The 72,089-nt window shown below is 53.9% G+C and overlaps 1 long non-coding RNA gene across 1 annotated transcript; it reads left to right on the top strand.

Annotated features, from left to right (window-relative positions):
* The first annotated feature begins 42,757 nt into the window (after positions 1–42,757).
* On the top strand, positions 42,758–54,368 carry LOC142051279 (uncharacterized). Its single transcript, XR_012658391.1, has 4 exons — positions 42,758–42,816; positions 43,816–44,463; positions 53,728–53,919; positions 54,178–54,368. It is a non-coding gene; the product is annotated as an uncharacterized LOC142051279 (long non-coding RNA).
* The last annotated feature ends 17,721 nt before the right edge of the window (positions 54,369–72,089 follow it).

The following is a 72,089-nucleotide window of genomic DNA, read 5'->3' as shown; positions in this document are numbered from 1 at the left end:
GTTCCCTCCCAGTACATCCCAGGTCCCTCCCAGTACTGGGAGGGAACTGGGATGTACTGGGAGGCACTACAATGTGCGGGGATGCCCTGGGATGTACTGTGGAGGAACTAGGATGTACAGGCTTGTACTGGGTTGTACCGGGTGGAACTGGCAGGGATTTGGGATGTACCAGGATCTACTGGGATGTACTGGGAGGTAACTGTTATGTACTGGGAGTGAACTGGGAGGGAACTGGGATGTACTGAAAGGGAACTGAGACGTACTGTGAGGACACTGGGATGTACTGGTATGTACTGGGAGGGAAGTGTTATGTACTGAGGGGAACTGGGACGTACTGGGATGTACTGGGAGGGAACTGTGAAGTACTGGGATGTACTGGGAGTGAACTGGGAGGGAACTGGTATGTAGTAGGATGTACTGGGTGGGAACTGGGATGTACCAGGATGTACTGGGATGTACTGGGAGGGAACTGGGATGTACTGGGAGGGAACTGGGATGTACTGGGATGTAGTGGGAGGGAACTGGGAGGGAACTGGGATGTACTGGGAGGGAACTGGTATGTACTGGGAGGGAACTGGGATGTACTGGGACATACTGGCAGGGAACTGGGATGTACTGGGAGGGGATTGGGACGGACTGGGAGGGAACTGGGATGTACTGGGCTGCACTGGTAGGGAACTGGGATGTACTGGGAGGAATCTGGAATGTCCCAGTTGACACCCACTTCCCTCCCAATGCCTCCCAGTATATCCCAGTTTCCTCCCAGTATATCCCAGTTTCCTCCCAGTACATCCCAGTAAATCCCAGCTCGCTGCCAGTACATCCCAGTACATCGCAGTACATTCCAGTTCCGTTCCTGTACATCCCAATACATCCCCGTTCCATGCCAGTACATCCCAGTTTCCTACCAGTTCATCCCCATACATCCCAATTCCCTCCCGGTTCACTACCACTTCTTTCCCAGTGCCTCCCAATACATCCCAGTTCCGTCCCATTACATCCCAGTACATCCCAGTTCCCTCCCAGTACGTCCCCGTTCCCTCCCAGTACTGGGAGGGAGCTGGGATGTACTGGGAGGCACTACAATGTGCGGGGATGTCCTGGGATGTACCGTGGAGGAACTAGGATGTACAGGCTTGTACTGGGTTGTACCGGGTGGAACTGGCAGGGATTTGGGATGTACCAGGATCTACTAGGATGTACTGGGATGTACTGGGAGGTAACTGTTGTGTACTGGGAGTGAACTGGGAGGGAACTGTGAAGTACTGGGATGTACTTAGAGGGAACTGGGATGTACTGGGAGGGAACTGGGATGTACTGGGTGGAAAGTGTTGGGAACTGGGATTTACTGGGAGGGAACTGGGATGTACTGTGAGGGAACTTGGATGTACTGGGATGTACTGGGACGGACTGGGAGGGAACTGGGATGTACTGGGAGGAAACTGGAATGTCCCAGTTGACACCCACTTCCCTCCCAGTGCCTCCCAGTATATCCCAGTTTCCTCCCAGTACATCCCAGTAAATCCCAGTTTGCTCCCAGTACATCCCAGTACATCGCAGTACATTCCAGTTCCGTTCCTGTACATCCCAATACATCCCCGTTCCATGCCAGTACATCCCAGTTCCCTACCAGTTCATCCCCGTACATCCCAATTCCCTCCCGGTTCACTACCACTTCTTTCCCAGTTCCGTCCCATTACATCCCAGTTCCGTCCCATTACATCCCAGTACATCCCAGTTCCCTCCCAGTACATTCCAGGTCCCTCCCAGTACATCCCAGTTCCCTCCCAGTACTGGGAGGGAGCTGGGATGTACTGGGAGGCACTACAATGTGCGGGGATGCCCTGGGATGTACTGTGGAGGAACTAGGATGTACAGGCTTGTACTGGGTTGTACCGGGTGGAACTGGCAGGGATTTGGGATGTACCAGGATGTACTGGGATGTACTGGGAGGTAACTGTTATGTACTGGGAAGGAACAGGGAGGGAACTGGGATGTACTGGTAGGGAACTGGGATGTACTGTGAGGGAACTGGGACGTACTGTGAGGACACTGGGATGTACTGGTATGTACTGGGAGGGAAGTGTTATGTACTGAGGGGAACTGGGACGTACTGGGATGTACTGGGAGGGAACTGTGAAGTACTGGGATGTACTGGGAGTGAACTGGGAGGGAACTGGTATGTAGTAGGATGTACTGGGTGGGAACTGGGATGTACCGGGAGGGAACTGGGATGTACTGGGAGGGAACTGGTATGTACTGGGAGGGAACTGGGATGTACTGGGATGTAGTGGGAGGGAACTGGGAGGGAACTGGGATGTACTGGGAGGGAACTGGTATGTACTGGGAGGGAACTGGGATGTACTGGGACATACTGGCAGGGAACTGGGATGTACTGGGAGGGGATTGGGACGGACTGGGAGGGAACTGGGATGTACTGGGCTGCACTGGTAGGGAACTGGGATGTACTGGGAGGAAACTGGAATGTCCCAGTTGACACCCACTTCCCTCCCAATGCCTCCCAGTATATCCCAGTTTCCTCCCAGTATATCCCAGTTTCCTCCCAGTACATCCCAGTAAATCCCAGCTCGCTGCCAGTACATGCCAATACATCGCTGTACATTCCAGTTCTGTTCCTGTCCATCCCAATACATCCCAGTTCCCTCCCAGTACGTCCCAGTTCTCTACCAGTTCATCCCCGTACATCCCAATTCCCTCCCGGTTCACTACCACTTCTTTCCCAGTTCCGTCCCATTACATCCCAGTTCCGTCCCATTACATCCCAGTACATCCCAGTTCCCTCCCAGTACATTCCAGGTCCCTCCCAGTACATCCCAGTTCCCTCCCAGTACTGGGAGGGACCTGGGATGTACTGGGAGGCACTACAATGTGCGGGGATGCCCTGGGATGTACCGTGGAGGAACTAGGATGTACAGGCTTGTACTGGGTTGTACCGGGTGGAACTGGCAGGGATTTGAAATGTCCTAGGATCTACTAGGATGTACTGGGAGGTAACTGTTATGTACTGGGAGTGAACTGGGAGGGAACTGGGATGTACTGGTAGGGAACTGGGACGTACCGTGAGGACACTGGGATGTACTGGTATGTACTGGGAGGGAAGTGTTATGTACTGAGGGGAACTGGGACGTACTGGGGTGTACTGGGAGGGAACTGTGAAGTACTGGGATGTACTGGGAGTGAACTGGGAGGGAACTGGTATGTAGTAGGATGTACTGGGTGGGAACTGGGATGTACCAGGATGTACTGGGATGTACTGGGAGGGAACTGGTATGTACTGGGAGGGAACTGGGATGTACTGGGATGTAGTGGGAGGGAACTGGGAGGGAACTGGGATGTACTGGGAGGGAACTGGTATGTACTGGGAGGGAACTGGGATGTACTGGGACATACTGGCAGGGAACTGGGATGTACTGGGAGGGGATTGGGACGGACTGGGAGGGAACTGGGATGTACTGGGCTGCACTGGTAGGGAACTGGGATGTACTGGGAGGAAACTGGAATGTCCCAGTTGACACCCACTTCCCTCCCAGGTTCCTCCCAGTATATCCCAGTTTCCTCCCAGTATATCCCAGTTTCCTCCCAGTACATCCCAGTAAATCCCAGCTCGCTGCCAGTACATCCCAGTACATCGCAGTACATTCCAGTTCCGTTCCTGTCCATCCCAATACATCCCCGTTCCATGCCAGTACATCCCAGTTTCCTACCAGTTCATCCCCGTACATCCCAATTCCCTCCCGGTTCACTACCACTTCTTTCCCAGTGCCTCCCAATACATCCCAGTTCCGTCCCATTACATCCCAGTACATCCCAGTTCCCTCCCAGTACGTCCCAGTTCCTTCCCAGTACTGGGAGGGAGCTGGGATGTACTGGGAGGCACTACAATGTGCGGGGATGCCCTGGGATGTACTGTGGAGGAACTAGGATGTACAGGCTTGTACTGGGTTGTACCGGGTGGAACTGGCAGGGATTTGGGATGTACCAGGATCTACTGGGATGTACTGGGAGGTAACTGTTATGTACTGGGAAGGAACAGGGAGGGAACTGGGATGTACTGGTAGGGAACTGGGATGTACTGTGAGGGAACTGGGACGTACTGTGAGGACACTGGGATGTACTGGTATGTACTGGGAGGGAAGTGTTATGTACTGAGGGGAACTGGGACGTACTGGGATGTACTGGGAGGGAACTGGGAGGGAACTGGTATGTAGTAGGATGTACTGGGTGGGAACTGGGATGTACCGGGAGGGAACTGGGATGTACTGGGAGGGAACTGGGATGTACTGGGAGGGAACTGGGATGTACTGGGATGTAGTGGGAGGGAACTGGGAGGAAACTGGGATGTACTGGGAGGGAACTGGTATGTACTGGGAGGGAACTGGGATGTACTGGGACATACTGGCAGGGAACTGGGATGTACTGGGAGGGGATTGGGACGGACTGGGAGGGAACTGGGATGTACTGGGCTGCACTGGTAGGGAACTGGGATGTACTGGGAGGAAACTGGAATGTCCCAGTTGACACCCACTTCCCTCCCAATGCCTCCCAGTATATCCCAGTTTCCTCCCAGTATATCCCAGTTTCCTCCCAGTACATCCCAGTAAATCCCAGCTCGCTGCCAGTACATGCCAATACATCGCTGTACATTCCAGTTCTGTTCCTGTACATCCCAATACATCCCCGTTCCATGCCAGTACATCCCAGTTCCCTACCAGTTCATCCCCGTACATCCCAATTCCCTCCCGGTTCACTACCACTTCTTTCCCAGTTCCGTCCCATTACATCCCAGTTCCGTCCCATTACATCCCAGTACATCCCAGTTCCCTCCCAGTACATCCCAGGTCCCTCCCAGTACATCCCAGGTCCCTCCCAGTACTGGGAGGGAACTGGGATGTACTGGGAGGCACTACAATGTGCGGGGATGCCCTGGGATGTACTGTGGAGGAACTAGGATGTACAGGCTTGTACTGGGTTGTACCGGGTGGAACTGGCAGGGATTTGGGATGTACCAGGATCTACTGTGATGTACTGGGAGGTAACTGTTATGTACTGGGAAGGAACAGGGAGGGAACTGGGATGTACTGGTAGGGAACTGGGATGTACTGGGAGGGAACTGGGACTTACTGTGAGGACACTGGGATGTACTGGTATGTACTGGGAGGGAAGTGTTATGTACTGAGGGGAACTGGGACGTACTGGGATGTACTGGGAGGGAACTGTGAAGTACTGGGATGTACTGGGAGTGAACTGGGAGGGAACTGGTATGTAGTAGGATGTACTGGGTGGGAACTGGGATATACCAGGATGTACTGGGAGGGAACTGGTATGTACTGGGAGGGAACTGGTATGTACTGGGAGGGAACTGGGATGTACTGGGACATACTGGCAGGGAACTGGGATGTACTGGGAGGGGATTGGGACGGACTGGGAGGGAACTGGGATGTACTGGGACATACTGGCAGGGAACTGGGATGTACTGGGAGGGGATTGGGACGGACTGGGAGGGAACTGGGATGTACTGGGAGGCACTACAATGTGCGGGGATGCCCTGGGATGTACCGTGGAGGAACTAGGATGTACAGGCTTGTACTGGGTTGTACCGGGTGGAACTGGCAGGGATTTGAAATGTCGTAGGATCTACTGGGATGTACTGGGATGTACTGGGAGGTAACTGTTGTGTACTGGGAGTGAACTGGGAGAGAACTGGGATGTACTGGGTGGGAACTGGGATGTACTGTGAGGACACTGGGATGTACTGGTATGTACTGGGAGGGAAGTGTTATGTACTGAGGGGAACTGGGACGTACTGGGACGTGCTGGGAGGGAACTATGAAGTATTGGGATGTACTTAGAGGGAACTGGGATGTACTGGGAGGGAACTGGGAGGGAACTGGGAGGGAACTGTGAAGTACTGGGATGTACTGGGAGGGAACTGGTATGTACTGGGAGGGAACTGGGATGTACTGGGTGGAAAGTGTTGGGAATTGGGATTTACTGGGAGGGAACTGGGATGGACTGGGAGGGAACTGGGATGTACTGGGACATACTGGGAGGGAACTGGGATGTACTGGGGTGTACTGGGAGGGAACTGTTATGTACCGAGGGGGAACTGGGATGTACTGGGAGTGAACTGTGAAGTACTGGGATGTACTTAGAGGGAAGTGGGAGGGAACTTGGATGTAGAGGGAGGGAGCTGGGGTTTACTTGGAGGAAAGTGGCATGTACTGGGATGTACTGGAATGGAACTGGGAGTGAACTGTGTGTGAACTGTGAGGGAACTGGGATGTACTGTGAGGGAACTGGGATGTACTGGGATGTACTGGGACGGACTGGGAGGGAACTGGGATGTACTGGGAGGGATCTGGGATGTACTGGGCTGCACTGGTAGGGAACTGGGATGTACTGGGAGGAAACTGGAATGTCCCAGTTGACACCCACTTCCCTCCCAGTGCCTCCCAGTATATCCCAGTTTCCTCCCAGTACATCCCAGTAAATCCCAGTTTGCTCCCAGTACATCCCAGTACATCGCAGTACATTCCAGTTCCGTCCCTGTACATCCCAATACATCCCCGTTCCATGCCAGTACATCCCAGTTCCCTACCAGTTCATCCCCGTACATCCCAATTCCCTCCCGGTTCACTACCACTTCTTTCCCAGTTCCGTCCCATTACATCCCAGTTCCGTCCCATTACATCCCAGCACATCCCAGTTCCCTCCCAGTTAATCCCAGGTCCCTCCCAGTACATCCCAGGTCCCTCCCAGTACTGGGAGGGACCTGGGATGTACTGGGAGGCACTACAATGTCCGGGGATGGCCTGGGATGTACTGTGGAGGAACTAGGATGTACAGGCTTGTACTGGGTTGTACCGGGTGGAACTGGCAGGGATTTGGGATGTACCAGGATCTACTGGGATGTACTGGGAGGTAACTGTTATGTACTGGGAAGGAACAGGGAGGGAACTGGGATATACTGGGAGGGAACTGGGATGTACTGGGAGGGAACTGGGACTTACTGTGAGGACACTGGGATGTACTGGTATGTACTGGGAGGGAAGTGTTATGTACTGAGGGGAACTGGGACGTACTGGGATGTACTGGGAGGGAACTGTGAAGTACTGGGATGTACTGGGAGTGAACTGGGAGGGAACTGGTATATAGTGGGACGTACTGTGAGGACACTGGGATGTACTGTTATGTACTGGGAGGGAAGTGTTATGTACTGAGGGGAACTGGGACGTACTGGGATGTACTGGGAGGGAACTGTGAAGTACTGGGATGTACTGGGAGTGAACTGGGAGGGAACTGGTATGTAGTAGGATGTACTGGGTGGGAACTGGGATGTACCGGGAGGGAACTGGGATGTACTGGGAGGGAACTGGTATGTACTGGGAGGGAACTGGGATGTACTGGGATGTAGTGGGAGGGAACTGGTAGGGAACTGGGATGTACTGGGAGGGAACTGGTATGTACTGGGAGGGAACTGGGATGTACTGGGACATACTGGCAGGGAACTGGGATGTACTGGGAGGGGATTGGGACGGACTGGGAGGGAACTGGGATGTACTGGGCTGCACTGGTAGGGAACTGGGATGTACTGGGAGGAAACTGGAATGTCCCAGTTGACACCCACTTCCCTCCCAATGCCTCCCAGTATATCCCAGTTTCCTCCCAGTATATCCCAGTTTCCTCCCAGTACATCCCAGTAAATCCCAGCTCGCTGCCAGTACATGCCAATACATCGCTGTACATTCCAGTTCCGTTCCTGTACATCCCAATACATCCCCGTTCCATGCCAGTACATCCCAGTTTCCTACCAGTTCATCCCCGTACATCCCAATTCCCTCCCGGTTCACTACCACTTCTTTCCCAGTGCCTCCCAATACATCCCAGTTCCGTCCCATTACATCCCAGTACATCCCAGTTCCCTCCCAGTACGTCCCAGTTCCCTCCCAGTACATCCCAGGTCCCTCCCAGTACTGGGAGGGAACTGGGATGTACTGGGAGGCACTACAATGTGCGGGGATGCCCTGGGATGTACTGTGGAGGAACTAGGATGTACAGGCTTGTACTCGGTTGTACCGGGTGGAACTGGCAGGGATTTGGGATGTACCAGGATCTACTGGGATGTACTGGGAGGTAACTGTTGTGTACTGGGAGTGAACTGGGAGAGAACTGGGATGTACTGGGAGGGAACTGGGATGTACTGTGAGGACACTGGGATGTACTGGTATGTACTGGGAGGGAAGTGTTATGTACTGAGGGGAACTGGGACGTACTGGGACGTGCTGGGAGGGAACTATGAAGTATTGGGATGTACTTAGAGGGAACTGGGATGTACTGGGAGGGAACTGGGAGTGAACTGGGAGGGAACTGTGAAGTACTGGGATGTACTTAGAGGGAACTGGGATGTACTGGGAGGGAACTGGGATGTACTGGGTGGAAAGTGTTGGGAATTGGGATTTACTGGGAGGGAACTGGGATGGACTGGGAGGGAACTGGGACGTAGTGGGACATACTGGGAGGGAACTGGGATGTACTGGGGTGTACTGGGAGGGAACTGTTATGTACCGAGGGGGAACTGGGATGTACTGGGAGTGAACTGTGAAGTACTGGGATGTACTTATCGGGAAGTGGGAGGGAACTTGGATGTAGTGGGAGGGAACTGGGATTTACTTGGAGGAAAGTGGCATGTACTGGGATGTACTGGAATGGAACTGGGAGTGAACTGTGTGTGAACTGTGAGGGAACTGGGATGTACTGTGAGGGAACTGGGATGTACTGGGATGTACTGGGACGGACTGGGAGGGAACTGGGATGTACTGGGAGGGATCTGGGATGTACTGGGATGCACTGGTAGGGAACTGGGATGTACTGGGAGGAAACTGGAATGTCCCAGTTGACACCCACTTCCCTCCCAGTGCCTCCCAGTATATCCCAGTTTCCTCCCAGTACATCCCAGTAAATCCCAGCTCGCTGCCAGTACATGCCAATACATTGCTGTACATTCCAGTTCTGTTCCTGTACATCCCAATACATCCCCGTTCCATGCCAGTACATCCCAGTTTCCTACCAGTTCATCCCCGTACATCCCAATTCCCTCCCGGTTCACTACCACTTCTTTCCCAGTGCCTCCCAATACATCCCAGTTCCGTCCCATTACATCCCAGTACATCCCAGTTCCCTCCCAGTACGTCCCAGTTCCCTCCCAGTACATCCCAGGTCCCTCCCAGTACTGGGAGGGAACTGGGATGTACTGGGAGGCACTACAATGTGCGGGGATGCCCTGGGATGTTCTGTGGAGGAACTCGGATGTACAGGCTTGTACTGGGTTGTACCGGGTGGAACTGGCAGGGATTTGGGATGTACCAGGATCTACTGGGATGTACTGGGAGGTAACTGGGAGGGAACTGGGACGTACTGGTAGGGAACTGGGATGTACTGGGAGGCACTACAATGTGCGGGGATGCCCTGGGATGTACCGTGGAGGAACTAGGATGTACAGGCTTGTACTGGGTTGTACCGGGTGGAACTGGCAGGGATTTGAAATGTCCTAGGATCTACTAGGATGTACTGGGAGGGAACTGGGACGTACCGTGAGGACACTGGGATGTACTGGTATGTACTGGGAGGGAAGTGTTATGTACTGAGGGGAACTGGGACGTACTGGGATGTACTGGGAGGGAACTGTGAAGTACTGGGATGTACTGGGAGTGAACTGGGAGGGAACTGGTATGTAGTAGGATGTACTGGGTGGGAACTGGGATGTACCGGGAGGGAACTGGGATGTACTGGGAGGGAACTGGTATGTACTGGGAGGGAACTGGGATGTACTGGGATGTAGTGGGAGGGAACTGGGAGGGAACTGGGATGTACTGGGAGGGAACTGGTATGTACTGGGAGGGAACTGGGATGTACTGGGACATACTGGCAGGGAACTGGGATGTACTGGGAGGGGATTGGGACGGACTGAGAGGGAACTGGGATGTACTGGGCTGCACTGGTAGGGAACTGGGATGTACTGGGAGGAAACTGGAATGTCCCAGTTGACACCCACTTCCCTCCCAATGCCTCCCAGTATATCCCAGTTTCCTCCCAGTATATCCCAGTTTCCTCCCAGTACATCCCAGTAAATCCCAGCTCGCTGCCAGTACATGCCAATACATCGCTGTACATTCCAGTTCTGTTCCTGTACATCCCAATACATCCCCGTTCCATGCCAGTACATCCCAGTTCCCTACCAGTTCATCCCCGTACATCCCAATTCCCTCCCGGTTCACTACCACTTCTTTCCCAGTTCCGTCCCATTACATCCCAGTTCCGTCCCATTACATCCCAGCACATCCCAGTTCCCTCCCAGTACATCCCAGGTCCCTCCCAGTACATCCCAGGTCCCTCCCAGTACTGGGAGGGAACTGGGATGTACTGGGAGGCACTACAATGTGCGGGGATGCCCTGGGATGTACTGTGGAGGAACTAGGATGTACAGGCTTGTACTGGGTTGTACCGGGTGGAACTGGCAGGGATTTGGGATGTACCAGGATCTACTGGGATGTACTGGGAGGTAACTGTTATGTACTGGGAAGGAACAGGGAGGTAACTGGGATGTACTGGTAGGGAACTGGGATGTACTGGGAGGGAACTGGGACGTACTGTGAGGACACTGGGATGTACTGGTATGTACTGGGAGGGAAGTGTTATGTACTGAGGGGAACTGGGACGTACTGGGATGTACTGGGAGGGAACTGTGAAGTACTGGGATGTACTGGGAGTGAACTGGGAGGGAACTGGTATGTAGTAGGATGTACTGGGTGGGAACTGGGATGTACCAGGATGTACTGGGATGTACTGGGAGGGAACTGGTATGTACTGGGAGGGAACTGGGATGTAGTGGGAGGGAACTGGGAGGGAACTGGGATGTAGTGGGAGGGAACTGGTATGTACTGGGAGGGAACTGGGATGTACTGGGACATACTGGCAGGGAACTGGGATGTACTGGAAGGGGATTGGGATGTACTGGGAGGGAACTTGGATGTATTGGGAGGGAAGTGTTATGTACCAAGGGGGAACTGGGACGTACTGGGATGTAGTGGGAGTGAACTGTGAAGTACTGGGATGTACTGTGAGGGAACTGGGATGTACTGGGAGGGAACTTTAAAGTACTGGGATGTACTTAGAGGAAACTGGGAGGCAACTGGCATGTACTGGGATGTACTGGAATGGAACTGGGAGTGAACTGTGTGTGAACTGTGAGGGAACTGGGATGTACTGTGAGGGAACTGGGATGTACTGGGATGTACTGGGAGGGACTGGGAGGGATCTGGGATGTACTGGGCTGCACTGGTAGGGAACTGGGATGTACTGGGAGGAAACTGGAATGTCCCAGTTGACACCCACTTCCCTCCCAGGTTCCTCCCAGTATATCCCAGTTTCCTCCCAGTATATCCCAGTTTCCTCCCAGTACATCCCAGTAAATCCCAGTTCGCTCCCAGTACATCCCAATACATCGCCGTACATTCCAGTTCCGTTCCTGTCCATCCCAATACATCCCCGTTCCATGCCAGTACATCCCAGTTTCCTACCAGTTCATCCCCGTACATCCCAATTCCCTCCCGGTTCACTACCACTTCTTTCCCAGTGCCTCCCAATACATCCCAGTTCCGTCCCATTACATCCCAGTACATCCCAGTTCCCTCCCAGTACGTCCCAGTTCCCTCCCAGTACTGGGAGGGAGCTGGGATGTACTGGGAGGCACTACAATGTGCGGGGATGTCCTGGGATGTACCGTGGAGGAACTAGGATGTACAGGCTTGTACTGGGTTGTACCGGGTGGAACTGGCAGGGATTTGGGATGTACCAGGATCTACTGGGATGTACTGGGATGTACTGGGAGGTAACTGTTGTGTACTGGGAGTGAACTGGGAGGGACCTGGGATGTACTGGAAGGCACTACAATGTGCGGGGATGCACAGGGATGTACTGTGGAGGAACTAGGATGTACAGGCTTGTACTCGGTTGTACCGGGTGGAACTGGCAGGGATTTGAAATGTCCTAGTATCTACTAGGATGTACTGGGATGTACTGGGAGGTAACTGTTGTGTACTGGGAATGAACTGGGAGGGAACTGGGATGTACTGGGATGTACTTAGAGGGAACTGGTATGTACTGGGAGGGAACTGGGATGTACTGGGTGGAAAGTGTTGGGAATTGGGATTTACTGCGAGGGAACTGGGATGGACTGGGAGGGAACTGGGATGTACTGGGACGTACTGGGACAGACTGGCAGGGATCTGGGATGTACTGGGAGGGAACTGGGATGTACTGGGAGGCACTACAATGTGCGGGGATGCCCTGGGATGTACTGTGGAGGAACTAGGATGTACAGGCTTGTACTGGGTTGTACCGGGTGGAACTGGCAGGGATTTGGGATGTACCAGGATCTACTGGGATGTACTGGGATGTACTGGGAGGTAACTGTTATGTACTGGGAAGGAACAGGGAGGGAACTGGGATGTACTGGGAGGGAACTGGGATGTACTGTGAGGGAACTGGGACGTACTGTGAGGACACTGGGATGTACTGTTATGTACTGGGAGGGAAGTGTTATGTACTGAGGGGAACTGGGACGTACTGGGATGTACTGGGAGGGAACTGTGAAGTACTGGGATGTACTGGGAGTGAACTGGGAGGGAACTGGTATGTAGTAGGATGTACTGGGTGGGAACTGGGATGTACCGGAGGGAACTGGGATGTACTGGGAGGGAACTGGTATGTACTGGGAGGGAACTGGGATGTACTGGGATGTAGTGGGAGGGAACTGGGAGGGAACTGGGATGTACTGGGAGGGAACTGGTATGTACTGGGAGGGAACTGGGATGTACTGGGACATACTGGCAGGGAACTGGGATGTACTGGGAGGGGATTGGGACGGACTGGGAGGGAACTGGGATGTACTGGGCTGCACTGGTAGGGAACTGGGATGTACTGGGAGGAAACTGGAATGTCCCAGTTGACACCCACTTCCCTCCCAATGCCTCCCAGTATATCCCAGTTTCCTCCCAGTATATCCCAGTTTCCTCCCAGTACATCCCAGTAAATCCCAGTTCGCTCCCAGTACATCCCAGTACATCGCAGTACATTCCAGTTCCGTTTTTGTACATCCCAATACATCCCCGTTCCATGCCAGTACATCCCAGTTTCCTACCAGTTCATCCCCGTACATCCCAATTCCCTCCCGGTTCACTACCACTTCTTTCCCAGTGCCTCCCAATACATCCCAGTTCCGTCCCATTACATCCCAGTACATCCCAGTTCCCTCCCAGTACATCCCAGTTCCCTCCCAGTACTGTGAGGGAACTGGGACGTACTGTGAGGACACTGGGATGTACTGGTATGTACTGGGAGGGAAGTGTTATGTACTGAGGGGAACTGGGACGTACTGGGATGTACTGGGAGTGAACTGGGAGGGAACTGGTATGTAGTAGGATGTACTGGGTGGGAACTGGGATGTACCAGGATGTACTGGGAGGGAACTGGTATGTACTGGGAGGGAACTGGGATGTACTGGGACATACTGGCAGGGAACTGGGATGTACTGGGAGGGGATTGGGACGGACTGGGAGGGAACTGGGATGTACTGGGAGGGATCTGGGATGTACTGGGCTGCACTGGTAGGGAACTGGGATGTACTGGGAGGAAACTGGAATGTCCCAGTTGACACCCACTTCCCTCCCAGTGCCTCCCAGTATATCCCAGTTTCCTCCCAGTACATCCCAGTAAATCCCAGTTTGCTCCCAGTACATCCCAGTACATCGCAGTACATTCCAGTTCCGTTCCTGTACATCCCAATACATCCCCGTTCCATGCCAGTACATCCCAGTTCCCTACCAGTTCATCCCCGTACATCCCAATTCCCTCCCGGTTCACTACCACTTCTTTCCCAGTTCCGTCCCATTACATCCCAGTTCCGTCCCATTACATCCCAGCACATCCCAGTTCCCTCCCAGTACATCCCAGTTCCCTCCCAGTACATCCCAGGTCCCTCCCAGTACTGGGAGGGAACTGGGATGTACTGGGAGGCACTACAATGTGCGGGGATGCCCTGGGATGTACTGTGGAGGAACTAGGATGTACAGGCTTGTACTCGGTTGTACCGGGTGGAACTGGCAGGGATTTGGGATGTACCAGGATCTACTGGGATGTACTGGGAGGTAACTGTTATGTACTGGGAAGGAACAGGGAGGTAACTGGGATGTACTGGTAGGGAACTGGGATGTACTGGGAGGGAACTGGGACGTACTGTGAGGACACTGGGATGTACTGGTATGTACTGGGAGGGAAGTGTTATGTACTGAGGGGAACTGGGACGTACTGGGATGTACTGGGAGGGAACTGTGAAGTACTGGGATGTACTGGGAGTGAACTGGGAGGGAACTGGTATGTAGTAGGATGTACTGGGTGGGAACTGGGATGTACCAGGATGTACTGGGATGTACTGGGAGGGAACTGGTATGTACTGGGAGGGAACTGGGATGTAGTGGGAGGGAACTGGGAGGGAACTGGGATGTAGTGGGAGGGAACTGGTATGTACTGGGAGGGAACTGGGATGTACTGGGACATACTGGCAGGGAACTGGGATGTACTGGAAGGGGATTGGGATGTACTGGGAGGGAACTTGGATGTATTGGGAGGGAAGTGTTATGTACCAAGGGGGAACTGGGACGTACTGGGATGTAGTGGGAGTGAACTGTGAAGTACTGGGATGTACTGTGAGGGAACTGGGATGTACTGGGAGGGAACTTTAAAGTACTGGGATGTACTTAGAGGAAACTGGGAGGCAACTGGCATGTACTGGGATGTACTGGAATGGAACTGGGAGTGAACTGTGTGTGAACTGTGAGGGAACTGGGATGTACTGTGAGGGAACTGGGATGTACTGGGATGTACTGGGAGGGACTGGGAGGGATCTGGGATGTACTGGGCTGCACTGGTAGGGAACTGGGATGTACTGGGAGGAAACTGGAATGTCCCAGTTGACACCCACTTCCCTCCCAGGTTCCTCCCAGTATATCCCAGTTTCCTCCCAGTATATCCCAGTTTCCTCCCAGTACATCCCAGTAAATCCCAGTTCGCTCCCAGTACATCCCAATACATCGCCGTACATTCCAGTTCCGTTCCTGTCCATCCCAATACATCCCCGTTCCATGCCAGTACATCCCAGTTTCCTACCAGTTCATCCCCGTACATCCCAATTCCCTCCCGGTTCACTACCACTTCTTTCCCAGTGCCTCCCAATACATCCCAGTTCCGTCCCATTACATCCCAGTACATCCCAGTTCCCTCCCAGTACGTCCCAGTTCCCTCCCAGTACTGGGAGGGAGCTGGGATGTACTGGGAGGCACTACAATGTGCGGGGATGTCCTGGGATGTACCGTGGAGGAACTAGGATGTACAGGCTTGTACTGGGTTGTACCGGGTGGAACTGGCAGGGATTTGGGATGTACCAGGATCTACTGGGATGTACTGGGATGTACTGGGAGGTAACTGTTGTGTACTGGGAGTGAACTGGGAGGGACCTGGGATGTACTGGAAGGCACTACAATGTGCGGGGATGCACAGGGATGTACTGTGGAGGAACTAGGATGTACAGGCTTGTACTCGGTTGTACCGGGTGGAACTGGCAGGGATTTGAAATGTCCTAGTATCTACTAGGATGTACTGGGATGTACTGGGAGGTAACTGTTGTGTACTGGGAATGAACTGGGAGGGAACTGGGATGTACTGGGATGTACTTAGAGGGAACTGGTATGTACTGGGAGGGAACTGGGATGTACTGGGTGGAAAGTGTTGGGAATTGGGATTTACTGCGAGGGAACTGGGATGGACTGGGAGGGAACTGGGATGTACTGGGACGTACTGGGACAGACTGGCAGGGATCTGGGATGTACTGGGAGGGAACTGGGATGTACTGGGAGGCACTACAATGTGCGGGGATGCCCTGGGATGTACTGTGGAGGAACTAGGATGTACAGGCTTGTACTGGGTTGTACCGGGTGGAACTGGCAGGGATTTGGGATGTACCAGGATCTACTGGGATGTACTGGGATGTACTGGGAGGTAACTGTTATGTACTGGGAAGGAACAGGGAGGGAACTGGGATGTACTGGGAGGGAACTGGGATGTACTGTGAGGGAACTGGGACGTACTGTGAGGACACTGGGATGTACTGTTATGTACTGGGAGGGAAGTGTTATGTACTGAGGGGAACTGGGACGTACTGGGATGTACTGGGAGGGAACTGTGAAGTACTGGGATGTACTGGGAGTGAACTGGGAGGGAACTGGTATGTAGTAGGATGTACTGGGTGGGAACTGGGATGTACCGGAGGGAACTGGGATGTACTGGGAGGGAACTGGTATGTACTGGGAGGGAACTGGTATGTACTGGGATGTAGTGGGAGGGAACTGGGAGGGAACTGGGATGTACTGGGAGGGAACTGGTATGTACTGGGAGGGAACTGGGATGTACTGGGACATACTGGCAGGGAACTGGGATGTACTGGGAGGGGATTGGGACGGACTGGGAGGGAACTGGGATGTACTGGGCTGCACTGGTAGGGAACTGGGATGTACTGGGAGGAAACTGGAATGTCCCAGTTGACACCCACTTCCCTCCCAATGCCTCCCAGTATATCCCAGTTTCCTCCCAGTATATCCCAGTTTCCTCCCAGTACATCCCAGTAAATCCCAGTTCGCTCCCAGTACATCCCAGTACATCGCAGTACATTCCAGTTCCGTTTTTGTACATCCCAATACATCCCCGTTCCATGCCAGTACATCCCAGTTTCCTACCAGTTCATCCCCGTACATCCCAATTCCCTCCCGGTTCACTACCACTTCTTTCCCAGTGCCTCCCAATACATCCCAGTTCCGTCCCATTACATCCCAGTACATCCCAGTTCCCTCCCAGTACATCCCAGTTCCCTCCCAGTACTGTGAGGGAACTGGGACGTACTGTGAGGACACTGGGATGTACTGGTATGTACTGGGAGGGAAGTGTTATGTACTGAGGGGAACTGGGACGTACTGGGATGTACTGGGAGTGAACTGGGAGGGAACTGGTATGTAGTAGGATGTACTGGGTGGGAACTGGGATGTACCAGGATGTACTGGGAGGGAACTGGTATGTACTGGGAGGGAACTGGGATGTACTGGGACATACTGGCAGGGAACTGGGATGTACTGGGAGGGGATTGGGACGGACTGGGAGGGAACTGGGATGTACTGGGAGGGATCTGGGATGTACTGGGCTGCACTGGTAGGGAACTGGGATGTACTGGGAGGAAACTGGAATGTCCCAGTTGACACCCACTTCCCTCCCAGTGCCTCCCAGTATATCCCAGTTTCCTCCCAGTACATCCCAGTAAATCCCAGTTTGCTCCCAGTACATCCCAGTACATCGCAGTACATTCCAGTTCCGTTCCTGTACATCCCAATACATCCCCGTTCCATGCCAGTACATCCCAGTTCCCTACCAGTTCATCCCCGTACATCCCAATTCCCTCCCGGTTCACTACCACTTCTTTCCCAGTTCCGTCCCATTACATCCCAGTTCCGTCCCATTACATCCCAGCACATCCCAGTTCCCTCCCAGTACATCCCAGTTCCCTCCCAGTACATCCCAGGTCCCTCCCAGTACTGGGAGGGAACTGGGATGTACTGGGAGGCACTACAATGTGCGGGGATGCCCTGGGATGTACTGTGGAGGAACTAGGATGTACAGGCTTGTACTCGGTTGTACCGGGTGGAACTGGCAGGGATTTGGGATGTACCAGGATCTACTGGGATGTACTGGGAGGTAACTGTTATGTACTGGGAAGGAATAGGGAGGGAACTGGGATGTACTGGTAGGGAACTGGGATGTACTGTGAGGGAACTGGGACTTACTGTGAGGACACTGGGATGTACTGGTATGTACTGGGAGGGAAGTGTTATGTACTGAGGGGAACTGGGACGTACTGGGATGTACTGGGAGGGAACTGTGAAGTACTGGGATGTACTGGGAGTGAACTGGGAGGGAACTGGTATGTAGTAGGATGTACTGGGTGGGAACTGGGATGTACCGGGAGGGAACTGGGATGTACTGGGAGGGAACTGGTATGTACTGGGAGGGAACTGGGATGTACTGGGATGTAGTGGGAGGGAACTGGGAGGGAACTGGGATGTACTGGGAGGGAACTGGGATGTACTGGGACATACTGGCAGGGAACTGGGATGTACTGGGAGGGGATTGGGACGGACTGGGAGGGAACTGGGATGTACTGGGCTGCACTGGTAGGGAACTGGGATGTACTGGGAGGAAACTGGAATGTCCCAGTTGACACCCACTTCCCTCCCAGTGCCTCCCAGTATATCCCAGTTTCCTCCCAGTACATCCCAGTAAATCCCAGTTTGCTCCCAGTACATCCCAGTACATCGCAGTACATTCCAGTTCCGTTCCTGTACATCCCAATACATCCCCGTTCCATGCCAGTACATCCCAGTTCCCTACCAGTTCATCCCCGTACATCCCAATTCCCTCCCGGTTCACTACCACTTCTTTCCCAGTTCCGTCCCATTACATCCCAGTTCCGTCCCATTACATCCCAGCACATCCCAGTTCCCTCCCAGTACATCCCAGTTCCCTCCCAGTACATCCCAGGTCCCTCCCAGTACTGGGAGGGAACTGGGATGTACTGGGAGGCACTACAATGTGCGGGGATGCCCTGGGATGTACTGTGGAGGAACTAGGATGTACAGGCTTGTACTGGGTTGTACCGGGTGGAACTGGCAGGGATTTGGGATGTACCAGGATCTACTGGGATGTACTGGGAGGTAACTGTTATGTACTGGGAAGGAACAGGGAGGGAACTGGGATGTACTGGGATGGAACTGGGATGTACTGGGAGGGAACTGGGACGTACTGTGAGGACACTGGGATGTACTGGTATGTACTGGGAGGGAAGTGTTATGTACTGAGGGGAACTGGGACGTACTGGGATGTACTGGGAGGGAACTGTGAAGTACTGGGATGTACTGGGAGTGAACTGGGAGGGAACTGGTATGTAGTAGGATGTACTGGGTGGGAACTGGGATGTACCAGGATGTACTGGGATGTACTGGGAGGGAACTGGTATGTACTGGGAGGGAACTGGGATGTACTGGGATGTAGTGGGAGGGAACTGGGAGGGAACTGGGATGTACTGGGAGCGAACTGGTATGTACTGGGAGGGAACTGGGATGTACTGGGACATACTGGCAGGGAACTGGGATGTACTGGGAGGGGATTGGGACGGACTGGGAGGGAACTGGGATGTACTGGGCTGCACTGGTAGGGAACTGGGATGTACTGGGAGGAAACTGGAATGTCCCAGTTGACACCCACTTCCCTCCCAATGCCTCCCAGTATATCCCAGTTTCCTCCCAGTATATCCCAGTTTCCTCCCAGTACATCCCAGTAAATCCCAGCTCGCTGCCAGTACATGCCAATACATCGCTGTACATTCCAGTTCTGTTCCTGTCCATCCCAATACATCCCCGTTCCATGCCAGTACATCCCAGTTTCCTACCAGTTCATCCCCGTACATCCCAATTCCCTCCCGGTTCACTACCACTTCTTTCCCAGTGCCTCCCAATACATCCCAGTTCCGTCCCATTACATCACAGTACATCCCAGTTCCCTCCCAGTACGTCCCAGTTCCCTCCCAGTACATCCCAGGTCCCTCCCAGTACTGGGAGGGAACTGGGATGTACTGGGAGGCACTACAATGTGCGGGGATGCCCTGGGATGTACTGTGGAGGAACTAGGATGTACAGGCTTGTACTGGGTTGTACCGGGTGGAACTGGAAGGGATTTGGGATGTACCAGGATCTACTGGGATGTACTGGGATGTACTGGGAGGTAACTGTTGTGTACTGGGAGTGAACTGGGAGAGAACTGGGATGTACTGGGAGGGAACTGGGATGTACTGTGAGGACACTGGGATGTACTGGTATGTACTGGGAGGGAAGTGTTACGTACTGAGGGGAACTGCGACGTACTGGGACGTGCTGGGACGGAACTATGAAGTATTGGGATGTACTTAGAGGGAACTGGGATGTACTGGGAGGGAACTGGGAGTGAACTGGGAGGGAACTGTGAAGTACTGGGATGTACTTAGAGGGAACTGGGATGTACTGGGAGGGAACTGGGATGTACTGGGTGGAAAGTGTTGGGAATTGGGATTTACTGGGAGGGAACTGGGATGGACTGGGAGGGAACTGGGATGTAGTGGGACATACTGGGAGGGAACTGGGATGTACTGGGGTGTACTGGGAGGGAACTGTTATGTACCGAGGGGGAACTGGGATGTACTGGGAGTGAACTGTGAAGTACTGGGATGTACTTAGAGGGAAGTGGGAGGGAACTTGGATGTAGTGGGAGGGAACTGGGATTTACTTGGAGGAAAGTGGCATGTACTGGGATGTACTGGAATGGAACTGGGAGTGAACTGTGTGTGAACTGTGTGTGAACTGGGATGTACTGTGAGGGAACTGGGATGTACTGGGATGTACTGGGACAGACTGGGAGGGAACTGGGATGTACTGGGAGGGATCTGGGATGTACTGGGATGCACTGGTAGGGAACTGGGATGTACTGGGAGGAAACTGGAATGTCCCAGTTGACACCCACTTCCCTCCCAGTGCCTCCCAGTATATCCCAGTTTCCTCCCAGTACATCCCAGAAAATCCCAGCTCGCTGCCAGTACATCCCAGTACATCGCAGTACATTCCAGTTCCGTTCCTGTACATCCCAATACATCCCCGTTCCATGCCAGTACATCCCAGTTCCCAACCAGTTCATCCCCGTACATTCCAGTTCCCTCCCGGTTCACTACCACTTCTTTCCCAGTTCCGTCCCATTACATCCCAGTTCCGTCCCATTACATCCCAGTACATCCCAGGTCCCTCCCAGTACATCCCAGTTCCCTCCCAGTACATCCCAGGTCCCTCCCAGTACTGGGAGGGAACTGGGATGTACTGGGAGGCACTACAATGTGCGGGGATGCCCTGGGATGTACTGTGGAGGAACTAGGATGTACAGGCTTGTACTGGGTTGTTCTGGGTGGAACTGGCAGGGATTTGGGATGTACCAGGATCTACTGGGATGTACTGGGAGGTAACTGTTATGTACTGGGAAGGAACAGGGAGGGAACTGGGATGTACTGGTAGGGAACTGGGATGTACTGGGAGGGAACTGGGACGTACTGTGAGGACACTGGGATGTACTGGTATGTACTGGGAGGGAAGTGTTATGTACTGAGGGGAACTGGGACGTACTGGGATGTACTGGGAGGGAACTGTGAAGTACTGGGATGTACTGGGAGTGAACTGGGAGGGAACTGGTATGTAGTAGGATGTACTGGGTGGGAACTGGGATGTACTGGGAGGGGATTGGGACGGACTGGGAGGGAACTGGGATGTACTGGGCTGCACTGGTAGGGAACTGGGATGTACTGGGAGGAAACTGGAATGTCCCAGTTGACACCCACTTCCCTCCCAATGCCTCCCAGTATATCCCAGTTTCCTCCCAGTATATCCCAGTTTCCTCCCAGTACATCCCAGTAAATCCCAGTTCGCTTCCAGTACATCCCAGTACATCGCAGTACATTCCAGTTCCGTTCCTGTACATCCCAATACATCCCCGTTCCATGCCAGTACATCCCAGTTTCCTACCAGTTCATCCCCGTACATCCCAATTCCCTCCCGGTTCACTACCACTTCTTTCCCAGTGCCTCCCAATACATCCCAGTTCCGTCCCATTACATCCCAGTACATCCCAGTTCCCTCCCAGTACGTCCCAGTTCCCTCCCAGTACTGGGAGGGAGCTGGGATGTACTGGGAGGCACTACAATGTGCGGGGATGTCCTGGGATGTACCGTGGAGGAACTAGGATGTACAGGCTTGTACTGGGTTGTACCGGGTGGAACTGGCAGGGATTTGGGATGTACCAGGATCTACTAGGATGTACTGGGATGTACTGGGAGGTAACTGTTGTGTACTGGGAGTGAACTGGGAGGGAACTGTGAAGTACTGGGATGTACTTAGAGGGAACTGGGATGTACTGGGAGGGAACTGGGATGTACTGGGTGGAAAGTGTTGGGAACTGGGATTTACTGGGAGGGAACTGGGATGTACTGTGAGGGAACTTGGATGTACTGGGATGTACTGGGACGGACTGGGAGGGAACTGGGATGTACTGGGAGGAAACTGGAATGTCCCAGTTGACACCCACTTCCCTCCCAGTGCCTCCCAGTATATCCCAGTTTCCTCCCAGTACATCCCAGTGAATCCCAGTTTGCTCCCAGTACATCCCAGTACATCGCAGTACATTCCAGTTCCGTTCCTGTACATCCCAATACATCCCCATTCCATGCCAGTACATCCCAGTTCCCTACCAGTTCATCCCCGTACATCCCAATTCCCTCCCGGTTCACTACCACTTCTTTCCCAGTTCCGTCCCATTACATCCCAGTTCCGTCCCATTACATCCCAGTACATCCCAGTTCCCTCCCAGTACATTCCAGGTCCCTCCCAGTACATCCCAGCTCCCTCCCAGTACTGGGAGGGAACTGGGATGTACTGGGAGGCACTACAATGTGCGGGGATGCCCTGGGATGTACTGTGGAGGAACTAGGATGTACAGGCTTGTACTGGGTTGTACCGGGTGGAACTGGCAGGGATTTGGGATGTACCAGGATCTACTGGGATGTACTGGGAGGTAACTGTTATGTACTGGGAAGGAACAGGGAGGGAACTGGGATGTACTGGTAGGGAACTGGGATGTACTGTGAGGGAACTGGGACGTACTGTGAGGACACTGGGATGTACTGGTATGTACTGGGAGGGAAGTGTTATGTACTGAGGGGAACTGGGACGTACTGGGATGTACTGGGAGGGAACTGTGAAGTACTGGGATGTACTGGGAGTGAACTGGGAGGGAACTGGTATGTAGTAGGATGTACTGGGTGGGAACTGGGATGTACCGGGAGGGAACTGGGATGTACTGGGAGGGAACTGGTATGTACTGGGAGGGAACTGGGATGTACTGGGATGTAGTGGGAGGGAACTGGGAGGGAACTGGGATGTACTGGGAGGGAACTGGTATGTACTGGGAGGGAACTGGGATGTACTGGGACATACTGGCAGGGAACTGGGATGTACTGGGAGGGGATTGGGACGGACTGGGAGGGAACTGGGATGTACTGGGCTGCACTGGTAGGGAACTGGGATGTACTGGGAGGAAACTGGAATGTCCCAGTTGACACCCACTTCCCTCCCAATGCCTCCCAGTATATCCCAGTTTCCTCCCAGTATATCCCAGTTTCCTCCCAGTACATCCCAGTAAATCCCAGCTCGCTGCCAGTACATGCCAATACATCGCTGTACATTCCAGTTCTGTTCCTGTCCATCCCAATACATCCCCGTTCCATGCCAGTACATCCCAGTTTCCTACCAGTTCATCCCCGTACATCCCAATTCCCTCCCGGTTCACTACCACTTCTTTCCCAGTTCCGTCCCATTACATCCCAGTTCCGTCCCATTACATCCCAGTACATCCCAGTTCCCTCCCAGTACGTCCCAGTTCCCTCCCAGTACATCCCAGGTCCCTCCCAGTACTGGGAGGGAACTGGGATGTACTGGGAGGCACTACAATGTGCGGGGATGCCCTGGGATGTACTGTGGAGGAACTAGGATGTACAGGCTTGTACTGGGTTGTACCGGGTGGAACTGGCAGGGATTTGGGATGTACCAGGATCTACTGGGATGTACTGGGAGGTAACTGTTATGTACTGGGAGTGAACTGGGAGGGAACTGGGATGTACTGAAAGGGAACTGAGACGTACTGTGAGGACACTGGGATGTACTGGTATGTACTGGGAGGGAAGTGTTATGTACTGAGGGGAACTGGGACGTACTGGGATGTACTGGGAGGGAACTGTGAAGTACTGGGATGTACTGGGAGTGAACTGGGAGGGAACTGGTATGTAGTAGGATGTACTGGGTGGGAACTGGGATGTACCAGGATGTACTGGGATGTACTGGGAGGGAACTGGGATGTACTGGGAGGGAACTGGGATGTACTGGGATGTAGTGGGAGGGAACTGGGAGGGAACTGGTATGTACTGGGAGGGAACTGGTATGTACTGGGAGGGAACTGGGATGTACTGGGACATACTGGCAGGGAACTGGGATGTACTGGGAGGGGATTGGGACGGACTGGGAGGGAACTGGGATGTACTGGGCTGCACTGGTAGGGAACTGGGATGTACTGGGAGGAATCTGGAATGTCCCAGTTGACACCCACTTCCCTCCCAATGCCTCCCAGTATATCCCAGTTTCCTCCCAGTATATCCCAGTTTCCTCCCAGTACATCCCAGTAAATCCCAGCTCGCTGCCAGTACATCCCAGTACATCGCAGTACATTCCAGTTCCGTTCCTGTACATCCCAATACATCCCCGTTCCATGCCAGTACATCCCAGTTTCCTACCAGTTCATCCCCATACATCCCAATTCCCTCCCGGTTCACTACCACTTCTTTCCCAGTGCCTCCCAATACATCCCAGTTCCGTCCCATTACATCCCAGTACATCCCAGTTCCCTCCCAGTACGTCCCCGTTCCCTCCCAGTACTGGGAGGGAGCTGGGATGTACTGGGAGGCACTACAATGTGCGGGGATGTCCTGGGATGTACCGTGGAGGAACTAGGATGTACAGGCTTGTACTGGGTTGTACCGGGTGGAACTGGCAGGGATTTGGGATGTACCAGGATCTACTAGGATGTACTGGGATGTACTGGGAGGTAACTGTTGTGTACTGGGAGTGAACTGGGAGGGAACTGTGAAGTACTGGGATGTACTTAGAGGGAACTGGGATGTACTGGGAGGGAACTGGGATGTACTGGGTGGAAAGTGTTGGGAACTGGGATTTACTGGGAGGGAACTGGGATGTACTGTGAGGGAACTTGGATGTACTGGGATGTACTGGGACGGACTGGGAGGGAACTGGGATGTACTGGGAGGAAACTGGAATGTCCCAGTTGACACCCACTTCCCTCCCAGTGCCTCCCAGTATATCCCAGTTTCCTCCCAGTACATCCCAGTAAATCCCAGTTTGCTCCCAGTACATCCCAGTACATCGCAGTACATTCCAGTTCCGTTCCTGTACATCCCAATACATCCCCATTCCATGCCAGTACATCCCAGTTCCCTACCAGTTCATCCCCGTACATCCCAATTCCCTCCCGGTTCACTACCACTTCTTTCCCAGTTCCGTCCCATTACATCCCAGTTCCGTCCCATTACATCCCAGTACATCCCAGTTCCCTCCCAGTACATTCCAGGTCCCTCCCAGTACATCCCAGTTCCCTCCCAGTACTGGGAGGGAGCTGGGATGTACTGGGAGGCACTACAATGTGCGGGGATGCCCTGGGATGTACTGTGGAGGAACTAGGATGTACAGGCTTGTACTGGGTTGTACCGGGTGGAACTGGCAGGGATTTGGGATGTACCAGGATGTACTGGGATGTACTGGGAGGTAACTGTTATGTACTGGGAAGGAACAGGGAGGGAACTGGGATGTACTGGTAGGGAACTGGGATGTACTGTGAGGGAACTGGGACGTACTGTGAGGACACTGGGATGTACTGGTATGTACTGGGAGGGAAGTGTTATGTACTGAGGGGAACTGGGACGTACTGGGATGTACTGGGAGGGAACTGTGAAGTACTGGGATGTACTGGGAGTGAACTGGGAGGGAACTGGTATGTAGTAGGATGTACTGGGTGGGAACTGGGATGTACCGGGAGGGAACTGGGATGTACTGGGAGGGAACTGGTATGTACTGGGAGGGAACTGGGATGTACTGGGATGTAGTGGGAGGGAACTGGGAGGGAACTGGGATGTACTGGGAGGGAACTGGTATGTACTGGGAGGGAACTGGGATGTACTGGGACATACTGGCAGGGAACTGGGATGTACTGGGAGGGGATTGGGACGGACTGGGAGGGAACTGGGATGTACTGGGCTGCACTGGTAGGGAACTGGGATGTACTGGGAGGAAACTGGAATGTCCCAGTTGACACCCACTTCCCTCCCAATGCCTCCCAGTATATCCCAGTTTCCTCCCAGTATATCCCAGTTTCCTCCCAGTACATCCCAGTAAATCCCAGCTCGCTGCCAGTACATGCCAATACATCGCTGTACATTCCAGTTCTGTTCCTGTCCATCCCAATACATCCCAGTTCCCTCCCAGTACGTCCCAGTTCTCTACCAGTTCATCCCCGTACATCCCAATTCCCTCCCGGTTCACTACCACTTCTTTCCCAGTTCCGTCCCATTACATCCCAGTTCCGTCCCATTACATCCCAGTACATCCCAGTTCCCTCCCAGTACATTCCAGGTCCCTCCCAGTACATCCCAGTTCCCTCCCAGTACTGGGAGGGACCTGGGATGTACTGGGAGGCACTACAATGTGCGGGGATGCCCTGGGATGTACCGTGGAGGAACTAGGATGTACAGGCTTGTACTGGGTTGTACCGGGTGGAACTGGCAGGGATTTGAAATGTCCTAGGATCTACTAGGATGTACTGGGAGGTAACTGTTATGTACTGGGAGTGAACTGGGAGGGAACTGGGATGTACTGGGAGGGAACTGGGACGTACCGTGAGGACACTGGGATGTACTGGTATGTACTGGGAGGGAAGTGTTATGTACTGAGGGGAACTGGGACGTACTGGGATGTACTGGGAGGGAACTGTGAAGTACTGGGATGTACTGGGAGTGAACTGGGAGAGAACTGGTATGTAGTAGGATGTACTGGGTGGGAACTGGGATGTACCGGGAGGGAACTGGGATGTACTGGGAGGGAACTGGTATGTACTGGGAGGGAACTGGGATGTACTGGGATGTAGTGGGAGGGAACTGGGAGGGAACTGGGATGTACTGGGAGGGAACTGGTATGTACTGGGAGGGAACTGGGATGTACTGGGAGATACTGGCAGGGAACTGGGATGTACTGGGAGGGGATTGGGACGGACTGGGAGGGAACTGGGATGTACTGGGCTGCACTGGTAGGGAACTGGGATGTACTGGGAGGAAACTGGAATGTCCCAGTTGACACCCACTTCCCTCCCAATGCCTCCCAGTATATCCCAGTTTCCTCCCAGTATATCCCAGTTTCCTCCCAGTACATCCCAGTAAATCCCAGCTCGCTGCCAGTACATGCCAATACATCGCTGTACATTCCAGTTCTGTTCCTGTCCATCCCAATACATCCCCGTTCCATGCCAGTACATCCCAGTTTCCTACCAGTTCATCCCCGTACATCCCAATTCCCTCCCGGTTCACTACCACTTCTTTCCCAGTGCCTCCCAATACATCCCAGTTCCGTCCCATTACATCCCAGTACATCCCAGTTCCCTCCCAGTACGTCCCAGTTCCCTCCCAGTACTGGGAGGGAGCTGGGACGTACTGGGAGGCACTACAATGTGCGGGGATGTCCTGGGATGTACCGTGGAGGAACTAGGATGTACAGGCTTGTACTGGGTTGTACCGGGTGGAACTGGCAGGGATTTGGGATGTACCAGGATCTACTAGGATGTACTGGGATGTACTGGGAGGTAACTGTTGTGTACTGGGAGTGAACTGGGAGGGAACTGTGAAGTACTGGGATGTACTTAGAGGGAACTGGGATGTACTGGGAGGGAACTGGGATGTACTGGGTGGAAAGTGTTGGGAACTGGGATTTACTGGGAGGGAACTGGGATGTACTGTGAGGGAACTTGGATGTACTGGGATGTACTGGGACGGACTGGGAGGGAACTGGGATGTACTGGGAGGAAACTGGAATGTCCCAGTTGACACCCACTTCCCTCCCAGTGCCTCCCAGTATATCCCAGTTTCCTCCCAGTACATCCCAGTAAATCCCAGTTTGCTCCCAGTACATCCCAGTACATCGCAGTACATTCCAGTTCCGTTCCTGTACATCCCAATACATCCCCATTCCATGCCAGTACATCCCAGTTCCCTACCAGTTCATCCCCGTACATCCCAATTCCCTCCCGGTTCACTACCACTTCTTTCCCAGTTCCGTCCCATTACATCCCAGTTCCGTCCCATTACATCCCAGTACATCCCAGTTCCCTCCCAGTACATTCCAGGTCCCTCCCAGTACATCCCAGTTCCCTCCCAGTACTGGGAGGGAGCTGGGATGTACTGGGAGGCACTACAATGTGCGGGGATGCCCTGGGATGTACTGTGGAGGAACTAGGATGTACAGGCTTGTACTGGGTTGTACCGGGTGGAACTGGCAGGGATTTGGGATGTACCAGGATCTACTGGGATGTACTGGGAGGTAACTGTTATGTACTGGGAAGGAACAGGGAGGGAACTGGGATGTACTGGTAGGGAACTGGGATGTACTGGGAGGGAACTGGGACGTACTGTGAGGACACTGGGATGTACTGTTATGTACTGGGAGGGAAGTGTTATGTACTGAGGGGAACTGGGACGTACTGGGATGTACTGGGAGGGAACTGTGAAGTACTGGGATGTACTGGGAGTGAACTGGGAGGGAACTGGTATGTAGTAGGATGTACTGGGTGGGAACTGGGATGTACCGGGAGGGAACTGGGATTTACTGGGAGGGAACTGGTATGTACTGGGAGGGAACTGGGATGTACTGGGATGTAGTGGGAGGGAACTGAGAGGGAACTGGGATGTACTGTGAGGGAACTGGTATGTACTGGGAGGGAACTGGGATGTACTGGGACATACTGGCAGGGAACTGAGATGTACTGGGAGGGGATTGGGACGGACTGGGAGGGAACTGGGATGTACTGGGCTGCACTGGTAGGGAACTGGGATGTACTGGGAGGAAACTGGAATGTCCCAGTTGACACCCACTTCCCTCCCAGTGCCTCCCAGTATATCCCAGTTTCCTCCCAGTATATCCCAGTTTCCTCCCAGTACATCCCAGTAAATCCCAGCTCGCTGCCAGTACATGCCAATACATCGCTGTACATTCCAGTTCTGTTCCTGTCCATCCCAATACATCCCCGTTCCATGCCAGTACATCCCAGTTTCCTACCAGTTCATCCCCGTACATCCCAATTCCCTCCCGGTTCACTACCACTTCTTTCCCAGTGCCTCCCAATACATCCCAGTTCCGTCCCATTACATCCCAGTACATCCCAGTTCCCTCCCAGTACGTCCCAGTTCTCTACCAGTTCATCCCCGTACATCCCAATTCCCTCCCGGTTCACTACCACTTCTTTCCCAGTTCCGTCCCATTACATCCCAGTTCCGTCCCATTACATCCCAGTACATCCCAGTTCCCTCCCAGTACATTCCAGGTCCCTCCCAGTACATCCCAGTTCCCTCCCAGTACTGGGAGGGACCTGGGATGTACTGGGAGGCACTACAATGTGCGGGGATGCCCTGGGATGTACCGTGGAGGAACTAGGATGTACAGGCTTGTACTGGGTTGTACCGGGTGGAACTGGCAGGGATTTGAAATGTCCTAGGATCTACTAGGATGTACTGGGAGGTAACTGTTATGTACTGGGAGTGAACTGGGAGGGAACTGGGATGTACTGGGAGGGAACTGGGACGTACCGTGAGGACACTGGGATGTACTGGTATGTACTGGGAGGGAAGTGTTATGTACTGAGGGGAACTGGGACGTACTGGGATGTACTGGGAGGGAACTGTGAAGTACTGGGATGTACTGGGAGTGAACTGGGAGAGAACTGGTATGTAGTAGGATGTACTGGGTGGGAACTGGGATGTACCGGGAGGGAACTGGGATGTACTGGGAGGGAACTGGTATGTACTGGGAGGGAACTGGGATGTACTGGGATGTAGTGGGAGGGAACTGGGAGGGAACTGGGATGTACTGGGAGGGAACTGGTATGTACTGGGAGGGAACTGGGATGTACTGGGAGATACTGGCAGGGAACTGGGATGTACTGGGAGGGGATTGGGACGGACTGGGAGGGAACTGGGATGTACTGGGCTGCACTGGTAGGGAACTGGGATGTACTGGGAGGAAACTGGAATGTCCCAGTTGACACCCACTTCCCTCCCAATGCCTCCCAGTATATCCCAGTTTCCTCCCAGTATATCCCAGTTTCCTCCCAGTACATCCCAGTAAATCCCAGCTCGCTGCCAGTACATGCCAATACATCGCTGTACATTCCAGTTCTGTTCCTGTCCATCCCAATACATCCCCGTTCCATGCCAGTACATCCCAGTTTCCTACCAGTTCATCCCCGTACATCCCAATTCCCTCCCGGTTCACTACCACTTCTTTCCCAGTGCCTCCCAATACATCCCAGTTCCGTCCCATTACATCCCAGTACATCCCAGTTCCCTCCCAGTACGTCCCAGTTCCCTCCCAGTACATCCCAGGTCCCTCCAAGTACTGGGAGGGAACTGGGATGTACTGGGAGGCACTACAATGTGCGGGGATGCCCTGGGATGTACCGTGGAGGAACTAGGATGTACAGGCTTGTACTGGGTTGTACCGGGTGGAACTGGCAGGGATTTGGGATGTACCAGGATCTACTGGGATGTACTGGGAGGTAACTGTTATGTACTGGGAGTGAACTGGGAGGGAACTGGGATGTACTGAAAGGGAACTGGGACGTACTGTGAGGACACTGGGATGTACTGGTATGTACTGGGAGGGAAGTGTTATGTACTGAGGGGAACTGGGACGTACTGGGATGTACTGGGAGGGAACTGTGAAGTACTGGGATGTACTGGGAGTGAACTGGGAGGGAACTGGTATGTAGTAGGATGTACTGGGTGGGAACTGGGATGTACCAGGATGTACTGGGATGTACTGGGAGGGAACTGGTATGTACTGGGAGGGAACTGGGATGTACTGGGATGTAGTGGGAGGGAACTGGGAGGGAACTGGGATGTACTGGGAGGGAACTGGTATGTACTGGGAGGGAACTGGGATGTACTGGGACATACTGGCAGGGAACTGGGATGTACTGGGAGGGGATTGGGACGGACTGGGAGGGAACTGGGATGTACTGGGCTGCACTGGTAGGGAACTGGGATGTACTGGGAGGAAACTGGAATGTCCCAGTTGACACCCACTTCCCTCCCAATGCCTCCCAGTATATCCCAGTTTCCTCCCAGTATATCCCAGTTTCCTCCCAGTACATCCCAGTAAATCCCAGCTCGCTGCCAGTACATGCCAATACATCGCTGTACATTCCAGTTCTGTTCCTGTCCATCCCAATACATCCCCGTTCCATGCCAGTACATCCCAGTTTCCTACCAGTTCATCCCCGTACATCCCAATTCCCGCCCGGTTCACTACCACTTCTTTCCCAGTTCCGTCCCATTACATCCCAGTTCCGTCCCATTACATCCCAGTTCCGTCCCATTACATCCCAGTACATCCCAGGTCCCTCCCAGTACATCTCAGTTCCCTCCCAGTACATCCCAGTTCCCTCCCAGTACTGAGAGGGAACTGGGATGTACTGGGAGGCACTACAATGTGCGGGGATGCCCTGGGATGTACTGTGGAGGAACTAGGATGTACAGGCTTGTACTGGGTTGTACCGGGTGGAACTGGCAGGGATTTGGGATGTACCAGGATCTACTGGGATGTACTGGGAGGTAACTTTTATGTAATGGGAAGGAACAGGGAGGGAACTGGGATGTACTGGGATGGAACTGGGATGTACTGGGAGGGAACTGGGACGTACTGTGAGGACACTGGGATGTACTGGTATGTACTGGGAGGGAAGTGTTATGTACTGAGGGGAACTGGGACGTACTGGGATGTACTGGGAGGGAACTGTGAAGTACTGGGATGTACTGGGAGTGAACTGGGAGGGAACTGGTATGTAGTAGGATGTACTGGGTGGGAACTGGGATGTACCGGGAGGGAACTGGGATGTACTGGGAGGGAACTGGTATGTACTGGGAGGGAACTGGGATGTACTGGGATGTAGTGGGAGGGAACTGGGAGGGAACTGGGATGTACTGGGAGCGAACTGGTATGTACTGGGAGGGAACTGGGATGTACTGGGACATACTGGCAGGGAACTGGGATGTACTGGGAGGGGATTGGGACGGACTGGGAGGGAACTGGGATGTACTGGGCTGCACTGGTAGGGAACTGGGATGTACTGGGAGGAAACTGGAATGTCCCAGTTGACACCCACTTCCCTCCCAATGCCTCCCAGTATATCCCAGTTTCCTCCCAGTATATCCCAGTTTCCTCCCAGTACATCCCAGTAAATCCCAGTTTGCTCCCAGTGCATGCCAATACATCGCTGTACATTCCAGTTCCGTTCCTGTCCATCCCAATACATCCCCGTTCCATGCCAGTACATCCCAGTTTCCTACCAGTTCATCCCCGTACATCCCAATTCCCTCCCGGTTCACTACCACTTCTTTCCCAGTGCCTCCCAATACATCCCAGTTCCGTCCCATTACATCCCAGTACATCCCAGGTCCCTCCCAGTACGTCCCAGTTCCCTCCCAGTATTGGGAGGGACCTGGGATGTACTGGGAGGCACTACAATGTGCGGGGATGTCCTGGGATGTACCGTGGAGGAACTAGGATGTACAGGCTTGTACTGGGTTGTACCGGGTGGAACTAGCAGGGATTTGGGATGTACCAGGATCTACTGGGATGTACTGGGATGTACTGGGAGGGAACTGGGACGTACCGTGAGGACACTGGGATGTACTGGTATGTACTGGGAGGGAAGTGTTATGTACTGAGGGGAACTGGGACGTACTGGGATGTACTGGGAGGGAACTGTGAAGTACTGGGATGTACTGGGAGTGAACTGGGAGGGAACTGGTATGTAGTAGGATGTACTGGGTGGGAACTGGGATGTACCAGGATGTACTGGGATGTACTGGGAGGGAACTGGTATGTACTGGGAGGGAACTGGGATGTACTGGGATGTAGTGGGAGGGAACTGGGAGGGAACTGGGATGTACTGGGAGGGAACTGGTATGTACTGGGAGGGAACTGGGATGTACTGGGACATACTGGCAGGGAACTGGGATGTACTGGGAGGGGATTGGGACGGACTGGGAGGGAACTGGGATGTACTGGGCTGCACTGGTAGGGAACTGGGATGTACTGGGAGGAAACTGGAATGTCCCAGTTGACACCCACTTCCCTCCCAATGCCTCCCAGTATATCCCAGTTTCCTCCCAGTATATCCCAGTTTCCTCCCAGTACATCCCAGTAAATCCCAGCTCGCTGCCAGTACATGCCAATACATCGCTGTACATTCCAGTTCTGTTCCTGTACATCCCAATACATCCCCGTTCCATGCCAGTACATCCCAGTTCCCTACCAGTTCATCCCCGTACATCCCAATTCCCTCCCGGTTCACTACCACTTCTTTCCCAGTTCCGTCCCATTACATCCCAGTTCCGTCCCATTACATCCCAGTACATCCCAGGTCCCTCCCAGTACATCGCAGTTCCCTCCCAGTACATCCCAGTTCCCTCCCAGTACTGGGAGGGACCTGGGATGTACTGGGAGGCACTACAATGTGCGGGGATGCCCTGGGATGTACTGTGGAGGAACTAGGATGTACAGGCTTGTACTGGGTTGTACCGGGTGGAACTGGCAGGGATTTGGGATGTACCAGGATCTACTGGGATGTACTGGGAGGTAACTGTTATGTACTGGGAAGGAACAGGGAGGTAACTGGGATGTACTGGTAGGGAACTGGGATGTACTGGGAGGGAACTGGGACGTACTGTGAGGACACTGGGATGTACTGGTATGTACTGGGAGGGAAGTGTTATGTACTGAGGGGAACTGGGACGTACTGGGAGTGAACTGTGAAGTACTGGGATGTACTTAGAGGGAAGTTTTAGGGAACTTGGATGTAGTGGGAGGGAACTGGGATTTACTTGGAGGAAAGTGGCATGTACTGGGATGTACTGGGAGGGAACTGGGAGTGAACTGTGTGTGAACTGTAAGGGAACTGGGATGTACTGTGAGGGAACTGGGATGTACTGGGATGTACTGGGACAGACTGGGAGGGATCTGGGATGTACTGGGAGGGATCTGGGATGTACTGGGCTGCACTGGTAGGGAACTGGGATGTACTGGGAGGAAACTGGAATGTCCCAGTTGACACCCACTTCCCTCCCAGTGTCTCCCAGTATATCCCAGTTTCCTCCCAGTACATCCCAGTAAATCCCAGCTCGCTGCCAGTACATGCCAATACATCGCTGTACATTCCAGTTCTGTTCCTGTACATCCCAATACATCCCCGTTCCATGCCAGTACATCCCAGTTTCCTACCAGTTCATCCCCGTACATCCCAATTCCCTCCCGGTTCACTACCACTTCTTTCCCAGTGCCTCCCAATACATCCCAGTTCCGTCCCATTACATCCCAGTACATCTCAGTTCCCTCCCAGTACATCCCAGTTCCCTCCCAGTACGTCCCAGTTCCCTCCCAGTACATCCCAGGTCCCTCCCAGTACTGGGAGGGAACTGGGATGTACTGGGAGGCACTACAATGTGCGGGGATGTCGTGGGATGTACCGTGGAGGAACTAGGATGTACAGGCTTGTACTGGGTTGTACCGGGTGGAACTGGCAGGGATTTGGGATGTACCAGGATCTACTAGGATGTACTGGGATGTACTGGGAGGTAACTGTTGTGTACTGGGAGTGAACTGGGAGGGACCTGGGATGTACTGGGAGGCACTACAATGTGCGGGGATGCCCTGGGATGTACTGTGGAGGCACTAGGATGTACAGGCTTGTACTGGGTTGTACCGGGTGGAACTGGCAGGGATTTGGGATGTACCAGGATCTACTGGGATGTACTGGGATGTACTGGGAGGTAACTGTTATGTACTGGGAAGGAACAGGGAGGGAACTGGGATGTACTGGTAGGGAACTGGGATGTACTGTGAGGGAACTGGGACGTACTGTGAGGACACTGGGATGTACTGTTATGTACTGGGAGGGAAGTGTTATGTACTGAGGGGAACTGGGACGTACTGGGATGTACTGGGAGGGAACTGTGAAGTACTGGGATGTACTGGGAGTGAACTGGGAGGGAACTGGTATGTAGTAGGATGTACTGGGTGGGAACTGGGATGTACTGGGAAGGAACTGGGATGTAATGGGAGGGAACTGGTATGTACTGGGAGGGAACTGGGATGTAGTGGGAGGGAACTGGGAGGGAACTGGGATTTACTGGGAGGGAACTGGGATGTGCTGGGAGGGAACTGGGATGTACTGGGACATAGTGGCAGGGAACTGGGACGTACTGGGAGGGGATTGGGACGGACTGGGAGGGAACTGTTATGTACTGGGAGGGAACTGGGACGTACTGTGAGGACACTGGGATGTACTGGTATGTACTGGGAGGGAAGTGTTATGTACTGAGGGGAACTGGGACGTACTGGGATGTGCTGGGAGGGAACTGTGAAGTCCTGGGATGTACTTAGCAGCAACTGGGAGGGAACTGGGATGTAGTGTGATGTACTGGGAGGGATCTGGCATGTACTGGGATGTACTGGAATGGAACTGGGAGTGAACTGTGTGTGAACTGGGAGTGAACTGTGTGTGAACTGTGAGGGAACTGGGATGTACTGGGAGGGAAATGGGAGAGAACTGAGATGTACTGGAGGGAACTGGGATGTAGTGGGATATACTGGAGGGAACTGGAATGGACTAAGAGGGAACTGGGACGTACTGGGAGGGAACTAGGACGCACTGGTAGGGAACTGGGACGGAACTGGGACGTACTGGGAGGGAACTGGGACGTACTGGGAGGTAACTGTTGTGTACCGGTAGTGAACTGGCAGGGAACTGGTATGTAGTAGGATGTACTGGGACGGACTGGGAGGGAACTGGGACGGACTGGGAGGGAACTGGGACGGACTGGGAGGGAACTGAGACGGACTGGGATGCACTGGTAGGGAACTGGGATGTACTGGGAGGAAACTGGAATGTCCCAGTTGACACCCACTTCCCTCCCAGTTTCCTCCCAGTATATCCCAGTTTCCTCCCAGTACATCCCAGTAAATCCCAGTTCGCTCCCAGTACATCCCAGTACATTCCAGTTCCGTTCCTGTACATCCCAATACATCCCAGTTCCATGCCAGTACATCCCAGTTACCTACCAGTTCATCCCCGTACATCCCAATTCCCTCCCGGTTCACTACCACTTCTTTCCCAGTGCCTCCCAATACATCCCAGTTCCGTCCCATTACATCCCAGTACATCCCAGTTCCCTCCCAGTACATCCCAGGTCCCTCCCAGTACATCCCAGGTCCCTCCCAGTACTGGGAGGGAACTGGGATGTACTGGGAGGCACTACAATGTGCGGGGATGCCCTGGGATGTACTGTGGAGGAACTAGGATGTACAGGCTTGTACTGGGTTGTACCGGGTGGAACTGGCAGGGATTTGGGATGTACCAGGATCTACTGGGATGTACTGGGAGGTAACTGTTATGTAATGGGAAGGAACAGGGAGGGAACTGGGATGTACTGGGAGGGAACTGGGATGTACTGGGAGTGAACTGGTATGTAGTAGGATGTACTGGGTGGGAACTGGGATGTACCAGGATGTACTGGGATGTACTGGGAGGGAACTGGTATGTACTGGGAGGGAACTGGGATGTAGTGGGAGGGAACTGGGAGGGAACTGGGATTTACTGGGAGGGAACTGGGATGTACTGGGACATACTGGGAGGGAACTGGGATGTACTGGGAGGGGATTGGGACGGACTGGGAGGGAACTGGGATGTACTGGGAGGGAACTGGGACGTACTGTGAGGACACTGGGATGTACTGGTATGTACTGGGAGGGAAGTGTTATGTACTGAGGGGAACTGGGACGTATTGGGATGTGCTGGGAGGGAACTGTGAAGTACTGGGGTGTACTTAGCAGGAACTGGGAGGGAACTGGGATGTAGTGTGATGTACTGGGAGGGAACTGGCATGTACTGGGATGTACTGGAATGGAACTGGGAGTGAACTGTGTGTGAACTGTGAGGGAACTGGGATGTACTGGGAGGGAACTGGCATGTACTGGGATGTACTGGAATGGAACTGGGAGTGAACTGTGTGTGAACTGTGAGGGAACTGGGATGTACTGGGAGGGAACTGGGACGGACTGGGAGGGAACTGGGACGGACTGGGCGGGAAATGGGATGTACTGGGCTGCACTTGTAGGGAACTGGGATGTACTGGGAGGAAACTGGAATGTCCCAGTTGACACCCACTTCCCTCCCAGTGCCTCCCAGTATATTCCAGTTTCCACCCAGTATAACCCAGTTTCCTCCCAGTACATCCCAGTAAATTCCAATTTGCTCCCAGTACATCCCAGTACATCGCAGTACATTCCAGTTCCGTTCCTGTACATCCCAATACATCCCCGTTCCATGCCAGTACATCCCAGTTTCCTACCAGTTCATCCCCGTACATCCCAATTCCCTCCCGGTTCGCTACCACTTCTTTCCCAGTGCCTCCCAATACATCCCAGTTCCGTCCCATTACATCCCAGTACATCCCAGTTCCCTCCCAGTACATCCCAGGTCCCTCCCAGTACATCCCAGGTCCCTCCCAGTACATCCCAGGTCCCTCCCAGTACTGGGAGGGAACTGGGATGTACTGGGAGGCACTACAATGTGCGGGGATGCCCTGGGATGTACTGTGGAGGAACTAGGATGTACAGGCTTGTACTGGGTTGTACCGGGTGGAACTGGCAGGGATTTGGGATGTACCAGGATCTACTGGGATGTACTGGGATGTACTGGGAGGTAACTGTTATGTACTGGGAAGGAACTGTGAGGGAACTGTGAGGGAACTGTGAGGGAACTGTGAGTAGGGGGGCGGCCCCCCGGGCCCCAGCCCCTCCCCCCCGCCTGCGGCCAGGCCCCGCGGCCGCCGGCCCCTTCCTCCTCTGCCCGCTCCCGTCGCAGACGGCTCGGTATGTGTCACGAGCGGCAGCCCCGTTCAGCAGCTCTCGGAGGGCGCGCGGCTCTGCCCGGCCGTGACCGGGGCCCGCAGGGGTTTCCCGCTCGCCCCGAGAAGGCGCTGGCCCCGAGCCGGGGCGTCCCGCCCCGCCCCGCCCGGCCCTCGGCGCCCTCGCGAGCTGAGCGCGGCCCGGCCAGCAGGGGGCGCTGGCGCTCACCGGCTGGGCGCGGGGGCGGTCCGGCGCGGGGGCGGGGCCGGTGGGGGCCGTTCCTTCCGGCCGCCCTTTAAGGGCCGCCCCGCGGGGCTCGGGCTTCCGGTGGCGCGTGCGCGTCGGAGCGGGGGCGGGAGCGGTGCGTGTGGAGGCCGAAGGGCCGGTGCGTGTGGCGGCCGGGTCGCGAGGCGTCCCTGTGCGGTGCCGGGGCCCCTCTGCGGCCCGGCGTGGGAAGCCCGCGGCCGGCGGAGCCTGCTCGGAGCTGGGCGGGGAGCGCCGCGGCGGTCCGGCCGCCGGCAGCCATCCCCTGCGGTGGCCGGCAGCCCCTCGGGACGCCTGGAGGCCTGGCGGTGCCCGAGCCTCGCCTGCGGCAGCCGCCTGAGAGAGCAGCGCGGCCGTGTCCGGGGGCCGGAGAGCGCTGGTGGGTGAGTTCGGGCAGCGGGTGGGTCTCCGTGTGAGGTGAGGCCTGGCGCGGGCCGGGGGGTATCTCCGTGCGGGTCGGGCCGGGGGCGGGGCGGGGGCCGGGCCCCGCAGAGAAGCCCCGGTCGGGCATCGTTCGCTTTTCCACAATGTAGGGCTCTCCCCGGTTATTTTTTGTGTACTGTGTTTTGGGTCACCTGAAACCCTTTGGCCGGTTACGTTTGGTGCGGGGAGATGGCAGGTCTGGAGCCTGAAAGATCTCTGGTGGGGGGTGGGGGAGGTATTTCTTGCCTTAAAACTCTGAGCCCACCTCGTGTGTCATGTCGTGAGTCTCGTGACTGTGGCAAATGGCTGAGTCGGGCGTTTTCTGATAACTAACTTCTGAACGTGTGCGTGTGTAGGCACGGGGAGATTTGTGCAGGGTGACGGAGCCCCTTGTGCTTCTGTGCTAATGTCTACCTGTTCTAGACCTCCAGAGTTGGAAAGCCTTTGTTTAGTGCCTAGTTGTGCCTGCGTAACAAATGTTTTAGCTGCTGATGGGTTATACCTCTGCTGCGAACTTCTTGCTGGGTGGCTTGATTGTTTCTGGTTGTCCGTGTAAATCTAGGCAGCTATTTTCTGCCCGGTGGTGAAGCCTATCGCTTTGGATAACAAAGGGCAGGAGTGCAATAAAGAAAAAGGTGATTCGTCTGCTGCAGCTCCTTGGAAACAATTCGTTCCTTATTTTCTGCCCTTGGGCAGGCGTTGTGCTTTCCAGATAATGCAGCCTCTCCTGTGCCTGTCCACGCCGTGCATTTTGTCCTGCCCTTGCTTGAAAAGGCTCTCCTTGCCTTCCTCCCCTCTGCTGCAGTTGCCTTAATCTCTCGCTGCTGCTGCTGCTGCTGCTGCTGGAAGAGGGATAAAGGGAGTGTTGTCGATCGGGTTGTTAAAAGCTTTTTCGCGGGCTGTAACGCGCGGGAAAGGGGGGCCGGGGGGGAGGATCAGTTTGCGGGGAAAATGGGAAACCAACATCACCTTCCCCTCCTACGGCGCAGCCCGGCCGCACGGCTCCCCGGGGATGCCCCTGCCCGCGGGTGTACCGTGTGTGCGCCCCCCGCGTGGGGCGGGGGACGACGACACCCCCCCACACACCGTCGGCGGCACTGGGGCAACCCCTGCCCCAGGGCTCCGCGCTCGTACCCGGCTCTCCCCGCTCCGGCACGGCACGGGGCTGGACGCACCGAGAAGACCCCGGAGCGGCTTCTCGCGTCCGGGCGAGAACAGGGCCCGGCCCCGAGCAGCAGAGCGGGCACCGCCGGTAGCTCGGAGGAGCGGGGCCGGCTCGGCTCGAGGCGTCAGAGCGAAAAGGGACGAGAACCGTCCCGGAGCGTCCGGGGGTTGGGGGGGTTGGCGGATGGTCCGGTGGCCGGGTTCGGCTCCGTGCCGGGCCGTGGGGCAGCCGGAGCCGCGCCAGAGCAGGTGAGGAGCCGCATGGCCGGGCGCGCTGTGGGTCGGCGGGTTTGGGCTGTGGGGTCTCCCGGTCCGCGGAGCCCCCGGGGGGGCGGCGGGGTGCGGGCAGCAGCGGCCCCGGGCCGAGCGCTGTCGTGGGTCGGTGGTTGGGTTTTGGGGCCGAGCCCGTGCCCGTCCCCGGGGAGTAGGGGCAGCCCCACCCGGCTCTCGACTGCTCCTCGTCGGGGTCGGGCGGCGGCGGCGGCGACCCCGGCGGGGGCTCCTGCGGTGCCGGGCGGGTCCCCCCTTGCCCGCGAGGCAGGCAGGGACCCCGGCTGCTGCCGCCGCGGTTTGCTGGAGGCGGGCCGGGCCCGGCCCCCTGTGGGGTTGGGGTGCGGGCCCGGCGCTGCCGGGGAAACGAGGCCTGCGAGAGCAGGAAGAAAGCGCTGCCGGGCCGGCGCTGGGCTGCCCCGCCGGGGTGCGGGGCCGGGCCCGCGCAGTTCAGTTCCCAAGGCCTCCCCGACAGTGCCCGCGTGGGCCGTGGGGGTGCAGGGCTGCGGGGTGGCTGCGCTCTCCGCGGCCCTGAGCGTTGCCCGTGGGGACTGCGGAGGGGGCCGGGACGCAGCCAGGTTCAGCTGGTTTGGTCCCTGAGCGTGGAGAGCACAGCTCTTCTGTTCCTGGGCCTTGAGAGCAGGCTCCTGTGGCTGATGCCGGGGCCCTGAAACAGATCGAGTCGTGCGTTTTGAGGGCCTGAGCGAGGGGACTAAGTGGTGTGGTTTTGGGCTGAGGAGCAGAGGTCAAGTGCTGCGCTTTTGGGACTTGAGAACAGGCTCAGCAGCTGGGCTTTTTGGCTCAGAACCGGTCCCAAAGTGAGCTGGTTTGGGGGCCAAAAGCAGAAGCCGGTTTGGCTGCTTGTGGGGGTGGCGTGGGGGCATCGGGGGCTGCAGGGGAAAGCAAGGGTTGGGCAGGGTACGAGGACCCTCCCCGGAGGTGGGGGTCCGGTCACATCGGACCCCGAAGTTCGGGAGGCCGGCATGCACCAGAGCGAACTCGCCACCTGAGGCGGGTCTCTGGAGGAAGGGTGCTTTTTGGATCCAGTGCAGCGCACCCTCTTTGGGTCCAGCTCTTCATTCTGCGCTGCTTAGAAGAGTTATTAACCAATTAATTAAACATACAAACTAAGTCACAACAGCTCTATCGGCTCCATCGTGGTTTGGAGCTCTGAATCGGTTTCATTTGGTGTCTAACACATTTTTTCCCCGAGGAGAGGCTACGTTTCAAGTTAATTAGTTTTCTCACAAGTGTGTCAGTCGATAAAATTGAGTTACGATTATTAAAACCACAAAGGTGACAGGAGTCTCACGGATCGGGTCTATTTCTGAAAATGTATTCATCCCATGCAAATGTCATCGGGATACAGATCATCTGCACTTCATGCTCTGACAAGACAAGATGCTGAGACAGGGATGAGCTCCAAAAGGACTACTGAAAAGAAAAAAAACCCACGCACTTCATGAAGTCATGGGGGGTTTTTTTGTTTGCATTTGGGGGGGCGGGGTGGCTTTAACAAAAGAGTGCAGTGTTGGCTGGCAGCAGCCTGCAGAGCATTTTTGCTGCCTGATCTCTCCTGTTCTTCTCTTCCACTCCTCTTTCAGGGCTGTAATTGTCATTTGGATAGTTTTAGAAGAGCAGTTAAGTTCCTCGCCTGTGTCTCAATGTGCTGGTAATACCAGGAAGGTGAATGCTTGAACCGGTCGGGCGGGTGGGAATAACTTGGCTGCAGGTAGAACTTCTGAGGGAAGACCAGCAAAACCAGGAAGCAAATAGCAAGTTCCCAAAAAATGTGCGGGTGTCAAACACATAAAAGTTTTATTGCCGAATGTTTTGTTTTTGGCAATATGTTCCAAATGCCTATTTTTGGTAAACATAACTTTTCAGGAGATTCAGGGTTGTGTGTGGCAAAACATGTCCCTCTGTTTTTGTGTCCTGCCGCACAAACGGCCGGCGGCAGGGCTCTCGTTCCCCGCTCTCGCTATTGCCACAGCAGGGCTGCGATATTTAGACCTAAGGGATGGGTTTAGGAATGGAAGGAGAGAGAACGCCTGTGTTCTGTAAGGGCTATGAATGCTGACCCTTTGCCTCCGTCTGCCGCTTTTCCTGTGCGGGTGATGAAGCCGTTTTACTTTCCTCTGTTGTTCCTGGTCTAAGTAGTTGCAAGGCTGTCGCCGCTGTGGGTGTGCAATTTGTGTTGCTGTGTTTCTGTGGAGTCCTAGCTACGGCTCGCTTCTAGTGTGGCCAAGCGTCAAGGTAGGGCTTTCAGCTTAAAGCTTCAGAAGCGCTGCGTGCCGAGATGGGTGTAGGTGAAACTGCTGTTGCGCCTGCAGCTGTGCTCGCAGGGATGCTGGGTGGCTCCGCATCAAACCGGCGAGGTGCGCGTGGACCTCCGTCGGGCTGCGCCCTGGGTGCGCGAGCGTGCCGTGTTTTTGCTGTTCCGGCTTGTATGTGCGAGGGCTTAACGTTTGATTTAATGCATTTCCTTTAACGGCAGGCTGTAGTTGGGCTCTAGATGGTATTCCTACGTGGGCGCAGGAGCTGTGGAATGGTTAAGCTGTTGCTGTGCCTCCAGGTGACTTGTTCAGTAACACTGTTTTTCCAGGTGCAGATGGATGAGTCGTGCAGGGCAACGGAGGAGAGCCCAGGGGAGTGCTGTAAGAAGGTGAGTCTGTGTGTAGTACTGGAGGGAAGATGTGACTGATGGCTATAGGGCTCCATTATGGGTTTTACTCTTTTTTTTTTTTTTTTTGTGATCTGAGGGTGCTAAGCGATGAGCCGAGCGTGATGTGGGCCCTGGAGGTGAGTCAGGCAAGGTGACCGGTGCTTGGTGGGCTGGAGTAGGTGTTCTTTTTCAGGTTATTCAGGGTTTTTTCTCCTTCTCTTCACTTTCCCATCCCAATTTGGGGCCGATTCCCTCAAACGGGGACTTCCCCCTGTGGGGCTGCTTATGCAGCCTGGGAGCTGCTGCCTGGGCACAAAAATACCTCAAACCCCTTGACTCTGGGCCTGCAATGAGGGGTGAAAATACAGGAAGAATTCTGGTGGAAAGAAAACAACTTGGGGCTTCTGGGAAAGCCAACTCCAGCTGGATTTGTGCGGCTGGAAAGGAAAAAAAAAAGGGGGTGGGGGGAAGGAACAACAACCTAAAAGCACCCACCAACCATTCTCATGCACAAAACCGAAAGTGAAAATGACCATTTTTTGTAGGGCAAAAGCACAAAAAATCCCCACAGAACTCAGTAGTTTGGAAAAGCAACCCCAATTATTACATTATGTAAAGAAGGCGGGGGAAAAAAAAAGAAAACCAAACCAAAACCCGATCACAACCCTGATGCCACATGCCTACAAGCAGTTCCTGGGGCTTATTCTGCGGGGGTGGGAACCCAACCTTGTTCCCCAGGTTTGCTGTGCTGCTTCTCCTCCCTCGAGACACTTTGCTGTTTGGTGCAGAGGCAATGAACGGCGCTGCTGGGGCTGCGAGGGGGAAAGGTGCAGAGGAATAGAAGCTCTGTGGATGCAGCCAAGTTACGGTTTCTGGATGGTATTAATAGAGAAGAGTAATTCAGATAATGCTGCTGCCCAGCGACCAGAATTGGGTACTGAGCCCGGGAGCCGTGCACGCGCGGTGGCGTCCCTGTGATCCCCATTGCTCTCTCCGCAGGTAACAGCCCTGCGATGCTGCAGTGCCTGCGAGGTGATGCCGCCGTGCTCGTTGCTGCTTCCTGGTAAGGAAAGGCCTCCTCTGCTCTTGCTGCAGCGTGGTGGTGTGTCGGACACGATTCCCTGTGTCGGGTGAGGCCTAGGGCTGCCGGCGAGGTGAGCGAGCCCCTTTGGTGGGTGCAGGGGTATCTCCTTGTGTGCCTGTACTACTGGGGCTGGTGGGATGGGAAGCTTCAAACGACCCGCCGAGGCAGGCTTCTGGTATGCTAAAGGCGAGCGGGTGAGGGCAGCCCTAGGAGTTACCCGGGAGCTGATAGAAGGGAAGAGGGAAAGGAGGAGGAGGATGATGACCTTTTCCCCCTGCAGCTTCTGGGTGCAGAAGATGGCCGACTCCCCAGCTCACCAGAGCTCCCCCTCAGCCTCCCCTGGCCCCCCTTGCCCCGTGCGCCTGCCCCCAGCTCCAGCACGGGCGAGCTAGGCTACGTGCCTAGGAAGCCTCATCTGGTAAGAGCTGTAAGACACCCACGTATTCTCTTCAGGTGGAGGACGGCCTAGAGTCTGGAGCTGCAGAAGAGGCAGGGAGGAGAGGAGGGGAAAGAAGCATCTGAACGGCTAAATTGTGCCAGCAGCGCTGAGAGCGAGAGTCGCGGTGAGTCCTGGGCCACTGGGGCCCCGTTGCCTCTCTTGTGCGTCCTGGGCCCTCCCTGTCTCTCCCCCGGCCCCCTCTCTTTCCTTACCTGCTGCAAAATTTACTTTTTTTTTTTGCGCCCCCCCCCCCGCACCTTCTTTCTCCATCTCGCTCTGAGTGTCTCCCTGCCTCCCCGTCTTTTCAGTCCTCCCTCTCTCTGTCCTGTAGCCTGTGGCTCCTTTTTCTTTCTCCGCCTCTCTCTGCCTGGCTCTGGCTCCGTTGTTTTTTTTTTTTTTTTCCTCCTGCTCTGTCCTGTAGCCTGTCGGTGTTTTGTTGTTCTCTGGCTCTCTTGATCTGACTTCCTGTGTTACCGAAAAACGCGTTAAAATCGGAAACGACTCCTCAACACCAATTTAGTATTAAAGAGCAGGCATTCTTTATTCGCGGCGCCGGATGCACGGGGGATCGCTCCTCCTGGCGTGCGTACCTCACGCACCTTTCCCGTACAATTTGTAGATCAATGTTTTACGTATTCATACATATTCATTATTGTCCTGTCTGCTGATTGGTACAAACTTGCTCGTTCCGTATGTAAATCGCTGCGCAGGCTCGGTTGTCCTCTTCCGTTGTTCTCTTCTGTTACTTGGGTCGGTGGTGGTCTGTGAGTCGGTGGTCGCGATCTCCCCCTGCCGGAATTAGCTTTTAGCTTCTCGGCTCTTACTCTTGGCAGTCTTGGCTAGTTTTCTCAGTCCGCTAAGCGAAACAGCGTTTTTTCATCCTTTTCTGACAGAAGCACGTTGTCTGTTGTTCTGTTCGCATTAATGATCGCCTACGGACTAAAATGCAGATCGACAGATACGCTGATTGGTACGCTCCATGTTCCCGTAATGGAACACCGTCTCTGGTTGATTTCATCACTTTGGTTACATTTCCCCTGTTTGGAAGTTCTGAAATAATAATTTTCTCAATACTTCCATCCTAGATCAATAATATTCCACTATGTCAGTTTAGTGTTTGCTTCATGTTCTGAAATTTTTCACTTGATTGTGGTCTCCAGGGTGTATGCAGGTCCCATTTTCTACCCAAAATTTTATTAATTTGTTGAAGTACCTCTGCAAAAAAATGTGGTGCTCTATCAGAGGACATTCCCGTTGGCACTCTAAATCTTGGTATTATTTCCTTCAGCAACGTCTTAACTACTACTCTAGCTTTGTCGGTGCAGCACGAGAAAGCTGCTGGCCATCTAGAAAATTTGTCAATCAGCACTGACAAATACTGCTCTATCTATTTTGTCTGGGTAACTCAGAGAACTTAATTTGCTAATAATTTCCGGGAGAATTTTTTGTTTTGTTACTCCTAAAGGTTGTTTCCTTTGGTTCAGGGGATTATTTCTAGGACAGATTGGACACTTAGCTACTATGGGTTTAACTATTCTTGTCGTGCCTACACACGCTACAGATGTTTTTAAACTCAAAACCGTAGCGCCTACAGCCTAATGTGTTTGCTCATGGTTTTCTTTTGCAAGTTCTGTCATAACTTGTGGGGTGGTTGTTGTTATTACTTGTTTTTCTGGTGTTACCTACCATCTCTCTGTGTTTTGTGATGCTTCCAATTGTTCTGCTAATTGCTCATCCAATTTATTATATCTCGGTTTCAACTTTGGAATTCTGATCTGTTTTACTGGTACTAGTGCAAGGATACCTTGCTCTGCAGTCCTCTTTGCAGCTTTATCGGTCAGTCGTTTGCTTATGTTTACAGCCGTCTGGCCAAATTGATGAGCTTTGCAACGCTTTACCGCCACTTCTTTTGGTTTCTGCACGTCTTCCGGAAGTTGGAGAATTTCTTCTTTATGCTGTATTGATGATTCTTGGGCTGATGGCAGTCCTTTCTCCTTCCCAATAGCTCCATGATCGTGGATCACACCAAATGCACGTTTGGAATCAGTCTAGATATTTATCCTTTGTCCTTCTGCCATTCGCAGAGCTCGCTTCAATGCTACCAATACTGCTTTCTGTGCTGAGGTGTTTGCAGGCAGCACCCCTGACTCCATTCCCTCGGCGGCGATAACGACAGCATATCCGGCCATTCGCTTCTCTTCTCGCCCAGAGCTTCTTCCATCTGTAAACAACTCCAGATCAGGATTTTCCCAGAGGTTTGTGTCTCAGGTCTGGTCTGCTGGAATAGACTTGTTCAATAGTTAGCAAGCGATCGTGTTCTAAATTGTCCGTAAGGTTTTCTGTTGTTAAAAACATAGCAGGATTCAGTATAGCAGTAGTCTTCGATTCCACATCGTCTTGTTCTAACAGAACAACTTGATATTTCAACATTCTGCTAAGGGATAGCCAACGACCCCCCTTTTGTTCTAAAACAGTCACCGCTATGTGCGGGACATATACTGTCATCTTCTGTCCCATTGTTAACTTTGGGGCTTCCCGGATCGGCAGCGCTGTTGTTGCTGCTGCCCGTAAACACCTAGGCCATCTTTTACTCGCGTGGTCGAGTTGTTTGGAGAAGTAGCCCACAGGTCTCTTCCAGGTTCCCAGTCGCTGTGTCAGCACTCCAAGGGCTAAATGTTGTCTTTCGTGGACAAACAACTGAAAAGGTTTAGCGAAATCAGGTAGGCCTAATGCAGGGGCCATCATCGAGGCTCTTTTCAGTTCTTTGAATGCCGTTTGGCATCCGGGCGTCCAGGTTAAATATTTATCCTTTTGAGTCTTTCAATGCCTCAAATAATGGTTTTACATACAGTCTATAGTTCAGAATCCAGAGCTGATGCTATTTCATTGTTTTCAGAAAAGCTCTCAGTTCCTTCGGGCTGCTAGGTTCGGGAATTTGACAAATAGTTTCTTTCTTTTCACTTTCTAATTGTCTTTGTCTTTGAGATATTTCAAATCCTAAATAAATGGCTGCTTCTTTTCCTATTTGGGTTTTGTTTCTGGAAACTCCGCATCTTCCTTGGCCCAGAAAATTTAAAAATTTCAAAACATTTTTCTTTACTTTGTGCCGCTATCAGAATGTCATCCGCATTCTGTAACAAGATGCCTCTCCCTGGGTTCTGTTTTTTCTATATCTAATTTTTTTTTGCCAGCTGAGTCTCAAGTATCGTAGGACTATTTTTAAATCCTTGTGGAAGTACGGTCCATGGTAGCTGTGTCTTTCATTCTGTGGTGGGGCTTTCCCATTGCAAAGCAAATAGGCTTTGACTTTTTATGCCTGGAGGTATGCAAAAGAAGGCGTCCTTCAAATCTAGTACAGTAAACCATTTATGCTCCTCCTTTAAAAGAGGTCAGTAAAGTGTATGGATTAGCTACTACCGGATGTATATCTTGGACCACCTGATTTATAGCCCTTAAATCGTGAACTAGCTAATACTCTTTGCCTCTAGATTTCTTTACTGGCGACACAGGAGTACTATATTCTGATTCACATTCCACTAAAAGCTCATATTCTGAAAAATTTTATAATTAACTTCTGTAATCCTTTTCGAGCCTCTCGCTTAATAGGGTATTGTTTTTGTCTTACGGGCTTGGCTCCAAGCTTTAAGGTTACTTTTACCGGCTCTGCCCACTTAGATCGCTCCGGAGCTCCGCTCGCTCAAACCAAAGGAATTACTACGTTTTCCACTTCCTCGGGAACCCGTTCCTCCCTGGAGGAATCCTGTAACATAAACGCTCTCGCCTCTGTGGCTTTTGATTCTGGTATTAGTGATTTAATCTCTCCATCTTTAAAAGTTACTTGAGCATCTAATTGACCTAATAGATCTCGTCATAACAGAGGCAGTGGACATTCAGGCATATGCAGAAACTGGTGAGTTGCCCATTGCTTCTCCAATTTAAACTTTAATGGCTCTGAGAGGGGCTAATTTTTCTTTGCCCTGTTGCGCTAGCAACATCTACTGATTTATGATCAAATTTCTCTTCACGTGTATTCAATACCAAATAAGTGGCTCCCGTATCTACCAAAAATTCTATTTCTTCATTCCGTAGCTTCAGTGTAACCAGGTGTTCAGCTAGGGTTGATTCCCCTGGTCTCCTTCATGCCGAGCTACTTCAAGCATTTAACCCAGATCTCTGGATTCAGGTTGTTCTAGTTTCTGAAGGTTGTTTTCTCTCCCCCCGCCCCCATCTGGGGCTGATTGTCTTATGAATATAGAGACCAGCTGAATTGCTTTTTCTGGTTTTTCTGGGTTCAAATGAGTATATTTTCTGGTGGTCACCTTCAGTCTTTCCATAAAGGCTGAAGGGGACTCACTTAATTCTTGTCTCACTTCATAAATTTTGACCAATTTATTGCTTTTGGCATTGCTTGTCTTACTCCAAATAAAATCTCTCTCTGACATCTAGTCAACATTCCCCTGGGTCCTGGCTGATTAGGGTCCCACTCGGGATTTGTAGATGGAAAATTCTTATTCATTGTTCTCTGTAAATTCCCGTTAGCATGTGCTCCCTGCACCTGCCTTCTGGCTGTATTCCATACTATTTTCTTGTCAGTTTCATCAAGTGAAGTATCCAGTATCACAAGTAGAGCAACACTCTTTCAAGTTCTCACCACGTTTTCCTCTTTTCAGAAACATTGCCGTAGAATCTTGTGGACATACCTCACGCTGTTTCTGCTGCTCGGGATGATTCCACGGTGTAAAGAACAAATCAACATATGCCACTTCTTCCCGTTTGCCTTCCCTTTTTACAAAACAACATTAATTGCAAGATGGTACGATATTGCAATGTCTCGTGTTCTGGCCATTTGTGCCCACCTTCCAATTGATACGTTGGCCACCAATGATTGCAATATTCAATTAATGGTTTCCGAGTTAGTGGGTCACCGCCCCCGACGTCTTTCCAGTGCTTCAAAATACATCGCAAAGGTGTTCTCTGTGGGATAGGTTTCCTACTCAGTAATGCTCCCGTCTACCAGTCGACTAGTAGTTGTGATAGTGCACTATCACAAATACTAGTCAGAGGGACTCCAACCCCCGTTAGAGGTCTCACTGGAAATCTGCCACTGGGATCTGTAGCCCCCTGCTAGATATCCCTGGAGACTTCAACCCCCTGTTGAAGACTCCCCTACCCTCGGGTCCCGCTCCACAGGCTTTCGCCTAGCAGAGACTTACCAACCGAGGCACCTCTTGGCCCCGACCCTGCGTGGCTTTCGCCGCGCCTTACGGGCAGGCCTGTGGGACTCAAACCCGCTATCCTATCCTATGTGGGAAACTAACCCCACGTATTATTCTACCTAAGTTTCTTCTTCAAAGAATGCCTTGTTTACCTCAATCCAGGGGATCTTGCTCAGAATTCTCTGGCCCGGGGATCGGAAGCTCTCCCGGAGAATTCCTCGGGGCCGGCTGCAGGTCCCACGATCCCACGGATCCGTCGAGATTCAAAAGCAGGTTCCCACCTGGGGTGCCAAAACTGTTACCGAAAAACGCGTTAAAATCGGAAACGACTCCTCAACACCAATTTAGTATTAAAGAGCAGGCATTCTATATTCACGGTGCCGGATGCACGGGGGATCGCTCCTCCTGGCGTGCGTACCTCACGCACCTTTCCTGTACAATTTGTAGATGAAAATTTTACATACTCATACATAGTCATTATTGTCTTGTCTAGCGATGGGTACAAACTTGCTCGTTCCGTATGTCAATCACTGCGCAGGCTCGGTTGTCCTCTTCCGTTGTTCTCTTCTGAGTAGGTGGTGTTACTTGGGTCGGTGGTGGTCTGTGAGTCGGTGGTCGCGATCTCCCCCTGCCGGAATTACCTTTTAGCTTCTCGGCTCTTACTCTTGGCAGTCTTGGCTAGTTTTCTCAGTCCGCTAAGCGAAACCGCGTTTTGTCATCCTTTTCTGACAGAAGCATGTTGTCTGTTGTTCTGCTGACATTAACGATCGCCTAGGCACTAAAATGCAGATCGACAGGTGCGCTGATTGGTACGCTCCATGTTCCCGTAATGGAACACCGTCTCTGGTTGGTTGATTTCATCGCTTTGGTTACACCTGTTCCTGTTGTTCAGTTTCTTCTTTTTTGGCTTTGTGTGATTCTCTCTGTGATTCTGTTTTTCTCTGCCTCGCTTTTCCCAGCTCCCCGTCCCTCACTTTTAATGCCCGTTATCCTTCACCAGCACACTCTCCCTTGGTTCCCATCCTCGTTTCTGAATTCCTCCTGCTTTGCCACGTAGCCCGTGACTTTTTTCTTAATCTCTCTCTGTCTGCCTCAACGCTCCCCCCGTGCTTTTTAATTTGTCTTCTCTGCTCTGTACCCTGCTACTGTTCTTGCCTTTCTGAGTTCTTCTCTGTCCAGCTCCCTTTCCCTATTCATGAATTCCTGTTCTTCCTGCAGCCACCGCTGTTCCCTGTGACCTCCATCTCTCTCTGTCCAGCTCCCTGTCCCTAGGTTTTAATTCCTGCCTCTGCCCGCTGTAGCCTGTCTAGATGTTTCTCTCGGCCTCTCTCTCTGTCCGGCTCCCTCTCTCTGTGTTCTAATTCCACGTTCTCTGTCACGTGGACCCGTGCTATTTGTTTGTCCTCATCTCTCTCTGTCCAGCTCCTTGCTGCGACGTTTTATTTCCTCATTTCCTCCCTCTCTGTCTTTGTAGCCCATTGCTGTTGGTTTGTTTTTTTCTTTTTTTTCACTTGTTTCTTCATGTGTCTCTGTCTGCCTCCCAGTCCCTGATCTTTAATTCCTCCTTCCCTGTAGGCCGCTGTTCCTTTTTTCCATTCTACATTGTGTTCTCTTTGGTCTCGTGTTCTTATTCATTGATTCCCTCCTCGCTGCCCTGTGGCTTGTCCCCATTTTATTGTTGCTTCTCTCTCCCTCTCTCTGGCTTCTTGCCCCTGTTTTTAAAATTCCTCCCTCTCTTCTCTCTTCCCTGTAGGCCGTGTGATCTTTAGCCTTTCTCCATGTCTTTCTGCCCATCTCTCTGTGTCTATTCATTAATTCTTCCCTCTCTGCCCTGTAGCCTGTAGCTTCTGTCCTTTCTCCATCTTGCTGTCCCTGGCTCCCCCGTGACCCTATGCTAGAATTGTTTCTCTCTTCTCTCCGTACGCATTGCGATTCCTTTTGCTCTCTGTCTCCCTTTGGTTTTTTTCTTTTTTTTTTTTCTGGCTCCCTGTCCCTAATTCTTAATTCTCTGCCTTCTCGTGCCCCATGGTTTGTTCTGTGGGGTTCTCTCGCGGTTCCCTCGCAGTTCCCTCCAGTCCATACTGGGCTATATTGGTCTAGTCCATACTGGGCTATATTGGTCTGTCCCGGCTTCCTCCCACTTCTTTCCCAGTGCCTCACAGTAGGTCCCGGTTCCGTCCATGGGATGAACTGTGAGGGAACTGTGAGGGAACTGTGAGGGAACTGTGAGGGAACTGTGAGGGAACTGTGAGGAGGGGGGCGGCCCCCCGGGCCCCAGCCCCTCCCCCCCGCCTGGGGCCAGGGCCCCGCGGCCGTCGGCCCCTTCCTCCTCTGCCCGCTCCCGTCGCAGACGGCTCGGTATGTGTCACGAGCGGCAGCCCCGTTCAGCAGCTCTCGGAGGGCGCGCGGCTGTGCCCGGCCGTGACCGGGGCCCGCAGGGGTTTCCCGCTCGCTCCGAGAAGGCGCTGGCCCCGAGCCGGCGCGTCCCGCCCCGCCCGGCCCTCGGCGCCCTCGCGAGCTGAGCGCGGCCCGGCCAGCAGGGGGCGCTGGCGCTCACCGGCTGGGCGCGGTGGCGGGGCCGGTGGGGGCCGTTCCTTCCGGCCGCCCTTTAAGGGCCGCCCCGCGGGGCTCGGGCTTCCGGTGGCGCGTGCGCGGCGCGTCGGAGCGGGGCGGGAGCGGTGCGTGTGGAGGCCGAAGGGCCGGTGCGTGTGGCGGCCGGGTCGCGAGGCGTCCCTGTGCGGTGCCGGGGCCCCTCTGCGGCCCGGCGTGGGAAGCCCGCGGCCGGCGGAGCCTGCTCGGAGCTGGGCGGGGAGCGCCGCGGCGGTCCGGCCGCCGGCAGCCATCTCCTGCGGTGGCCGGCAGCCCCTTGGGACGCCTGGAGGCCTGGCGGTGCCCGAGCCTCGCCTGCGGCAGCCGCCTGAGAGAGCAGCGCGGCCGTGTCCGGGGGCCGGAGAGCGCTGGTGGGTGAGTTCGGGCAGCGGGGGGCGGGTGTGTGTCTCCGGGCGGGGCCGGGGGGCTCCGTGCCCCGCAGAGGAGCCCCGGTCGGGCATCGTTCGCTTCCGAACAATGCAGGTCTGTCCCTGGTTATTTTCTGTGTACAGTGTTTCGGGCCACCTGAAAGCCTTTGGCCGGGTAGGTTTGGTGCGGGGCGATGGCAGGTGTGGACCCTGAAAGATCTCGGGTGGGGGGCGTGGGAGGTATTTCTTGCCTTAAAACTCTGAGCCCACCTCGTGTGTCATGTCGTGTTATCATGTCGTGAGTCTCGTGACTGTGGCAAATGGCTGAGTCGGGCGTTTTCTGATAACTAACTTCTGAACGTGTGCGTGTGTAGGCACGGGGAGATTTGTGCAGGGTGACGGAGCCCCTTGTGCTTCTGTGCTAATGTCTACCTGTTCTAGACCTCCAGTGTTGGAAAGCCTTTGTTTAGTGCCTAGTTGTGGCTGCGTAACTGCTGTTGCGCCTGCAGCTGTGCTCGCAGGGATGCTGGGTGGCTCCGCATCAAACCGGCCGCCGGGCGGCCGGGTTGTGCCGCAGAGCATGCCGGGAGCTGTAGTCCTTGCGGCTGCCGGGCGGCCGGGTTGTGGCGCAGAGCATGCCGGGAGCTGTATTCCTGGCGCAGTGGCTGCCGGCCCTGTCACGTGGTTCGCCGGGCATGGCGGGAGGCGCGGTCTTCCGGCGCTCGGGTGCCGGGCGGCCGTGGCGCGTACGGTACGCGAGGTGTATTTTTGGGGTTGGATTCGTGTTGATTACTGGGGGCTTGCGGGTGCGGCCGCTTCCCGAGAAGCGGTGAGTTCCCCGGGAGCTGACAGAAGGGAAGAGGGAAAGGAGGAGGACGATGACCTTTTCCCCGTGCCCAGGGCGCAGATGATGGCCGCGTCCCCGGCCCACCGGAGGTCCCGCTCAGCCTCCCCTGGCCCCCCTTGCCCCGTGCGCCTGCCCCCAGCTCCGGCACCTCCCCATAAGCGTGCTGCATAGCCTTAGGCCGCCCCCAGGCCCTGTCGTGAAGGCAGCAAGCCGTCCCTCAAGCGCACTGGATTCCCCCTTGGCGCAGGGGCCCTTAGCAGTAGCGTGGGGAGGGAGCGGTGTGTCCAGAAGCCCCTGTGGAAGGAGAGGCTTTGGCCAGGGTCGATCGACGGTAATGACGGTCACTGTTTCTTCTTTCCCTCTCCCAGAGACCGTGCTGAGGACGTGGTTGTCTGTCCTTCCCCCGGGGATGCCGTTGCCTGCGGCCGTCTCAGGCTCGCGTGGCTTCTCTCTGCCCGTCCTCGCCGTCCTCGCAGCGCAGGGCCGAAAAGGGATAGACAAAGCCCTTCCCGGCTGCGGACAGGAGCTGCCTCGGCTGAAGCTGGAGACGCCAACGAAAGGTAAAGAAGAAGAAACTGAAGGTGCTCTGGCTGCCAGCTGCCTTCCTGCCGCAGGCAAGAGAGAGCCTGTCCATGCAGGTGGGGGAGGAAGGATCCCCCTTCATAGCCCGCAGCGGGCCAGGCCACCAACGTGCACCGTAGGGTCTGTACGCGTAACCCGGAGTTGGGTACGGGCGTGTAGTGCACGAGCAAGCTAGGCTACGTGCCTAGGAAGCCTCATCTCGTAAGAGCTGTAAGACACCCACGTATTCTCTTCAGGTGGAGGACGGCCTAGAGTCTGGAGCTGCAGAAGAGGCAGGGAGGAGAGGAGGGGGAAGAAGCATCTGAACGGCTAAATTGTGCCAGCAGCGCTGAGAGCGAGAGTCGCGGTGAGTCCTGGGCCACTGGGGCCCCGTTGCCTCTCTTGTGCGTCCTGGGCCCTCCCTGTCTCTCCCCCGGCCCCCTCTCTTTCCTTACCTGCTGCAAAATTTACTTTTTTTTTTTGCGCCCCCCCCCCCGCACCTTCTTTCTCCGTCTCGCTCTGAGTGGCTCCCTGCCTCCCCGTCTTTTCAGTCCTCCCTCTCTCTGTCCTGTAGCCTGTGGCTCCTTTTTCTTTCTCCGCCTCTCTCTGCCTGGCTCTGGCTCCGTTTTTTTTTTTTTTATTCCTCCTGCTCTGTCCTGTAGCCTGTCGGTGTTTTGTTGTTCTCTGGCTCTCTTGATCTGACTCCCTGTGTTACCGAAAAACGCGTTAAAATCGGAAACGACTCCTCAACACCAATTTAGTATTAAAGAGCAGGCATTCTTTATTCGCGGCGCCGGATGCACGGGGGATCGCTCCTCCTGGCGTGCGTACCTCACGCACCTTTCCCGTACAATTTATAGATGAAAATTTCACATACTCATACATAGTCATTATTGTCTTGTCTAGTGATGGGTACAAACTTGCTCGTTCCCTATGTCAGTCACTGCGCAGACTCGGTTGTCCTCCCAGTACAGTGCGGGGAACGGGGACGTACAGTGCGGGGAACGGGGACGTACAGTGCGGGGAACGGGGCCGTACCAGGATCTACTGGGTTGTACTGGGAGGGAACTGGGACGTACTGGGAGGCTCTACAATGTCCTGGGATGTCCTGGAATGTAGTGTGGAGGAACTAGGATGTACAGGCTTGTACTGGGTTGTACCGGGTGGAACTGGCAGGAATTTGGGATGTACCAGAATGTACTGGGATGTACTGGGAGGTAACTGTTATGTACTGGGAAGGAACTGGTAGGGAACTGGGATGTACTGGTATGTACTGGGAGGGAAGTGTTATGTACTGAGGGTAACTGGGACGTACTGGGATGTGCTGGGAGGGAACTGTGAAGTACTGGGATGTACTGGGAGGGAATTGGGATGTACTGGGAGGGAACTGGGATGTACTGGGAGGGAACTGGGATGTACTGGGATGTACTGGGATGGAACTGGGATGTACTGGGAGGGCACTGGAATGTAATGGGATGTACTGGGAGGGAACTGGGGTGTACTGGGAGGCACTACAATGTGCTGGGATGTCCTGGGATGTACCGTGGAGGAAGTAGGGTGTACAGGCTTGTACTGGGTTGTACCGGGTGGAACTAGCAGGGATTTGTGATGTACCAGGATGTACTGGGATGTACTGGGAGGTAACTGTTATGTACTGGGAAGGAACAGGTAGGGAACTGGGATGTACTGGTAGGGAACTGGGATGTACTGGTAGGGAACTGGGATGTACTGGGAGGGAACTGGGACGTACTGGGAGGGAACTGGGACGTACTGGGAGGGAACTGGGACGTACTGTGAGGACACTGGGATGTACTGTTATGTACTGGGAGGGAAGTGTTATGTACTGAGGGGAACTGGGACGTACTGGGATGTACTGGGAGGGAACTGTGAAGTACTGGGATGTACTGGGAGTGAACTGGGAGGGAACTGGTATGTAGTAGGATGTACTGGGTGGGAACTGGGATGTACTGGGAGGGAACTGGTATGTACTGGGAGGGAACTGGTATGTACTGGGAGGGAACTGGGATGTAGTGGGAGGGAACTGGGACGTACTGGGATGTAGTGGGAGTGAACTGTGAAGTACTGGGATGTACTGTGAGGGAACTGGGATGTACTGGGAGGGAACTTTAAAGTACTGGGATGTACTTAGAGGAAACTGGGAGGCAACTGGCATGTACTGGGATGTACTGGAATGGAACTGGGAGTGAACTGTGTGTGAACTGGGAGGGAACTGGGATGTACTGTGAGGGAACTGGGATGTACTGGGAGGGATCTGGGATGTACTGGGCTGCACTGGTAGGGAACTGGGATGTACTGGGAGGAAACTGGAATGTCCCAGTTGACACCCACTTCCCTCCCAGGTTCCTCCCAGTATATCCCAGTTTCCTCCCAGTATATCCCAGTTTCCTCCCAGTACATCCCAGTAAATCCCAGTTCGCTCCCAGTACATCCCAATACATCGCCGTACATTCCAGTTCCGTTCCTGTCCATCCCAATACATCCCCGTTCCATGCCAGTACATCCCAGTTTCCTACCAGTTCATCCCCGTACATCCCAATTCCCTCCCGGTTCACTACCACTTCTTTCCCAGTGCCTCCCAATACATCCCAGTTCCGTCCCATTACATCCCAGTTCCGTCCCATTACATCCCAGTACATCCCAGTTCCCTCCCAGTACATCCCAGTTCCCTCCCAGTACTGGGAGGGAACTGGGATGTACTGGGAGGCACTACAATGTGCGGGGATGTCCTGAGATGTACCGTGGAGGAACTAGGATGTACAGGCTTGTACTGGGTTGTACCGGGTGGAACTGGCAGGGATTTGGGATGTACCAGGATCTACTGGGATGTACTGGGATGTACTGGGAGGAAACTGGGATGTACTGTGAGGGAACTGGGACGTACTGTGAGGACACTGGGATGTACTGTTATGTACTGGGAGGGAAGTGTTATGTACTGAGGGGAACTGGGACGTACTGGGATGTACTGGGAGGGAACTGTGAAGTACTGGGATGTACTGGGAGTGAACAGGGAGGGAACTGGTATGTAGTAGGATGTACCGGGTGGGAACTGGGATGTACCGGGAGGGAACTGGGATGTAGTGGGAGGGAACTGGGATGTACTGGGAGGGAACTGGGATGTACTGGGATGTACTGGGAGGGAACTGGGATGTACTGGGAGGGAACTGGGATGTACTGGGAGGGAACTGGGATGTACTGAGATGTAATGGGACGGAACTGGGATGTATTGGGAGGCACTGGGAAAGAAGTGGTAGTGAACCGGGAGGGAACTGGGATGTACGGGGATGAACTGGTAGGAAACTGGGATGTACTGGCATGGAACGGGGATGTATTGGGATGTACAGGAACGGAACTGGAATGTACTGCGATGTACTGGGATGTACTGGGAGCAAACTGGGATTTACTGGGATGTACTGGGAGGAAACTGGGATATACTGGGAGGCATTGGGAGGGAAGTGGGTGTCAACTGGGACATTCCAGTTTCCTCCCAGTACATCTAGTTCCCTACCAGTGCAGCCCAGTACATCCCAGTTCCCTCCCAGTCCGTCCCAATCCCCTCCCAGTACATCCCAGTTCCCTGCCAGTATGTCACAGTACATCCCAGTTCCCTCCCAGTACATCCCAGTTCCCTCCCAGTTCCCTCCCACTACATCCCAGTACATCCCAGTTCCCTCCCAGTACATACCAGTTCCCTCCCAGTACATCCCAGTACATCCTGGTACATCCCAGTTCCCACCCAGTACATCCTACTACATACCAGTTCCCTCCCAGTTCACTCCCAGTACATCCCAGTACTTCACAGTTCCCTCCCAGTACATCCCAGTACGTCCCAGTTCCCCTCAGTACATAACACTTCCCTCCCAGTACATACCAGTACATCCCAGTGTCCTCACAGTACGTCCCAGTTCCCTCCCAGTACATCCCAGTTCCCTACCAGTTCTTTCCCAGTACATAACAGTTACCTCCCAGTACATCCCAGTAGATCCTGGTACATCCCAAATCCCTGCCAGTTCCACCCGGTACAACCCAGTACAAGCCTGTACATCCTAGTTCCTCCACAGTACATCCCAGGGCATCCCCGCACATTGTAGTGCCTCCCAGTACATCCCAGGTCCCTCCCAGTACTGGGAGGGACCTAGGATTAACGGGGAGGGACCTGGGATGTACTGGGAGGGACCTGGGATGTACTGGGAGGGACCTGGGATGTACTGGGATGTAATGGGACGGAACTGGGAAAGAAGTGGTAGTGAACCGGGAGGGAATTGGGATGTACGGGGATGAACTGGTAGGGAACTGGGATGTACTGGCATGGAACGGGGATGTATTGGGATGTACAGGAACAGAACTGGAATGTACAGCGATGTATTGGCATGTACTGGGAGCGAGCTGGGATTTACTGGGATGTACTGGGAGGAAACTGGGATATACTGGGAGGAAACTGGGATATACTGGGAGGCATTGGGAGGGAAGTGGGTGTCAACTGGGACATTCCAGTTTCCTCCCAGTACATCCCAGTTCCCTACCAGTGCAGCCCAGTACATCCCAGTTCCCTCCCAGTCCGTCCCAATCCCCTCCCAGTACATCCCAGTTCCCTGCCAGTATGTCCCAGTACATCCCAGTTCCCTCCCAGTAAATCCCAGTTCCCTCCCAATACATACCAGTTCCCTCCCAGTACATCCCAGTACATCCTGGTACATCCCAGTTCCCACCCAGTACATCCTACTACATACCAGTTCCCTCCCAGTTCACTCCCAGTACATCCCAGTACTTCACAGTTCCCTCCCAGTACATCCCAGTACGTCCCAGTTCCCCTCAGTACATAACACTTCCCTCCCAGTACATAACAGTACTTCCCAGTGTCCTCACAGTACGTCCCAGTTCCCTCACAGTACATCCCAGTTTCCTCCCAGTACATCCCAGTTCCCTCCCTGTTCCTTCCCAGTACATAACAGTTACCTCCCAGTACATCCCAGTACATCCCAGTAGATCCTGGTGCATCCCAAATCCCTGCCAGTTCCACCCGGTACAACCCAGTACAAGCCTGTACATCCTAGTTCCTCCACAGTACATCCCAGGGCATCCCCGCACATTGTAGTGCCTCCCAGTACATCCCAGATCCCTCCCAGTACATCCCAGATCCCTCCCAGTCTGTCCCAGTATGTCCCAGTACATCCCAGTTCCCTCACAGTACATCCCAGTTCCCTCACAGTTCACACACAGTTCACTCCCAGTTCCATTCCAGTACATCCCAGTACATGCCACTTTCCTCCAAGTAAATCCCAGTTGTCTCCCACTACATTCAAGTTCCCTCCCACTTCCCTCTAAGTACATCCCAGTACTTCACAGTTCACTCCCAGTACATCCCAGTTCCCCCTCGGTACATAACAATTCCCTCCCAGTACACCCCAGTACATCCCAGTTCCCTCCCAGTATGTCCCACTACATCCCAGTTCCCTCCCAGTCCATCCCAGTTCCCTCCCAGTAAATCCCAATTCCCAACACTTTCCACCCAGTACATCCCAGTTCCCTCCCAGTACATCCCAGTTCCCTCTAAGTACATCCCAGTACTTCACAGTTCCCTCCCAGTTCACTCCCAGTACACAACAGTTACCTCCCAGTACATCCCAGTACATCCCAGTAGATCCTGGTACATCCCAAATCCCTGCTAGTTCCACCCGGTACAACCCAGTACAAGCCTGTACATCCTAGTTCCTCCACGGTACATCCCAGGACATCCCCGCACATTGTAGTGCCTCCCAGTACATCCCAGCTCCCTCGCAGTACTGGGAGGGACCTGGGATGTACTGGGAGGGAACTGGGATGTACTGGGATGTAATGGGACGGAACTGGGATGTATTGGGAGGCACTGGGAAAGAAGTGGTAGTGAACCGGGAGGGAATTGGGATGTACGGGGATGAACTGGTAGGAAACTGGGATGTACTGGCATGGAACGGGGATGTATTGGGATGTACAGGAACGGAACTGGAATGTACAGCGATGTATTGGCATGTACTGGCAGCGAGCTGGGATTTACTGGGATGTACTGGGAGGAAACTGGGATATACTGGGAGGCATTGGGAGGGAAGTGGGTGTCAACTGGGACATTCCAGTTTCCTGCCAGTACATCCCAGTTCCCTACCAGTGCAGCCCAGTACATCCCAGTTCCCTCCCAGTCCGTCCCAATCCCCTCCCAGTACATCCCAGTTCCCTCCCAGTAAATCCCAGTTCCCTCCCAGTACATCCCAGTTCCCTCCCAGTACATCCCAGTACATCCCAGTTCCCACCCAGTACATCCTACTACATACCAGTTCCCTCCCAGTTCACTCCCAGTACATCCCAGTACTTCACAGTTCACTCCCAGTACGTCCCAGTTCCCCCTCGGTACATAACAATTCCCTCCCAGTACACCCCAGTACATCCCAGTTCCCTCCCAGTATGTCCCACTACATCCCAGTTCCCTCCCAGTTCCCCCTTGGTACATAACACTTCCCTCCCAATACATCCAAGCTCCCTCCCAGTACATCCCAATCCCCTCCCAGTACATCCCAGTTCCCTGCCAGTATGTCCCAGTACATCCCAGTTCCCTCCCAGTTCCCTCCCACTACATCCCAGTTCCCTCCCAGTACATCCCAGTTCCCTCCCAGTTCCCTCCCACTACATCCCAGTTCCCTCCCAGTACATCCTGGTACATCCCAGTTCCCACCCAGTACATCCTACTACATACCAGTTCCCTCCCAGTTCACTCCCAGTACATCCCAGTACTTCACAGTTCCATCCCAGTACATCCCAGTACGCACCAGTTCCCCTCTGTACATAACACTTCCCTCCCAGTACATAACAGTACATCCCAGTGTCCTCACAGTACGTCTCAGTTCCCTCCCAGTACATCCCAGTTCCCTACCAGTACGTCCCAGTTCCCTCCCAGTTCACTCCCAGTACATAACAGTTACCTCCCAGTACATCCCAGTACATCCCAGTAGATCCTGGTACATCCTAAATCCCTGCCAGTTCTACCCGATACAACCCAGTACAAGCCTGTACATCCTAGTTCCTCCACAGTACATCCCAGGGCATCCCCGCACATTGTAGTGCCTCCCAGTACATCCCAGTTCCCTCCCAGTACTGGGAGGGACCTGGGATGTACTGGGAGGGACCTGGGATGTACTGGGAGGGACCTGGGACGTACTGGGATGTAATGGGACGGAACTGGGATGTATTTGGAGGCAATGGGAAAGAAGTGGTAGCAAACCGGGAGGGAATTGGGATGTACGGGGATGAACTGGTAGGTAACTGGGATGTACTGGCATGGAACGGGGATGTATTGGGATGTACAGGAACGGAACTGGAATCTACTGCGATGTACTGGGAGCAAACTGGGATTTACTGGGATGTACTGGGAGGTAACTGAGATATACTGGGAGGAAACTGGGAGGAAAGTGGGTGTCAACTGGGACATTCCAGTTTCCTCCCAGTACATCCCAGTTCCCTCCCAGTACATCCTACTACGTCCCAGTTCCCTCCCAGTACATCCTACTACGTCCCAGTTCCCTCCCAGTACATCCTACTACGTCCCAGTTCCCTCCCAGTACATCCTACTACGTCCCAGTTCCCTCCCAGTACATCCTACTACGTCCCAGTTCCCTCCCAGTACATCCTACTACGTCCCAGTTCCCTCCCAGTACATCCTACTACGTCCCAGTTCCCTCCCAGTACATCCTACTACGTCCCAGTTCCCTCCCAGTACATCCTACTACGTCCCAGTTCCCTCCCAGTACATCCTACTACGTCCCAGTTCCCTCCCAGTACATCCTACTACGTCCCAGTTCCCTCCCAGTACATCCTACTACGTCCCAGTTCCCTCCCAGTACATCCTACTACGTCCCAGTTCCCTCCCAGTACATCCTACTACGTCCCAGTTCACTCCCAGTACATCCTACTACGTCCCAGTTCCCTCCCAGTTCCCTCCCAGTACGTCCCAGTTCCCTCCCAGTTCACTCCCAGTTCCCTCCCAGTTCCCTCCCAGTACGTCCCAGTTCCCTCCCAGTACGTCCCAGTTCCCTCCCAGTTCCGTCCCTGTTTCCGACCAGTGCGTCCTAGTTCCCTCTTATTCCATTCCAGTTCCCTCCAGTACATCTCAGTTCTCTCCCATTTCCCTCCAAGTACATCCCAGTTCCCTCCCAGTTCCCTCCCAGTACACAACAGTTACCTCCCAGTACATCCCAGTACATCCCAGTAGATCCTGGGACATTTCAAATCCCTGCTAGTTCCACCCGGTACAACCCAGTACAAGCCTGTACATCCTAGTTCCTCCACAGTACATCCCAGGGCATCCCCGCACATTGTAGTGCCTCCCAGTACATCCCAGTTCCCTCCCAGTACTGGGAGGGATCTGGGATGTACTGGGAGGGAACTGGGATGTACTGGGATGTAATGGGACGGATCTGGGATGTATTGGGAGGCACTGGGAAAGAAGTGGTAGTGAACCGGGAGGGAATTGGGATGTACGGGGATGAACTGGTAGGGAACTGGGATGTACTGGCATGGAACGGGGATGTATTGGGATGTACAGGCACGGAACTGGAATGTACTGCGATGTACTGGGATGTACTGGGAGCAAACTGGGATTTACTGGGATGTACTGGGAGGAGACTGGGATATACTGGGAGGCACTGGGAGGGAAGTGGGTGTCAACTGGGACATTCCAGATTCCTCCCAGTACATCCCAGTTCCCTACCAGTGCATCCCAGTACATCCCAGATCCCTCCCAGTCTCTCCCAGTACATCCCAGTACATCCCAGTTCCCTCACAGTACATCCCAGTTCCCTCACAGTTCACACACAGTTCACTCACAGTTCCATTCCAGTACAGCCCAGTACATGACACTTTCCTCCAAGTAAATCCCAGTTCTCTCCCACTACATCCAAGTTCCCTCCCACTTCCCTCTAAGTACATCCCAGTACTTCACAGTTCACTCCCAGTACATCCCAGTTCCCCCTCGGTACATAACAGTCCCCTCCCAGTACACCCCAGTACATCCCAGTTCCCTCCCAGTACAACCCAGTAGATCCTGGTACGTCCCCGTTCCCCGCACTGTACTGGGAGGACAACCGACCCTGCGCAGTGACTGACATAGGGAACGAGCAAGTTTGTACCCATCACTAGACAAGACAATAATGACTATGTATGAGTATGTGAAATTTTCATCTATAAATTGTACGGGAAAGGTGCGTGAGGTACGCACGCCAGGAGGAGCGATCCCCCGTGCATCCGGCACCGCGAATAAAGAATGCCTGCTCTTTAATACTAAATTGGTGTTGAGGAGTCGTTTCCGATTTTAACGCGTTTTTCGGTAACACAGGGAGTCAGATCAAGAGAGCCAGAGAACAACAAAACACCGACAGGCTACAGGACAGAGCAGGAGGAATAAAAAAAAACCAAAAAAACGGAGCCAGAGCCAGGCAGAGAGAGGCAGAGAAAGAAAAAGGAGCCACAGGCTACAGGACAGAGAGAGGGAGGACTGAAAAGACGGGGAGGCAGGGAGACACTCAGAGCGAGACGGAGAAAGAAGGTGCGGGGGGGGCGCAAAAAAAAATAATTTTGCAGCAGGTAAGGAAAGAGAGGGGGCCGGGGGAGAGACAGGGAGGGCCCAGGACGCACAAGAGAGGCAACGGGGCCCCAGTGGCCCAGGACTCACCGCGACTCTCGCTCTCAGCGCTGCTGGCACAATTTAGCCGTTCAGATGCTTCTTTCCCCTCCTCTCCTCCCTGCCTCTTCTGCAGCTCCAGACTCTAGGCTGTCCTCCACCTGAAGAGAATACGTGGGTGTCTTACAGCTCTTACCAGATGAGGCTTCCTAGGCACGTAGCCTAGCTCGCTCGTGCACTACACGCCCGTACCCAACTCCGGGTTACGCGTACAGACCCTACGGTGCACGTTGGTGGCCTGGCCCGCTGCGGGCTATGAAGGGGGATCCTTCCTCCCCCACCTGCATGGACAGGCTCTCTCTTGCCTGCGGCAGGAAGGCAGCTGGCAGCCAGAGCACCTTCAGTTTCTTCTTCTTTACCTTTCGTTGGCGTCTCCAGCTTCAGCTGAGGCAGCTCCTGTCCGCAGCCGGGAAGGGCTTTGTCTATCCCTTTTCGGCCCTGCGCTGCGAGGACGGCGAGGACGGGCAGAGAGAAGCCACGCGAGCCTGAGACGGCCACAGGCAACGGCATCCCCGGGGGAAGGACAGACAACCACGTCCTCAGCACGGTCTCTGGGAGAGGGAAAGAAGAAACAGCGACCGTCATTACCGTCGATCGACCCTGGCCAAAGCCTCTCCTTCCGCAGGGGCTTCTGGACACACCGCTCCCTCCCCACGCTACTGCTAAGGTCCCCTGCGCCAAGGGGGAATCCAGTGCGCTTGAGGGACGGCTTGCTGCCTTCACGACAGGGCCTGGGGGCGGCCTAAGGCTATGCAGCACGCTTATGGGGAGGTGCCGGAGCTGGGGGCAGGCGCACGGGGCAAGGGGGGCCCGGGGAGGCTGAGCAGGACCTCCGGTGGGCCGGGGAGGCGGCCATCATCTGCGCCCTGGGCACGGGGAAAAGGTCATCGTCCTCCTCCTTTCCCTCTTCCCTTCTGTCAGCTCCCGGGGAACTCACCGCTTCTCGGGAAGCGGCCGCACCCGCAAGCCCCCAGTAATCAACACGAATCCAACCCCAAAAATACACCTCGCGTACCGTACGCGCCACGGCCGCCCGGCACCCGAGCGCCGGAAGACCGCGCCTCCCGCCATGCCCGGCGAACCACGTGACAGGGCCGGCAGCCACTGCGCCAGGAATACAGCTCCCGGCATGCTCTGCGGCACAACCCGGCCGCCCGGCAGCCGCAAGGACTACAGCTCCCGGCATGCTCTGCGGCACAACCCGGCCGCCCGGCGGCCGGTTTGATGCGGAGCCACCCAGCATCCCTGCGAGCACAGCTGCAGGCGCAACAGCAGTTACGCAGCCACAACTAGGCACTAAACAAAGGCTTTCCAACACTGGAGGTCTAGAACAGGTAGACATTAGCACAGAAGCACAAGGGGCTCCGTCACCCTGCACAAATCTCCCCGTGCCTACACACGCACACGTTCAGAAGTTAGTTATCAGAAAACGCCCGACTCAGCCATTTGCCACAGTCACGAGACTCACGACATGATAACACGACATGACACACGAGGTGGGCTCAGAGTTTTAAGGCAAGAAATACCTCCCACGCCCCCCACCCGAGATCTTTCAGGGTCCACACCTGCCATCGCCCCGCACCAAACCTACCCGGCCAAAGGCTTTCAGGTGGCCCGAAACACTGTACACAGAAAATAACCAGGGACAGACCTGCATTGTTCGGAAGCGAACGATGCCCGACCGGGGCTCCTCTGCGGGGCACGGAGCCCCCCGGCCCCGCCCGGAGACACACACCCGCCCCCCGCTGCCCGAACTCACCCACCAGCGCTCTCCGGCCCCCGGACACGGCCGCGCTGCTCTCTCAGGCGGCTGCCGCAGGCGAGGCTCGGGCACCGCCAGGCCTCCAGGCGTCCCAAGGGGCTGCCGGCCACCGCAGGGGATGGCTGCCGGCGGCCGGACCGCCGCGGCGCTCCCCGCCCAGCTCCGAGCAGGCTCCGCCGGCCGCGGGCTTCCCACGCCGGGCCGCAGAGGGGCCCCGGCACCGCACAGGGACGCCTCGCGACCCGGCCGCCACACGCACCGGCCCTTCGGCCGCCACACGCACCGCTCCCGCCCCCGCTCCGACGCGCCGCGCACGCGCCACCGGAAGCCCGAGCCCCGCGGGGCGGCCCTTAAAGGGCGGCCGGAAGGAACGGCCCCCACCGGCCCCGCCACCGCGCCCAGCCGGTGAGCGCCAGCGCCCCCTGCTGGCCGGGCCGCGCTCAGCTCGCGAGGGCGCCGAGGGCCGGGCGGGGCGGGACGCGCCGGCTCGGGGCCAGCGCCTTCTCGGGGCGAGCGGGAAACCCCTGCGGGCCCCGGTCACGGCCGGGCACAGCCGCGCGCCCTCCGAGAGCTGCTGAACGGGGCTGCCGCTCGTGACACATACCGAGCCGTCTGCGACGGGAGCGGGCAGAGGAGGAAGGGGCCGGCGGCCGCGGCGCCCTGGCCCCAGGCGGGGGGGGGGGCTGGGGCCCGGGGGGCCGCCCCCCTCCTCACAGTTCCCTCACAGTTCCCTCACAGTTCCCTCACAGTTCCCTCACAGTTCCCTCACAGTTCCCTCACAGTTCATCCCATGGACGGAACCGGGACCTACTGTGAGGCACTGGGAAAGAAGTGGGAGGAAGCCGGGACAGACCAATATAGCCCAGTATGGACTAGACCAATATAGCCCAGTATGGACTAGACCAATATAGCCCAGTATGGACTGGAGGGAACTGCGAGGGAACCGCGAGAGAACCCCACAGAACAAACCATGGGGCACGAGAAGGCAGAGAATTAAGAATTAGGGACAGGGAGCCAGAAAAAAAAAAAGAAAAAAACCAAAGGGAGACAGAGAGCAAAAGGAATCGCAATGCGTACGGAGAGAAGAGAGAAACAATTCTAGCATAGGGTCACGCGGGAGCCAGGGACAGCAAGATGGAGAAAGGACAGAAGCTACAGGCTACAGGGCAGAGAGGGAAGAATTAATGAATAGACACAGAGAGATGGGCAGAAAGACATGGAGAAAGGCTAAAGATCACACGGCCTACAGGGAAGAGAGAAGAGAGGGAGGAATTTTAAAAACAGGGGCAAGAAGCCAGAGAGAGGGAGAGAGAAGCAACAATAAAATGGGGACAAGCCACAGGGCAGCGAGGAGGGAATCAATGAATAGGAACACGAGACCAAAGAGAACACAATGTAGAATGGAAAAAAGGAACAGCGGCCTACAGGGAAGGAGGAATTAAAGATCAGGGACTGGGAGGCAGACAGAGACACATGAAGAAACAAGTGAAAAAAAAGAAAAAAACAAACCAACAGCAATGGGCTACAAAGACAGAGAGGGAGGAAACGAGGAAATAAAACGTCGCAGCAAGGAGCTGGACAGAGAGAGATGAGGACAAACAAATAGCACGGGTCCACGTGACAGAGAACGTGGAATTAGAACACAGAGAGAGGGAGCCGGACAGAGAGAGAGGCCGAGAGAAACATCTAGACAGGCTACAGCGGGCAGAGGCAGGAATTAAAACCTAGGGACAGGGAGCTGGACAGAGAGAGATGGAGGTCACAGGGAACAGCGGTGGCTGCAGGAAGAACAGGAATTCATGAATAGGGAAAGGGAGCTGGACAGAGAAGAACTCAGAAAGGCAAGAACAGTAGCAGGGTACAGAGCAGAGAAGACAAATTAAAAAGCACGGGGGGAGCGTTGAGGCAGACAGAGAGAGATTAAGAAAAAAGTCACGGGCTACGTGGCAAAGCAGGAGGAATTCAGAAACGAGGATGGGAACCAAGGGAGAGTGTGCTGGTGAAGGATAACGGGCATTAAAAGTGAGGGACGGGGAGCTGGGAAAAGCGAGGCAGAGAAAAACAGAATCACAGAGAGAATCACACAAAGCCAAAAAAGAAGAAACTGAACAACAGGAACAGGTGTAACCAAAGCGATGAAATCAACCAACCAGAGACGGTGTTCCATTACGGGAACATGGAGCGTACCAATCAGCGCACCTGTCGATCTGCATTTTAGTGCCTAGGCGATCGTTAATGTCAGCAGAACAACAGACAACATGCTTCTGTCAGAAAAGGATGACAAAACGCGGTTTCGCTTAGCGGACTGAGAAAACTAGCCAAGACTGCCAAGAGTAAGAGCCGAGAAGCTAAAAGGTAATTCCGGCAGGGGGAGATCGCGACCACCGACTCACAGACCACCACCGACCCAAGTAACACCACCTACTCAGAAGAGAACAACGGAAGAGGACAACCGAGCCTGCGCAGTGATTGACATACGGAACGAGCAAGTTTGTACCCATCGCTAGACAAGACAATAATGACTATGTATGAGTATGTAAAATTTTCATCTACAAATTGTACAGGAAAGGTGCGTGAGGTACGCACGCCAGGAGGAGCGATCCCCCGTGCATCCGGCGCCGTGAATATAGAATGCCTGCTCTTTAATACTAAATTGGTGTTGAGGAGTCGTTTCCGATTTTAACGCGTTTTTCGGTAACAGTTTTGGCACCCCAGGTGGGAACCTGCTTTTGAATCTCGACGGATCCGTGGGATCGTGGGACCTGCAGCCGGCCCCGAGGAATTCTCCGGGAGAGCTTCCGATCCCCGGGCCAGAGAATTCTGAGCAAGATCCCCTGGATTGAGGTAAACAAGGCATTCTTTGAAGAAGAAACTTAGGTAGAATAATACGTGGGGTTAGTTTCCCACATAGGATAGGATAGCGGGTTTGAGTCCCACAGGCCTGCCCGTAAGGCGCGGCGAAAGCCACGCAGGGTCGGGGCCAAGAGGTGCCTCGGTTGGTAAGTCTCTGCTAGGCGAAAGCCTGTGGAGCGGGACCCGAGGGTAGGGGAGTCTTCAACAGGGGGTTGAAGTCTCCAGGGATATCTAGCAGGGGGCTACAGATCCCAGTGGCAGATTTCCAGTGAGACCTCTAACGGGGGTTGGAGTCCCTCTGACTAGTATTTGTGATAGTGCACTATCACAACTACTAGTCGACTGGGAGACGGGAGCATTACTGAGTAGGAAACCTATCCCACAGAGAACACCTTTGCGATGTATTTTGAAGCACTGGAAAGACGTCGGGGGCGGTGACCCACTAACTCGGAAACCATTAATTGAATATTGCAATCATTGGTGGCCAACGTATCAATTGGAAGGTGGGCACAAATGGCCAGAACACGAGACATTGCAATATCGTACCATCTTGCAATTAATGTTGTTTTGTAAAAAGGGAAGGCAAACGGGAAGAAGTGGCATATGTTGATTTGTTCTTTACACCGTGGAATCATCCCGAGCAGCAGAAACAGCGTGAGGTATGTCCACAAGATTCTACGGCAATGTTTCTGAAAAGAGGAAAACGTGGTGAGAACTTGAAAGAGTGTTGCTCTACTTGTGATACTGGATACTTCGCTTGATGAAACTGACAAGAAAATAGTATGGAATACAGCCAGAAGGCAGGTGCAGGGAGCACATGCTAACGGGAATTTACAGAGAACAATGAATAAGAATTTTCCATCTACAAATCCCGAGTGGGACCCTAATCAGCCAGGACCCAGGGGAATGTTGACTAGATGTCAGAGAGAGATTTTATTTGGAGTAAGACAAGCAATGCCAAAAGCAATAAATTGGTCAAAATTTATGAAGTGAGACAAGAATTAAGTGAGTCCCCTTCAGCCTTTATGGAAAGACTGAAGGTGACCACCAGAAAATATACTCATTTGAACCCAGAAAAACCAGAAAAAGCAATTCAGCTGGTCTCTATATTCATAAGACAATCAGCCCCAGATGGGGGTGGGGGGAGAGAAAACAACCTTCAGAAACTAGAACAACCTGAATCCAGAGATCTGGGTTAAATGCTTGAAGTAGCTCGGCATGAAGGAGACCAGGGGAATCAACCCTAGCTGAACACCTGGTTACACTGAAGCTACGGAATGAAGAAATAGAATTTTTGGTAGATACGGGAGCCACTTATTTGGTATTGAATACACGTGAAGAGAAATTTGATCATAAATCAGTAGATGTTGCTAGCGCAACAGGGCAAAGAAAAATTAGCCCCTCTCAGAGCCATTAAAGTTTAAATTGGAGAAGCAATGGGCAACTCACCAGTTTCTGCATATGCCTGAATGTCCACTGCCTCTGTTATGACGAGATCTATTAGGTCAATTAGATGCTCAAGTAACTTTTAAAGATGGAGAGATTAAATCACTAATACCAGAATCAAAAGCCACAGAGGCGAGAGCGTTTATGTTACAGGATTCCTCCAGGGAGGAACGGGTTCCCGAGGAAGTGGAAAACGTAGTAACTCCTTTGGTTTGAGCGAGCAGAGCTCCGGAGCGATCTAAGTGGGCAGAGCCGGTAAAAGTAACCTTAAAGCCTGGAGCCAAGCCCGTAAGACAAAAACAATACCCTATTAAGCGAGAGGCTCGAAAAGGATTACAGAAGTTAATTATAAAATTTTTCAGAATATGAGCTTTTAGTGGAATGTGAATCAGAATATAGTACTCCTGTGTCGCCAGTAAAGAAATCTAGAGGCAAAGAGTATTAGCTAGTTCACGATTTAAGGGCTATAAATCAGGTGGTCCAAGATATACATCCGGTAGTAGCTAATCCATACACTTTACTGACCTCTTTTAAAGGAGGAGCATAAATGGTTTACTGTACTAGATTTGAAGGACGCCTTCTTTTGCATACCTCCAGGCATAAAAAGTCAAAGCCTATTTGCTTTGGAATGGGAAAGCCCCACCACAGAATGAAAGACACAGCTACCATGGACCGTACTTCCACAAGGATTTAAAAATAGTCCTACGATACTTGAGACTCAGCTGGCAAAAAAAAATTAGAGATATAGAAAAAACAGAACCCAGGGAGAGGCATCTTGTTACAGAATGCGGATGACATTCTGATAGCGGCACAAAGTAAAGAAAAATGTTTTGAAATTTTTAAATTTTCTGGGCCAAGGAAGATGCGGAGTTTCCAGAAACAAAACCCAAATAGGAAAAGAAGCAGCCATTTATTTAGGATTTGAAATATCTCAAAGACAAAGACAATTAGAAAGTGAAAAGAAAGAAACTATTTGTCAAATTCCCGAACCTAGCAGCCCGAAGGAACTGAGAGCTTTTCTGAAAACAATGAAATAGCATCAGCTCTGGATTCTGAACTATAGACTGTATGTAAAACCATTATTTGAGGCATTGAAAGACTCAAAAGGATAAATATTTAACCTGGACGCCCGGATGCCAAACGGCATTCAAAGAACTGAAAAGAGCCTCGATGATGGCCCCTGCATTAGGCCTACCTGATTTCGCTAAACCTTTTCAGTTGTTTGTCCACGAAAGACAACATTTAGCCCTTGGAGTGCTGACACAGCGACTGGGAACCTGGAAGAGACCTGTGGGCTACTTCTCCAAACAACCTGACCACGCGAGTAAAAGATGGCCTAGGTGTTTACGGGCAGTAGCAACAACAGCGCTGCCGATCCGGGAAGCCCCAAAGTTAACAATGGGACAGAAGATGACAGTATATGTCCCGCACATAGCGGTGACTGTTTTAGAACAAAAGGGGGGTCGTTGGCTATCCCTTAGCAGAATGTTGAAATATCAAGTTGTTCTGTTAGAACAAGACGATGTGGAATCGAAGACTACTGCTATACTGAATCCTGCTATGTTTTTAACAACAGAAAACCTTACGGACAATTTAGAACACGATCGCTTGCTAACTATTGAACAAGTCTATTCCAGCAGACCAGACCTGAGACACAAACCTCTGGGAAAATCCTGATCTGGAGTTGTTTACAGATGGAAGAAGCTCTGGGCGAGAAGAGAAGCGAATGGCCGGATATGCTGTCGTTATCGCCGCCGAGGGAACGGAGTCGGGGTGCTGCCTGCAAACACCTCAGCACAGAAAGCAGTATTGGTAGCATTGAAGCGAGCTCTGCGAATGGCAGAAGGACAAAGGATAAATATCTAGACTGATTCCAAACGTGCATTTGGTGTGATCCACGATCATGGAGCTATTGGGAAGGAGAAAGGACTGCCATCAGCCCAAGAATCATCAATACAGCATAAAGAAGAAATTCTCCAACTTCCGGAAGACGTGCAGAAACCAAAAGAAGTGGCGGTAAAGCGTTGCAAAGCTCATCAATTTGGCCAGACGGCTGTAAACATAAGCAAACGACTGACCGATAAAGCTGCAAAGAGGACTGCAGAGCAAGGTATCCTTGCACTAGTACCAGTAAAACAGATCAGAATTCCAAAGTTGAAACCGAGATATAATAAATTGGATGAGCAATTAGCAGAACAATTGGAAGCATCACAAAACACAGAGAGATGGTAGGTAACACCAGAAAAACAAGTAATAACAACAACCACCCCACAAGTTATGACAGAACTTGCAAAAGAAAACCATGAGCAAACACATTAGGCTGTAGGCGCTACGGTTTTGAGTTTAAAAACATCTGTAGCGTGTGTAGGCACGACAAGAATAGTTAA

Source organism: Phalacrocorax aristotelis, unplaced genomic scaffold (assembly GCF_949628215.1).
Source record: "Phalacrocorax aristotelis unplaced genomic scaffold, bGulAri2.1 scaffold_75, whole genome shotgun sequence".
Classification (NCBI taxonomy): domain Eukaryota; kingdom Metazoa; phylum Chordata; class Aves; order Suliformes; family Phalacrocoracidae; genus Phalacrocorax; species Phalacrocorax aristotelis.
The sequence above is the reverse complement of the archived record's forward strand: the minus strand, read 5'-3'. Positions and strand labels throughout refer to the sequence as shown.